General features: G+C 38.6%; 2 protein-coding genes and 1 long non-coding RNA gene across 3 annotated transcripts; 2 read left to right on the top strand and 1 right to left on the bottom strand.

The window, feature by feature from the left end:
* Positions 1-9827: 9827 nt before the first annotated feature.
* LOC128105371 (tripartite motif-containing protein 43-like) lies at positions 9828-12446 on the top strand. The gene is made up of 4 exons (XM_052730469.1): positions 9828-10236; positions 10758-10853; positions 11407-11637; positions 12420-12446. The coding sequence occupies exons 1-4, from the start codon at positions 9829-9831 to the stop codon at positions 12444-12446; spliced, it is 762 nt and encodes a 253-aa protein (XP_052586429.1). The 5' UTR covers position 9828.
* An 11958-nt stretch (positions 12447-24404) lies between these two features.
* Positions 24405-37931, bottom strand: LOC128104603 (uncharacterized). The gene is made up of 3 exons (XR_008216036.1): positions 37284-37931; positions 31687-31885; positions 24405-24576 (listed from the first exon to the last, which is right to left on the bottom strand). It is a non-coding gene; the product is annotated as an uncharacterized LOC128104603 (long non-coding RNA).
* Positions 37932-38047: 116 nt separating this feature from the next.
* On the top strand, positions 38048-42815 carry LOC128104609 (tripartite motif-containing protein 43-like). The gene is made up of 6 exons (XM_052729546.1): positions 38048-38458; positions 39011-39106; positions 39657-39887; positions 40673-40695; positions 41082-41179; positions 42272-42815. The coding sequence occupies exons 1-6, from the start codon at positions 38048-38050 to the stop codon at positions 42772-42774; spliced, it is 1362 nt and encodes a 453-aa protein (XP_052585506.1). The 3' UTR covers positions 42775-42815.
* The last annotated feature ends 29274 nt before the right edge of the window (positions 42816-72089 follow it).

Below are 72089 nucleotides of genomic sequence, written 5' to 3' on the forward strand. Positions count from 1 at the left end.
TCTTTCATCTATTTGGAGTTGTTTTGTGAAGGTTGTAGGTATGAATCTATTTTTCATTCTTCCCCATGCAGACATCCTATTTTACCAGAACCATGTGTTGAAGATGCTTTTTTTTCCCAAAGTGTATTTCTGGCTTCTTTATAAAAATCAGGTGCCAAAAGAGTATGGATTTGTGCCTGGTTCTTCAATCCTATTCCATGCATCAATGTGTCTTTTTTTATGCTACTACTATATGGGCTTTTTTTAATATAGCTTTCCAGTACAACTTGAAATCAGGAATAGTGAGATCTCCAGCAGCTCTTCTATTGTTCAGGATTGTTTTAGCTATCCTAGATTTTTTGGGTTTTGATATGAAGCTAAAAATTGTTCTTCCAAGTTCTCTGAAGAATTGTGTTGAAATTTTGATGGGGATTACATTGAATCTGTATTGCTTTTGTTCAGATGGCCATTTTTACTATGTTACTCCTATTGATCCATGAGCATGGGAGATCTTTGCATCTTCTAATATTTTCTTCAATGTTTTTTCAAAGACTTGAAGTTTTCATCATATAAATCCTTTACTTTCTTGATTAGAGTTACCCCAGATATTTTATATTATTAGTGGCTATTGGAATAGGTGTGTTTCTTTGAATTTTTTCTCAGCCTGTCATTTGTATATGGGAGGGCTACTGATTTTTATGAGTTTATTTTTGTATCCAGTTACTTTGCTGAAAGGTTTATCAGGTGTATGTGTTCCCTGGTGGAATTTTTAGGTTCACTTATGTATACTATCATACAATCTGCAAATAAAGATTCTTTGACTTCTCCCTTTGCATGTTTGCATCCCTTTGGTTTTCTTTAGTTGTCTTATTGTTCTAGTTAAGAGTTCAAGTAGAATATTGAATAGGTCTGGAGAGAATGGACAACCTTGCCTTGTGATTTTAGTGGAATTGTTTTGAGTTTCTCTCCATTTATGTTGATGTTGGCTACAGGCTTGCTGTAAACTGCCTTTATTATGTTGAGTATGTCCCCTATGTCCCTAAACACTCCTGGACTTTAATCATGAAGAGGTGTTGGATTCTGTTAAAGGTCTTTGCTCCATCTACTGAGATGATCCTGTGTTGTTTTTTCCTTCAGTTTGTTTATATGGTGGATTACATATATTTATTTTCACATGTTGTCCCATCCCTGTATCTCTCAGATGAAGCCTCCTTGATCATGGCGGATGATCTATATGATGTATTCCTGGATTTGGTTTGCAAGTATTTTATTGAGTATTTTTGTATCTAAGTTCATAAGGGAAAGTGGTCTGTAACTCTCTTTCTCTGTTGAGTATTCATGTGGTTTTGGTATCAGGAAAACTGTGTCCTCATAAAATGAATTGGGCAATGTTCCTTTTATTTCTATTTTGTGGAATAATTTGCAGAGTATTGGCATTTTTGAATGTCTGGTGAATTCTGCACTGAAAACATCTGGTCCTAGGCTATTTTTAGTAGGGAGACTTTTAATGACTGTTTCTAATTCACTAGGAGTTATAGGTCAATTTAAATTGCTTGCCTGATCTTCATTTTACTTTTGTAAGTGGTACCTATTCAGAAAAGTATCCATTTCTTTTAGATTTTTCCAATTTAGTGGAGTACAGGTTTTTAAACTATGTCCTCATGATTCTATGGATTTCCTCTGTGTCTGTTGTTATGCCTTCCTTTTCATTTCAAATTTTGTTACTTTGGACATTTTCTCTCTGACTTTAAGTTAATTTGGATGAGGGTTTATCTATCATATTTATTTTCTCAAAGAATCAATTACTCTTTTTGTTTCTACTTTGATTTCAGACTTGGGTTTGATTATTTCTTGCCATTCACTCCTTTGTGTGTGATTTCTTCTTTTTGTTCTAGCATTTCAATTGTTCTGTTATACTGCTATTATAAGATCACTTCAGTTTTTTTAATTAATTTTTTATGTAGGTACTTAGTGCTATAGATTTGCCTCTTAAAACCTCTAGGTTTTCTCTTTTCTAAAGGGAAACAGAGTAGTAGTGTATCTGGGCGAAAGAGATGAGGGGATTATGAGGAGGGGATGGAGTAGAGCATGAAGACAGGAACTATTGTGTGAGAGAATAAACTAAAAAGAAAAACCCCTCTTTCATTGTGTCCCATAATTTTGGGCATGTTGTGTATTTATTTTTATTTAATTCTGAAAAATTTTTTAGTTGTTTAAATGAAAATGCCCTATATAGCCTCAAAGTGAGTTACATTATAAATTGATCTGGCCTGGTAGGAGTAGGTATGGCCCTTTTGGAAGAAGTGTGTCAATGGGTTTTGAGGTTTCAGAAGTGCAAGCCAAGCCCAGTGTCTATCTCTCTCTTCCTGCCAAACCACATGTAGAACTCTCAGCTACCTCTCCAATACCTTGTTTGCCTGTGTGCCACCATGTTTACTGCCATGATGATTGTTCAGTTTCCATGAGTTTGTAAGATTTCTGTTGATATCAACCTTTATTCTGTGGTGGCTTAATAGGATGCAGTGATCTATTTCAATTTTTTTGTATCTGTTGAGACTTGCTTTGTGTCCAAGTATGTGGCCAGTTTTGGAGAAAGTTCAATGAGGTGCAAAGAAGGAATATTCTTTTTAGTTTGAGTGAAATGTTCTATAAACATGTTTGCTCTATTTAGTTTATAGCATTTGTTAGCTCAAGTATTTCCCTGTTTAGTTTTTGTCTGGATGACCTGCATATTGGTATGAGTGGGGTATTGAAGTTACCCACTGTCACTGTGTGAGGGTCAATGTATGATATAAGCTGTAGTGGTGTTGCTTTTTACAAACTTTGGTGCCCCTGTGTTTGGGGCATAGTTGTTAAGAACTGAAATATTATCTTGGTGGATTTTTTCTTTGATGAGTTTGTAGTGTCCTTTCTCATCTCTTTTAATTAGTTTTGGTTTGAAGTCTGTTTTGTTAGGTATTAAAATGGCTACACCACCTTGCTTCTTAGGTTCTTTTGCTTGGAATATCTTTTTTTAAACCTTTACCCTGAGGTAATGCCTCTCCTTGATTTTGAGGCATGTTTCTTGGATGCAAGAGGATAGATCCTGTTTTCATATCCATTCTGTCTATGTCTATGTCTTTCTATTGGGCGATTGAGATCATAGCTTTTGAGATATCAATGACCAATGACTGTTGATTTCTGTTGTGTTGTTGCTGTTGTGGTGGTGGTGGTGTTGGTGGTGATGGTGATGGTGATGGTGATGGTGTGTGTGTGTGTGTGTGTGTGTGTGTGTGTGTGTGTGTGTGTGTGTATTTTACCTTCTTTTAATCTTGCTGGTGTGAGATTATTCCCTGTGTTTTCATGGGTGTAGTTAACCTCCTTAGGTTGCAATTTTCCTTCTAGCACCTTCTGTAGGACTAAATTTGTAGATATATACTGATTAAAATTGGCTTTTATCTTAGTTAGGGTTTCTATTGCTGTGAAGAGACACCATGACCTGGCAACTCTTATAAAGGAAAACATTTAATTGGGATGGCTTGTTTATATTTTCAGAGGTTTAGTCCATTATCATCACAGTGCGACATGGCAGAATGCAGGCAGACATGTTGCTAGAAAAGTGGCTGAGAATCTACATCTTGCAAGCAAGCAACAAAAAGTGATCTGAAACACTGGGCAATATCTTGAGCATATATGAGAACTCAAACACTGCCTCCACATGATATACTTCCTTCAACAAGACCACACCTACGCCACCAAAGCCACATCTCCTTCTAGTGCCACTCCCTTTGGGACCATTCTCTTTCAACCACCACAGCTTTATTTATGGTGATGGAAAGTTTTGCTGGGTATAGTACTCTGAGCTGGCATCTGTGCTGTGGTGTCTTAGAGTCTGTAGAATATCTTTCCAGGCTACTCTGGCTTTTAGAGTGTCCATGGATAAGTCAGATGTAATTCTAATTGGTCTGCCTTTATATGTCACTTGGTCTTTTCCCCTTGTAACTTTTAATATTTTTTCATTGTTCTATATATTTAGTATTCTGATTATGTGCTCAAGGGAACTTTCTTTTCTGGTCCCACCTGTTTAGTGCTTTGCATGCTTCTTGTACTTTTATTCACAACTCCTTTTTTAGGATAAGAAAATTTTATTCTACAGTCTTGTTGAAAATATTTTCTGGGCATTTGAGCTATGTTTCTTCTCTTTCCTCTATTCCTATTATTCTTAGATTTAGTCTTTTCATAGTGTCCCATATTTCCTGGATATTTTGTGCCAGAAGTTTTTTAGAGTTAACATTTTCTTTACTAATGTATCAGTTTCTTCTATCATATCATCGACATCTGATATTCTCTCATCCATCTCTTGTATTCTGTTGGTGAAGCCTGCCTCTGTGGTTCCTGTTCAAATTTCTAAGTTTTTCATTTACAGAATTCCCTCAGTTGGGTTTTTTTTGTTATTGTTGATTCTATTTCCATTTTCAGGTCTTGAACTGCTTTATTCATTTCCTTCTTCTGTTTCTTTGTGTTTTACTGTATTTATTTAAGAAACTTATTCATTTCCTTCTACTGTTTGCTTGTATTTTCATCAATTTCTTTAAGAGATTTATTAATTTCCTCATTAAGAACCTCTATCATCTTCATACTGACTGTTTTAAGGTCTTTTTCTAGTGCTTTCAGCTAAATTGGAATATTCAGGGTCTGCTTTGGTATGTTGTGGAACAATCTTTGTAAATATCTATTGCTCTCATTGTTAATATAAAGCTGATTGATAGATGGCAAGGCAGGATTTTCAGGGCAGAGAGAATGCTGGAAATGAGGGCAGAGTCTAACAGGTCTCCAGGATATACAGAGGAAATAAGACATACTGGAGAACAGGTAAAGCCATGAGCCATGTGGCAATACCTATGTATTAACAGAAATGGGTTAATTTAAGTTGTAAGAATTAGTTAGTAATAAGAATTAGCTATTGACCAAGCATGTATAATTTGCATTAATTCTAAGTGTCAGTTATTTGGTAACTTTCCTGGTGGGCAGGAAAGAAAAGTCTGCCTACAGTGGTTTGGTTTCAGGGCTTTGTTTCCCTAGACTGTTCACCTGGTGTTTTCCAGATGAATGCCTGCTGGCATGGGAGCTTGAAATAATGGGATCAGTTGAGGAAAGGAAGGTTGTAGGAGAAGATCTTTGTGGTCCACTGGGGATGGGGTCAGAGAAGAAAGGGACATTGCAGCAGGTGTTCTTCAACAGAGCTGGGGTTGAGACTGGGTGGACTGAATCTGGTGGAGCAGAAGAAGAGGTGAAGCTGCCCATTCATATTTTTCAAAATCACCTGACCAATATGCTCCCATCCACAGATCTTTTAGACAATGGATAGAGGAAGCGGGATTGAATCTGCTCTTTTTCAGGCTCTGCTCATGCCAAACACTCTTGGCTCTCTTCTGTGAAATCCAGGTTGCTGACCTGGTAAGAAGCTTTACCTCCAAGGCTGCCTTCCCAGAGGTTGATGATCAGTGGTAAAGGCACCATGGTGCAGAAGGTACATGAGGAAAGTCTTGCCTGTGTCTCAGTCTCTCACTCAGTGACATAGATGTTGAACTCAAAGTCATTCTGAGCCTTGCCAGTCATGAGATCTCTGCAGAGATCATCCCAGCCTCCTTAGAGTCTGTTCATGGGTCTTTGGGCATGCCCCATTCTTCTGGCTTGGTGGACAGATTACATTCTGATTCACCTTACCTGTGAATCAGGTGTGAGCTTCTAGATCAATAAGTAAAAACTAAATGAATATGGGCACACATGCAGAGAGAGAGAGAGAGAGAGAGAGAGAGAGAGAGAGAGAGAGAGAGGAGTGGTTCACTCTACAAGGCTGGATCTATGAGCTTCTCTTCAGTATAATTTGAAATCTGTAGCATGAATCTTAAAAGTTCTTATTAATAAAATCAAACCTGAGCCAGGTATTGGGGTGAATGCTGGAAGATCAGAGAGACAGAACAGGCCACAGCCACCTTACCTGGCCAGTTCCACAGCTTATCCTGTTTCCTCAGACTGGAAGCCTCTTAGTCCTCATCCAGAATGAATCTCAGCTGAACTGCTGCTCCCAAGCCTGAAATCTTAACCAGCTAAAAGCTTCTAGTTTCTGATCTTCACGCCTTATCCTTATATATCGTTCTGTTTTTGCCATCACTCCCTGGGATTAAAGGCTCACTTCCTGGGATTACACGTGTGTGTCACCAGGCCTGGCTGTTTCCAATGGGGCATTGAACTCACAGAGCTCCAGAGGGATTTCTACCTCTGGAATGCTAGGATTAAAGGTGTGAGTGCCACCATTTTCTAGCCTTTGTATCAAGTGGCCGTTCTGTCTGTGACTTCAGATAAGTTTATTAGGGTGCACAATATTTTGGGGAACACAATACCATCACAGAAATTCTCCCCCAAAATAGGCTCTTATACCAGTGAAGGGATGAACTTTTCAGTGAGAGTGAGAGCAAGAAAACAAAGAGCAAAGATGTGAGAGTTTCCTTCTTCCATGTCCTTTTACATAGCTGCCTTCAGCTAAGATTTAAGGTGGATTCCCACACCTCAAACATCTGAGTTTAGGTGGGGCTTCCCACCTAAACTTCAAATGATTCAATCAAGAAATTTCCCTACAAGAAAAATCAGAGACACTTGGGTTTTAGTTAATCAAGTATTGTTTTTTTTCAGACATGGTTTCTCTGTGGATTGTTGGAGCACAGATTTGAATTCATTTTGTATATCAGGCTAGCCTCTAACTCACAGAGATCTCCATGCCTCTGCCTCCAGAATGCTAGGATTAAAGGTATGTGCCACCACTGCCTGGCTTTCCCAAGTATTTATTAAAAAATGAAAAAAGAAAAGAACAGACAGTTGAGTGGGTAGAGAAAGGGATCACAGTTGAGGTGAATATGATAAAAATGAGTTGAACAAAATTCTAAAGAATTTTTGAGAATTCTTTAATGTTGATATTTGCTAAAATCACAGATTGATATCATTAACGGTGAAATTATAAAAAGAAAAGCAAAAATATTAGCACACCACAAAATATTTAGAAACTGTGAAATATTAGAGCAAAACTTCTCTTTATTTATTTATTATTTATTTTTTTAGAACTAAAACTCCTCCTGCTTCAGCAGCCCATTCTCTAGGACTCTATGGATTAAAGGTGTGAGCTACCACACCCAGCTAAGCAGGAACTCAGGAAACCTTGTTGTGGAGATTTGTTTGTGGATACTGGCCATAGAGTTAATTCAATCTTCCATCCATTTAGAATACTGCTATTCATAGGAGCTCACATACAGCAAGCATCAGTAAAAGCAACATGGGAGGAAGTGGGCGTGGTCTTTAGAGAGTATATAAGGACACTCCAGGGGCCAGCCAGGTTCATTCTTCTCTAGACCAGACAGAGTGAGTCTCCACATCTTGTGGCTCCTAGACTGCTAGATCTATCTCCTCCACACACTGAAGATCATACCCCAGAGCTGAGCTAATATTGCTGTGTCTCCACAAAACACTGCTGAGGCTGGAGTCTATTTCTTGGGTAAGTGCACAATTTAAGATTGAAAGTCGTTGGTGATTTCTATTTTAATTTATTACCAAACTGAGGTTTCTGCTTTAAAATGCTTAAAATTTGGCTATTTACAAAAGAAATTTTGCTCCCATAAGGTCATCTTGGTTTGTATATATACTTTGAGTTATAGCTATAGATAATTTTAGTTTATTCATTCACAGTCTTTCTTTGCTCTGGTATTCCACTTCTCAATTTTGTTCTTTCTTTAAATTTCAAGAATATTTATAGAGTATTTCTTTATGTAGTTCATAGATGTGAGATCAACACTTCTAAATTAATTTTACAAGTATAATATATAAAAATAATTGCTAGGAACAGATTGATAATTACTAGTATTTAGAGATATATTCTATGACTATTATGTATAAAAGTGAAAACCTGTCTCGAAAAAAAAAAAAAAAACCAAAAAAAAAAAAAAATAAAAAAAAAAAAAGTGAAAACTCATTATTTAACAAAGGAAAATATTATAGTGTTTTCCTGTTGTAAACTAAAGGAAAACATCACAGTGTGAAATAATGCTTGATAATAGTTTACCATCTTTGAAAAACTGGCTCTTCTTGCTATTGGTTGATTTGCTAGGTTGGAAGTATACATGTGATTAAATTAGAGAAAACTAAACACAATATTCTATTCAGGGAAGTAGATCCTGGTTATAATCTGGTGCAACTTTTTAATTCTGCATTCAGATTTCATTACTTCTGTGAATTTGGAATGAAGTATCAGAAGCTCATTTTTTAGTAAAAGGGGGGACTTGTGTATGTCCCTGGCCCCCGTTTTGGATAACTGTTGCCTTGCTTGCTGACCTTGACCTTGATATCCTCCCTATGCTAATTCCCTGCTGGGTTACACCCTCCTGAATGCTTAAGGGAAGTTCCTTGTCTGTATATCCTGCATATTGGGCATTAACAGCTTAGATGGAAGATTGTAATACATTAGTAGCAAGCTTCTGCCCTCAGGTTCTCCCATTGTGCTGTAAGCCTGTATTTAAGACCACATCCCTCCTTCAATAAATGTCATTAGCCATTCAAAAAAATGAAGTATCTAATATACAGAAAAAAATACCAAATGGGGATGATTAGGTATGTTAAGGAAGGCAGCATTGGAGTCTCCATCTCTTTTCTAAAATAATCTTGACAATGAGTATTAGTATTATTTTCAAGGTAAATAGGACCACCAGCTAAATCCATGGACTCCATTTGCTTCAGACCACAGAAGCTGATGTTATTAGGGGATGTCTTTCTCAGTCAATCCAAGATTCTTTATTTGTGTATATGTTCAAAGAGAAGGAACAATGGGCACCTGTTGATTAACTAGGAAAATCTGCTAGCTATGAGAGCCTCATTTATACCTCAAGGTTCATCCAATAAACTGAAGCCAGGAACTGCATCTTTGGCAAACAAACAAGTTTCCATGGAGAGTACCCTAGAATTCAACTTGATGGGATTTAGGATAGATATGGAAATCTCTGAGAATGACTGTGAAGGATTTTTGGGGGAGTAGATTCACTACAGTTGGTAAGATCCACACTAAATGCTCATGAGATCACTTGACCATTCCATAGTTTGAGGTTTCAAACTAAGGAAAAGGGAACAGGAGCTGAGCAGAAATTGTTTTTACTTTTTTCTTGTTGATTTTGAATGCAATGAGACCAGCTCCCACAGACTCCTCCCGCCATATCTTTCCCACCATGATGGACAATATCCTTGAATTATGAGCCAGTATAATTCTTATTCTTGTTAACTATTTGCATCAGAAGGAAGTCAAGTAACTAATTTTGCCTTCAGGTGTCAAGGGGCATGATAATAGGATGTGAAGGACTAAGATGCTAAAATCAGAAATCAAGCAAAGCATTTACTAGGGACCATGTGAAATAGGGAGTGTTTTCTTGGATAGCCAACAAAGAAGGGTGTGTTTAACCTATCTATGTCTGTAGTGAAAGGCAAACATGTGGGCTTGAAGGAGTTTGATCACTCTAGTGTATATTTATTTATAAACACTTGGAAAGCATGTCTCAGACCAGCAATGAAGACACCAATTTGAAGGGAGTCTCCAAAAAAGATGCAGGTGGAATGGCTCAGAAGGACATCAGACTAATCTATATTTCTGTCAAGAAGAGTGAAAGAGGAAAGATCAGGAACTGCAATCCTATACTCGTCTTGATATTTTGTTCCTGAAAAATGAAGCCTTCTTTGCCATAACAGAATTAAATCACAACTTGCATCAGTTTTTGTGTTGTTTCTGGCTTCTCTGGGGTCAAATAATAGCAATTCTTTTGCTTTTCTTCCTTCAGAAAAATGGAGTCAGACATCTCACAAGCCTTCCAGAAAGAACTCACCTGCTTCATCTGCCTGAGTTGCCTGACAGACCCAGTCACCATAATCTGTGGTCACAGCTTCTGTCGAGCCTGCCTCCACCTTTCCTGGGAAGACATCCAACCTCTTCTCCGATGCCCTTTGTGTAGAGAACAATATGGGAAGGAATTGAGAACCAACATTGCTTTGAAGAAGCTGGTGTCCATTGTCAGACAAGCCAGCCTCATGAAGGACCTGAGCTCTGAGGAGCAAAAGTGTGTAACCCACAAGGATACTAAGAGGATCTTCTGTGCTGAGAACAAGATCTTCCTCTGTCCACTCTGCTCTAACTCCCATGAGCACAGAGGACACAGACACTTTCCCATTGAAGCAGCTGCTGAGGATCAAATGGTAAGTGATGCTTCTGAGAGAACTTGCAAGCTGGAGAGAGTTAGGCTTAGCAAACCACAGGAAGATGCTGGTCCTCATTATGACAAAGGCACTGTTTTCAGAATGGTGGCACTTTAATAACAGCTAATAAAGAAAGGGTGACTAGGAATGTAAATATGCCTTGACCCATGAGTGTAAAGATCATTTGTATTTTATGATGCATTATGCCCAGGTCACTGGAAAGTGCAACACTAACTTCCTATCTTTTAAAAGTGTCTGTGGCTGGAGACTAAATTAAGAAAAGTACATTGGAGTCAGGTATAGCCACGCATGTAATCAAAATTTTTCATCAGTATACCTGAGCAAAAGGTAAACTGCATTTTCTAATTCTGTGTTCTTATCTAAAATTCATAGTTACAAAAAGAAAAAATTGAAGGATAATTTTGATGCTGTCACTCTCACTAGAATAATTGTATTAATTGCCCCAGAGTCTGTCTATCAGTTATATTTTTCAAAATTGGTATTCATTGTTTTTTTTACAGGACAGACTTTTGAAGCAAATGGCATCTTTATGGGAGAAGGTCCAAGAAAATCAAGAGAATTTAGAGTCAGTTAACTTAATGAGAACTCTTTGGACGGTGAGTATGAGAACCATGCTTAAAATCTGCTTGATGCAGATATTTTCAAAATTAGCCATTCAAGATTTGAATATAAGGTCTAGGATAGGATACTTGGAATATGTGTCCTGCTCACCTCTAATTCTGAGTGTATAATATGTCTCTGGTCTCAGAAAGAATGGTCTGATGTGTCTGGCTGATGTGTCTGGGACTAATGAGTGAATTGCTGACGGTTGTGCACACTGCGTTAGACTTTATGCCTACACCATGAATTCTAATTACTACATGCAGAGTTTCATATCTTTGTGAACATAAGAATGATCAATCCTTTCTTTAGGCACCTCTGCACCTCTAATATAGGTGTAAATGCATCTTACGGTTGGATTGGCTGTGTAATTAATAAAGAAGAAATAAATGAAACCGAGGCATTTACATTTTCTGAGGTGTGGAGACAGTCAATCAGTATGTGCATCAGAGTTATAGAAGTCATTTGTGGAATTTAAGCATAGGAGGATGGAATGAGGGAGGACAAAATACTTTGCAAATATGATTGGGAATGTCCCTTTTTCTTCAGGACTACCTGAATTTTCGGGAAAAATTGATCAGGACAGAGTATAGGAAACTACATCCACTCCTCTGTGAAGAGGAAGAGAAACATATTGAGTCTATGAGAAATGAAGGCCAATGTGTTTTAGAGAAACTCAGGAGAAGTGAGGGAATAATGGTCCAAAAGAGCAAAGAACTAAGAGAAATGTATCAGGAGCTAATGACAATGTCCCAGGAGCCATATGTGGTCCTGCTGCAGGTGAGCATGGAGGAGTGCAGGAAGAGGCTTTATTGTCTGAGGCCCACAGTGGTGATTGTTATACTAAGATAGCTTTCAATATATCCTGCATTTTTGGGGGAGTTTCCTTTTCAGAAATTTTCTGGAGAAACAAAATTCTGTAATAATCTTGAAAGAACAATCTCTTTGAAATTATGCCCATAGATTCTCTAGAAAATATGTCCTAACTTTTGGCTTTTGTGCCTTGCTTCTCTGAAAAGTGAAATTCAGGGATTTCTGTTTCCAACATTCTTTACCTGTACTTGTATATTGTGCACAATTTTAAAGTTACCTATGGCTTAATTTCTTCTGTTTGAGCGCTATGTTTTTGAGAATCCTTTAGGAGGATGGCATTTTGAGATAGGATCCTATTTGGTAGTACATGATACCTTGCAACTCACAGTAATGCTCAGGCCTCTAACCTTGCAATTCTGAAATACACATGTGAAGCACCATACAGGGGTGAGGCCACCCTTTTGAAGTATCTTTAGCTAAAGTATCCCTATGGCTTGTATACATTTTGGGGTTCAAAAGCTATGTACAGTCGATACCCATGTCCTTCTCTAAATTTGACTCTCCAGTCTGATTTCATCAGCAATTCGAATTCTGCTTATCAAATTGGTTGACATTGTCTTAGGACATGAATATAATTTACCAGGATAGATTGGTGTGATGGTGACTGATATTTATATGAACATTAGAAGCTAACATTGTATTTCATTTCTTCAGATATCTAAGCATTTCTTGTTTTTTTTTTTTTGCAGGGTTTGGACGACATGTTCAGAAGGTGAGTTTAGCTATCAGTGCAAGTCAGGATAACCTGAAATATGCTATAATATTGTCCAACGTGCCTTAGGAAAGTGCAGATATCTTTTATACAGAAAATATTCAATTGATTTAGTGTGGGATTCTTTCATTTGTGTTGTTATTTTTACGTGTGTGTACATGTACATGCACATGTGTGCAGGTCACAGGACAACTTTCAGGGAACAACTCTTTTCATCAAGGGTTCCAAGGATTGAACTCAAGTTGTCAGGCTTGTGTAACCTGAGGTGTTTGGCTGAACTTGGAATGAAGTTTTTCCTAATCACTGTGTCATATCTTTAGCACCACACAGAACAATATTTTCTTTTCCTTGCAGAAGTGAGTCAATGCAGCTGAGCATGCCACAAGATATTAAGACAGAGCTCAATGCACTACCCATCACTGGACTGACTGAAAGTTACAACCAGTTCCAAGGTGAGTGTCTCCACTGATAAGATGATGAGAGTTACCCTCCAATAATGAGATATCCCTTGCCAACACAAATATTTTAACTCCCTATAAATATGTCTAGGTAAGTCACATTCTATTATTATTGAATCACAAGGTCATCTTACAAACAAACCAACAAACAGAAATGCATACTAATATCATGTTGTATATAATCGTGGCAGAAAAGAGACTGTCAGTTGTTCATTGAGTAGAATGGTTATTTCACTCTGGACAGTATAATTCAAAGGAAGTGTAGCCAGTGATGGAGATATTTGATTATTTTCCTTTGAATGTGTTAGAAATCAATTTCTTACATCGCATTTTACTCCACAGATTAAAAAATACACAAGATAAAGAAGTGCACACTAGTAATCCCAGCATCAAAAACCTAGTGTGTGGAGGACTGTCAATGAGTTTGAGGAAGTCAGGTCAACATAGTGAGTTCCTTGCCAGTCTAGGACAATTAGCAAATCCCTATCACAAAAGGAACAAAAAAATCATAAAATAACTTAACAGACAAAGCCATGTATCATGAGCAATGGAAATGAAACAAATTGATAGGACATGAGGCAGTGTCTAAATCCCCCTTGTAGATCTAAAAGTCAATTTTCACCTCACAGGGAAAGAGTATCAGATGAACCAGAGGTTAAAGGAGGACAGATACATTCAGGGATCCACTGCTAGAGTATATTTAGATTCTCTCTGAGTATAAATATGCTCAGTTAGATGCAAATGAAAACACCAATATGAAAGTTATCACTACTTATATCTACATAAAAATAACTTTCATGTAGATCCATGAGCACAGCCTTTGCTCTGGCCCTTGCTGCAATGCACTCATCTTCCCTTAGGCAGGTGTAATTTAAAGTCTTTTCAGCATGCTACCACTCTTTTCTTGTGGAAATCCTTGACATTGGTGTATTTGAGCCAAATTTAACCTCTTTTTAAAATCTATGAAGACTCTATGGACCTCTCTCACCTGAGAAATGTCATTTTACCTAAAATGTTGGTTCTTCCCACAGTGCCCATTTTCTTTGGTAACTTAACGATGTTGCATTACAAGATGAACCTATTTAATGTCATGAGAAGATTCAGCTTCAGACCTCACCGTCAGGATTCAACTGCAGATTCTGTTGGATGCTATTTGGCTTTCTGGGGATCACAGAGCTTCATCTCAGGGAAATATTACTGGGAGATTGATTTGAAGGACTCTTGGGATTGGGCTGTAGGGGTCTGTAAGGATTCCTTGTTAAGAAATAGAAACCAACTGATTGAATCTGAAGGTGCATTTCTTCTTGTGTATGTGAAGGAGGGTAATCATTATAGTCTCCTCACCACATGCCCAGTACTCCAGCACTATATAGAGAAGCCACTGGGCCGAGTTGGTGTGTTCCTTGATTGTGAGGATGGATGTTTAAGTTTTGTGAATGTTGCCAAGAGTTCCCTCATATACCGGTACCCTCCTGGCACGTTCAAAAATCCTGTCTGGCCTTTCTTCTCCAGTGGGGAAACTGCAATCCAGCACTATAGTGTTTTTTAAGTACTCCCTATTGTAATGTTACCTCATTTATTGCTATTAAATATAAAATACTATTAAATAAATAATGGCATACTATGTTATGTTTTATTCTGTGGTCCACATATTCCACAAAGAACATTTCCTTTCATAGTCATTTTTTTCATTTTTCTTTATTAAGAAATTTTCTACTCACTCTACATACCACCCATAGATGCCTGCTCCTCCCTTTTCCACCACCAGGCTTCCCTCCCATGCCACCCCGCATCCCCACATCCCTAAAATCAAGGTCTTCCATGGGGTGTCAGCAGTACCCAGCACACGGATTCTAGGCAGGTCCTAGCCACTTCCCACTGCACCAAGCCTGCACAAGGCATCACACCACAGACACCACATTCCCAAAAGCCTGCCCATGCACCTGGGACAGATCCAGATCCCCCTGCCTGGTTGCCCTACAAACAGTTGAAGGGAAACAACCATCCTTTGTCGCTTGAGTTTTCCTGCCTGGCCCACACTCAGGACAAATCTCTCTCGCCTGCCAGTCCCACAGCTGCTCAGACCCAACCAAGTAAACACAGAGACTTATATTGGTTACAAACTGTATGGCCGTGGCAGGCTTCTTGCTAACTGTTCCTACAACTCAAATTAATCCATTTCTATTAATCTATACCTTGCCACATGGCTCGTGGCTTACCGGCATCTTCACATGCTGTTTCTCATCATGGCAGCTGGCAGTGTCTCTCTGACTCAGCCTTCCACTTCCCAGCTTTATTCTCCTCCTTGTCCCGCCTATACTTCCTGCCTAGCCAATGGCCAATCAGTGTTTTATTTATTGACTAATCAGCAACACATTTGCCATACAGAACATCCCACAGCAATTCTTCATTCCAGAGGACCTAGTCCAGTCCCATGGGAGCTCCACAGTCACTCTTCTACAGTTCATGTGCTTCCACTAGTATGGCCGGTCATCTCTGCATGTCTTCCTGTTAGGATCTCAATGGTCCCTGCCTGCAGAATCCCGATTCTCTCTCATCAATTAGATTCCCGAAACTCAGTCTGGAGCCTGGCTTGGATCACTGTATCTGCCTGCATCTGGTCTATGATGATACTTAGGTTATTCGCTAGACCAGTCACCCTCTGGACCACTGCCAGCAGTCCATAATGCAAAAATACTCAATAAAATACTGGCTAACTGAATCCAGGAATATATAAAAAAAATTACCCATCATAGGGATTTTTGTTTACTTGATTTTGTCTACCTGACATTATTAATTATGTTCAGATACTAAGAGACTAGTCTTAGAGACTCAGGCTCTAGTTCAGTGTTAAATCCTCTTTTAAGTATGCTGAGGACCCTCAGTTGGATTCTAGCACCATAAAAATATGCTTTAGCTATGGGATTCTACTTAATGGTGTCAAGCTGGAGCACAGGTATGTATTGTGCTCGCTAATTTAATGTCAATTTGGTACAGATTCTTTGGTGTTTTGAGAAATGGTTTCTCTGTCGAGCTTGGGCTGTCCTCTGCATTACAGGAAATCTTCACTAGTCTGACAACTCCAGTTCCCTCACCCAATATATAATGTGTAAGTTACATGTAATATTATTGTTTTTCTCATCATTGTTTTACACACTTCTTGGAACCATACCCATTATGGTTCCTTGTGCTCTCTAAATACTAAACATATCTCAGTGTTGACAACTTGCATGACAAATAATACTAAGCACATTTTTGTTGCCAGTCTTCATAGTAGTTAATCCTATCATTGCTTTGATCTCACAGTCCTGGAAATAATGTATCCTGATTTGGTTTACTATTAAACTATTTATTTTATTATTAAACTATTTACTATTACTGAACAATACATTAGATTTCAGATCAAATAAGAAAGACCTACTCATGTTTATTTACAAGAACATAGAAAACAAGTGATCGGCCATAATGGCAGACACTCACAATACACCATAAGTGGACAGAATGTAAAAATCAAGAGATCATGGGGATCTGAATCCCAACAGATACGTCTATATCCTACATCAATGGCTCCAGAAATAGTGTGGAAGAGGGCTCAGAAAGACAGTGAGATCCAGAATACCAGGAAGTGTGCTGTGAAACAGTCTCTCCTAGAAATGGCTGCATAAATCAGAACAGAACAATGAATATGTTGATATGAATGTGGGGAATTTTGAAAGAGTCCCACCTCTGGATAATGAATTAGTCTCTCTTAGTGATGAGTTCCCTAAAGGATCACCTAATACAAAGTGATCATCCCTTGTGAGGGCTATTCTTGATTGTCAATTTGACTACATCTGGAATTAACTAAAACCCAAGAGACGGTGTTTTTTTTTCTTGATATCGATTTGTATTGATCAAATCATTTAATGTAGGAAGACCCACCAAAACCTGGATATTCTGGAGTGTTCAGATCAATTTACATCCTGCCTACATGGTCTACTGGCAGCCTGTATAAAAAGGACCTGTAAGTAGAAAAGGGAGGAGAAAGTGGTCTAATTTTCTTTCACCTAAAAGCATATTAGAAATAAAAAAAAAACACACAGCATCGAGGTGTAAATCAATCTACAGCATTTGACTGAGATCCAAGGTTCTTTGATATTTTATATCTAGAGTATTTCCACATGGTTTTCTGTCTGGTTACTGTGATCTCCAGATGCTAGAGAGCTAGGCATTTTTTTGTTTTTAATGTCAAGTACAAACAGTTGAAAATGAAATAGAATGAGATTAATTAAATTTTTTTAAGACAGAAAGTTGAGTGAGTAGGAAAAGTGGAAGGATGTGGAAGGAGTTGCAGTTCAGATGTACATGCTCAAAACCAGTAGTACAAGATACTTTAAAAACCTAGTAAGGATTTTTTTATGTTGATATTGCTAAAATCATTGATGACATCATTTGATAAATTATCAAGAGGAAAATATAAGCACACTGCAATATACTAAGCAAAGAAAAATATTTTTAATTGCTATTTTTTAGACTTTTAATAAAATTATTTATTTATTTTACATCCTGACCTGAAATCCACTTCTGTTCTGATTCTGTAGAGAAAGAGGAATTCCTTCCATGGGTATCAACAAAGTATGGCATACCAAGTTTCAGATAAGACTAAGCATCTGCCCTTGTATCAAGGCTTGGCAAGGCGACCCAGTATGAGGAATAGATTCCTAAGAGCCACCAAGAGCATTATGAAAGCCTTTGCTGCCAATTTTATGAGTCCCAGAAATAGACCAAGCTACCCAACTATCACATATATCGAGAGAACTTAGGTCAGTCCCATGCAGGCAGGCTCCCTGGTTGTTGGTTCCTATGAGCCATGTTATTTGATTCTGTGGGTTTTCTTGTGGTGTACTTGATCCCTCTGGCTCTTACAATCCTTCTTCCCTCTCTTATCAGGATTTCCTGAGCTCTGCCTAATGTTTGGCTATAGGTCTCTACTTCTGTTTACATTAGTTACTGGATGAAGCCTCTTTGATGACAACTGGGGTAATCACCAATCTGAACACAGGAGATGGCCAACTCAGGCTACCTATCCACTGTTGCTAGGAGTCTTAGCTGTGGTCATCCTTGTAGATTCGTGGGAGTTACCCTTGCATCTGTTTTCTACCTGACCCTGAAAAGTGCCTCCCCTTTTCAGTCATCTCTTTGAGTACTCTCCCCCTCCACCCAAACTCCAAGCTGATGCTTTATGTTCTCACCCCTCCCACCAGCAGTTGACCAAGGAGATCTCTTCTATTTCTTAATTACAGAGAGTCAATATGTCCCCTCTTGGGCCCTCCTTGTTACATAGCCTATTTGGGTATGTGGATTGCAGCATGGTTATCCTTTACTTTAGTGTTGATATCCACTTATGAGTGAGTACATACCATGTTTGTCTTTCTGGGTCTGGGTTATCTCTCTCTGGATGATTTTTTTTTCTAATTTTATCCATTCATCTTCAAATTTCCTGATGTCATTAACAGCTGAGTAATACTCCATCCTGTAAATATACTGCATTTTTTTATCCATTCTTTGGTTAAGGGACATCTAGATTATTTTGAGGTTCTGGCTATCAGAAATAAAGCTGGTCTGAACATAGTTGACCAAGTGACGTTGTGGTATGATTGCGTGTCTGTTGGATATATGAGCAAGAGTGGTATTACTGGGTCTTGAGGTAGATTGCTTACTAATGTTCTGATAAACTTCCATGTTTATTTCCAAAGTGGCTGTATAAGTTTGTACTCCCACCAATAGAGGAATATTTCTGTTCCTCTAAATCCCCTCCAAGGTCTCACTGTACACCCTTGGTTGGATTTGAACTAAAAATCCTCCTGCTTCAGTAGCCTATTCCTTATGACTGTAGGATTGAAAGTGTGAGCTACCACACCCAGCTAAGCAATGACTCAAGAAATCCTGCTGTGGAGATTGGATGCTGTATGGGTTTAATCTTTCATCCATTTAGAATAATGTTAATTACAGCAACTCATCTGTTGGAAGCATTATTAAAAGCAACCATGGAGGAAGTGGGTGTGGTCTTTAGGGACTACTTGAAGGACCCATAAGAAAAGATGGAGGGAGAAAACAAAGTAATGTCATTCTCACTAAAAACATATTAGAAATAAAAGAAAAAAAAAACAGCCTCCACATGCAAAGCAATCAACACTATCTGACTGAAATGTTGCATATTCTGCCCCGTGGTGGTGGAGTAAGTCTTTAATCCCAGATCTTGGGAGGCAGAGGCAGGTGGATCTCTGTTAGGTCTAGGCCAGACTGTTTCACACAGCTATTTTCAGGAGAGCCAAGTCTACAGAGAGAAATCCAGTCTCTGATAAGAGAAAAGTTGCATGTTCTGAACTGCTTGGCATCTACAGCATTTCCAGCTCTCTGGGGGCTTAACTTGAACTCTAAATAGGTGGAGACCAAGGATTCTTTGAACGCTAATGTCACTGTACATTATTGGAACTGAAATACAATCCCATAGAGTGATATATATGAAATGATTTTTTAATGGAAGAGAGGTTTATTCTTGCAAACAATTTGAGATGAAACCATTCAATATAAAGGGGGCAGGATGGCTGGGTGGGAATGGCTTGAAGCGATGTTTCCAACAGTGTGGGACTATTTACTAGAATCTCCATGGACCATGTAGGAGAGAGGGGGCAGGAAACAGAGCTCATCTCTAAACCTCAAGTTTCCTCCATCTCCGGTGCCCTACTCTTCCAGCTAGGTCCCACCTCCGAAAGCTGCCATGTCATGTATAAAGAACACCTCCACATATATGCATGTGTGTTTGTATGGATATTTAATATCCAAACTTTGACACCCTGATAATCCAAGATAAAAATCTCATCTCAAAACCCTTCATTTAATCACACCTACAAATCCTGTTTAGAATGAAGAGGACACTCATAGGTTCCAGGGATTAGAACCTGGGAGCCATTCATGTTATCACATGGAGCCTCTGGGTGAATTGGATAGCAAAGGAGCCAGTCACAAAGGCAGCCACAATCCAGAGTACCCACTGGGGCCTCCAGCAGAGGGCCTCTTCAAGTCCATAGCCATAGTTGGGTCTTGTGGTGACCCCAGGAGAGCCTGAGTACACATTCAGTGCCCAATACTTAGTGGAAACAACCAACAAACCAACAAATCACCAGCATCTACAAGACCCTTCCAGTGGTCATTCAGCCCTGAAACTCTCAATACTTATTAATCCCCTACTGTATGTAATTGCTGTTCTAAACAGTTGGGATCCATCAATGTGCAAAACAGAGAAGTTATCCCTCTTAGATAACAAACACTCCATTGGTATCAAGAGGCAGTCATTAAATCAAATGAGAGCAGTCATGTGTTATACTGTGAGGTAACAAAGTATGGACAAAAGGGATAGCAGTGCAGAGGAAGGCAAGTGTGCTTTTTATGGGGTAGGATAGGTGAGGGTATTAAAAGGACTGATCACAGAAGCTGTGCATGGTGCTTCTTACCTTCAATCCCAACACTCAGGAGGCAGAGGCAATAGATCTGTGAGTTCAAGGCCAGCCTGGTCTGCATAATGAGTTCCAGGCCAGGCAGCTACAGAGAGAGACAGAGACAGAGACAGAGATAAAGAGATATAGAGACTCAGAGACAGAGAGCCCAGAGTGAGATTTGAAGAAATATATAGGAACTGAACTAGGGAATGGAGCATGGTGCCACAGGAAGTTAAAATGCTCCATGGATCATTGAATTAGCTCCTGGATTGCTGTGAGCCTTGCTTCTTTTCTAGCATTCTGAGGTACCCAGATATTATCATGGTCTTTAATTTCTCATGTTCACCAATGCCACTCCACAACCATATTCCTTTGTGTACCCTGGAGAGTGTGTACTAGATGGCACTTAGCATAAATTAAAACTCACATTGTTCCCTGGTTTTAGAATATTGTCTGGTCTTCAAGTGATTGATAGGAGGAATGAGAAGCTTGTATCATTGGAAGATTATCTTATTGTATTCTGTTGCCATTAGCACACTGCAACTGTTCGATTTTCCATTTCTTCCCTGCTTTTTGTTGACTCAGTCCTTTTAATGAGGACACTCCAGCAGCCACTTGGTCTAGCCTTCAGAGCATAGCCATACATATAAGCCTGTTGTGTAAGCTAAGCAGTGTTCTCTCAGGAAGCCATGGCCCAGAGCACCAGTGACTAACAGTAACTCTGTCATGCTTGGTACTATGAAAGAGAATTGGCTTAGAAAAGAAACTACAGGATGTTCATGTGAAGTTAAGTGAGAGGAAATGGATGCTCCATGAAAAATCACAAGAAGAACTGGGGTTAATTTTGTGTGTGCTGTGGATTCACCTGGTATAATCTGTCCTGATGTTCTTGCAGATATAGCCCAGGTGGGAGACACAGATGTTGAACAACAGCAGAACATCAACAGTAAAGAGAGCTTTCCTAGAAAGTAACAGCATGCCCTACTGGAATCGATAGGAAAGGATCCAGGACACAGCCAGATTGTACCTTCTGCTTGGCAGGCTGAAGCAGTGGGGAATGTATAGTGAGGTGAAGATTTGCATGGAGATTTGTGTACTACTCCTTCCAGGCATAATTGTACAGAGGTGTAGAAACAATGACACCAATCTCCACTGCCAGTTAAAGTAATCTTTGAAAGTCATTAAGAGTCTGTAGTCGATCTCTCCTAATTTGCACCCTTTGGGGTCTAATTTTTTTGTAGCTCTATTTTATATCCTAAATAATTAATAGAAACTCCTCTTTGTACCTATCCAGGAGCTATTTGTAATCCCCAGTGAGGCAAAATTTTCTTTACTTTTTCAAACATTCTTTCTAACACATCTGCATTTGAGTCAACTAGTAAAATATCCATATAATGATAAATTATATAAATATATATAAATTATACATTTAGGAAATTTTTTACATATCACTTCCAATGGCTGTTATACAAAATATTGGCACAGGGTTGGACTATTCAACATTCTCTGTGAGAGGACCCTCCATTGATATCTTTTAACCAGTTGAGAATTATTGTAAGTAGGCACCGTGAAGGCAAATCTTTCTCTCTCTTTTTCTTGTAAGGGTATTGAAAAGAAACAGTCTTTTAAATCAATAGTGTGTGGTGAGCAAGATGACTTCAATGTGCAGAACCAGCAATCTCCACATTTCCTGAGTCAGAGTTCCAGGAACACTGTGGACATCTTTGTTTGCAAAGGATCAAGTTGAGGGGCAGCCCGAAGTCTGTCCCATTTCAGTTTCTAAAAAGCACTGACATGTATCCCTTCTCTGTTGTATCCTTTCCATTTAGTTTGCTTCCAATAATTAAATCTAAGACATTTGATAGAAAAAAAAAACAAACAAAAGGAAAAGCCAAAATATAAGTATACCACAAAGTATTTAGATATAGCGAAGTGTTGTAGCAGAATTACTCTGTATTTTTTAGACAAGTTCCTATTGTATGTCCTAGGCAGGCCTTGAAGTAAAACTCCTCCTGCTTCCACAACCCATTCCCTAGGACACTAGGATTAAAGGTGTGAGCTACCACACCCAGCTAAACAGGAACTCAGGAAACCTTATTTTGCAGATTTGATTATGGATACTGGTCATAGATTTAATACAATCTTCCATCCATTTAGAATACTGCTATTTATAGGAGCTCCCCTACAGCAAGCATTATGTGGGCTCACCTACAAAAGCAACATGGGAGGAAGTGGGCATGGTCTTTAGAGAGTATATAAGGACAATCTAGGGGCCAGCCAGGTTCATTCCTCTCTAGACCAGACAGAGTGTGTTTCTGTAACTTCTGGCTCCTAGACTACTAGATCTATCACCACCATACATTGAGTATCATACCCCAGAGCTGAGCTAATATTGTATCTCCACTAAAAAGTGCTGAGGCCAGAGACAACTCCTTGGGTGAGTACCCAATTTACAGGTGCAATGTCATTGATATTTCCTAATTTTAATTTATTACCAAACTAAGGTTTCTGCTTAAAAATGCTTAATATTTTGCTATTTATCAAAAGAGATTCTACTCCCATTTGGTCATCTTTCTTCATAAATATACTGTGAATTGCAGCTGTATATAATTTTAGTTTATACATATACAGTCTTTCATTGCTCTGAAGTTCTACTACTCAATTTTGATGTTTCTCTAAATTCTAAAACATTTTTAGAGTGTTTCTGATGTACTTCATACATGCAACATGGACATCTCTAAATTATTGTACACATATAATATATAAAAATAAATACTCTGAATGGGTTGAAAATTACTAGTGTTTAGAGATTTGTTATATAAATACTATGTATAAAGTGAAAACTCATGATTTATCAAAGGAAAATATTTTAGTATTTTTCTGTTGTAAACTTTAGGAAGATATTATTACTGTGTGAAGTAATGTGTAGTCATAGTTTACCATCTTGGTTATTCCTGCTTTTGACTGATTTACTAGGTTAGAAGTATACATGTGATTAAATTAGAGAAAACTAGTCACAATATTCTATTCATGAAAGTAGATTCTAGTTAAAATCAGGTGCAATTTTTCAGTTCTTTGTTCACTTTTCATTATCTCTGTGTATTTATTACATTGGAATTAAGTATCTAATGTATAGAAAAAGTAGGGAAGGAGGGCCATCAGGTAAGTTAAAGAAGGAAGCATTGGAGTCTCCATCTCTTTTCTAAACTAACCTTCACAATGAGTATTAGTGTTGTATTTGAAGTATACAGGACCACCAGCTAAAGCCATTGATTCCATTTACTTCAGACACCAGAAGCTTAAGTTATTTGGAGGATATTTACCTCAATCAAACCAAGATTCTTCATTTGTGTAGATATTGAAAGAGAAGGGCAATGGGCACCTGTTGATTAAATAGCCAAATCTCCAGTAGTCATGAGAGCCTCGTTTATGCCTCAAGGATTCATCCCTCAAACTCAACCCAGGAATTGTTATCTTTAGTAAACAAACAAGTTTCCCCAGAGAGTACCCTAGTATGCGACTATATGGGATTTAAGAAACACAAGGAAACTTCTGTAGATATCTGTGAAGGATTATTAGAGGTAGATTTATTACACTTGGAAAGAACTACACTAATTGCTAATGAGATCACTTGAACATTCCATGGTTTGAGGTCTCAAACTGAAGGAAAAAAGAGAAAAAAACAGGAGCTGAGCAGCAAGTGTTCCTTGTTTCCTGCTTCCTGATTTTGAATGCCTTGAGAGCACCTACCTAAACCTCCTACCACCATTTCTACCCCACAATGATGGACAATATTCTTGAATTATGAGCCAAAATAATTCTTATTCTTGTTAGATATTTTTCGCTGAAAGAAGACAAGTAACTAATATTGCCTTCAAGTGTCAAGGAGTCGGACAGTAGTATGTGAACCATTAAGACACTAAGCTCAGAAATCAAGCAAAGGATTTACTTGGGACCATGTGAAGTGGGGAGTTTTTTCTTGGAAAGACAACAAAGAATCATGTTTAACCTACCTATGTCAGTAGCGAAAGGCCAACATATGGACTTGAAGGAGTTTGATCTCTCCACAGTGTAAAATTTTTTCATACTCACTGAGAGAGCATGTCTCAGATCATGAACCAAGGTACTAATTTGGATGGAGTCTCCAGAAATGATGCAGGTGGTAGGGCACAGAAGGTCATTAGATCAATCTATACTTCTGTCAAGAAGAGTGAAAAAGGAAAGATTAGCAACTACAATTCTATACTAATACTGACTTTTGGTCACCAAAAGATAAAGCTTGTTTTGCCATACACAGAATTAAATCACAAGTTGAAGGAAATTTTTTGCAGTCTCTTGCTTCTCTGGGGTCCAATAATAGCAATTCTGTTTTCTTCCTTCAGAAAAATGGAGTCAGACATCTCACAAGACTTCCAGAAAAAAACTGCTTCATCTCCCTGAGCTGCCTGACAGACCCAGTCACCATAAGCTGTGGCCACAGCTTCTGTCGAGCCTGCCTCCACCTTTCCTGGGAAGACATCCAACTTCCTGTCCAATGCCCTATGTGCGGGGAACCATCCCAGAAGAAGGGCTTGAGAACCAACATTGTTCTGAAGAAGCTTGTGTCCATTACCAGAAAAGCCAGCCTATTGAAGGACCTGAGCTCTGAGGAGCATAAGTGTGTGACCCACGAGGATCCTAAGAGGATCTTCTGTGCTGAGAATAGGACCTTCCTCTGTCAACTCTGCTCTAACTCCCATGAGCACAGAGGACACAGACACTGTCCCATTGAAGCAGCTGCTGAGGATCAAATGGTAAGTGATGCTTCTGAGAGAACTTGCAAGCTGGAGAGAGGTAGGCTTAGCAAACCAGAGGAAGATGCTGGTCCTCATTATGACAAAGGCACTGTTTTCAGAATGATGGTACTTTATTAACATCTAATGAAGAAAGGGTGACTAGGAATGTAAACATCCGTTGGGGGACCCATGAGTATAAAGATCATTTGTATTTTATGATACATTATGCCCAGGTCACTGGAAAGTGCAAAACTGAATTCATATCTTTTAAAAGTGTCTATGACTGGGAAATATTAGGAAAAATACTTTGTAGTCAGGTACAACCAAACATCTGGGAATCCCAATCCTATGCAAATTACCAAGACATTAATCAAAATTATTAATCACTATACCTGAGCGAAGAGGTATGCTATATTTTCTATTTCTATATACTGAAATATAAAATTCAAGTTACAAATATAAAAAAGAAGGAATATTGTGATCCTTCTACTCTCATTAAAGTATTTGTATTAATTGCCCAAGAGTCTGTTTATCAGTACTGTTTATCAAAAGTTGATATTCATTGTGTTTTATAGGACAGACTTACAAAGCAAATGGCATCTTTATGGGAGAAGAATCAGGAAAATCCAGAGAATATAAAGACAGTTTTAAACTTTGTTAATATATTAATGGTCATATAGAGTACTAACTAATTCTAGAAAAAAGGCTTCAATTAGCTGCCTATATATGTCTTTGTGTTCGAGTCTCTTATCAGTTTTCTGCAGGAAATCACGGCCAGGCTTAACATTAACTGAAGTCTCAAGGAAGAAGATGGGGCCCCACAACAACAATAATTCTACGCGGACAATAATAATATCACTAAGCTGACAAACATCATCTACAGATCAACTTTGGACTACAAAGTGCTCAGAGCAATTTTAAGAGGGCTAGCTGAGATGATCCAGTTTCAAAGACTACTTGAATAAGGACTTGAGATAAACCCTGAATTTTGGCATTATGCACAGACTGGATAACAAAGGATATAGCTACCTTTCCTAGAATTTGACGATTAACCCAAATTTTTTCTTTTCAGAATAAATAACATATAATGCAATTTGCTGGTCCTTGAATGTTATTATTACCATCTATTAGGATATAAAGAAATGAAAGTTAGTAGTTAGATATTGCAATAGAACTTGTAGTCATATTAGGTGTGTTTTCAAGATCAAGCAGCTATATTCTAGACAGAAAGGTCATCTTCAAATCCTTCAGAGATCTACAGAATATGGCATTTAAAATGTTCTAATAACTTAGAAAATTTTTCTTTTTTGTTATGACTATGAGACATGTCGGCTTCTGGCAGTACCAATCTACTTCAGAGAAAATTTTGTTGGAGCCATGTTAATCTGAGTATTCCATTGTTGCAACAGGTCTCAATCCCACAGGTTCATAGCTATGTTAGCCACATATGGTTTTAATTTTCCTCTCTGTCCTTCTGGACCTATACATTCAAGCCATCTTGCACTCTGTTTCACTTGAGATAATATTCCAATTCCTAACAGTTGAATGCTTACCTCCTGAAGAGGCCAAGTTGGATGACAAAATTCTGGTGCAATTATGGTAATGTCAGCACCTGTGTCTACCAGACCAGACAGCAAAACACCATTTATTTTTGTTAATTTAGGTCTGTGTTCATTTATAGAAGTTTGCCAAAAAAAAATTTTTTATCATTTCTCCTGAATTTTCTGTTCTCTCTGTCTCAGCTGTTTCATCATCCTGAGAAGCCTGATTTATTCCATTAGGCATTTGGTCATTTAATTGCTCTGAGTAGGGGTTTCCTCTAAGACTGCAGGAAAGGTCTGGATTTGCTGTGGGAGCCTGCCTGAGGCCCCTCTGGAAGTTTCCCAAAGTATTACGTTGCCAGTTCCTTATTGATCTACGCTCATTGGTTCAGTGTTTTTCCTTACCACACCTTCTGCATACTCCAGAAGGAAGGGGCATTCTGTTGCATTTGTTCCTTGAAGAAACATTGTTTCTAGGAATGTCCTGTTTATAGTCCCTTTGTAAATGTCCTTGCTTTCCACTTCTAAAACCTCAAAACTTTTGAAATTGCTTCTCCTATCCACAAGTCATCATGGTCATGAGCCTCAACATTAACCCTGTCTCTAATCCAATCTTCCAAGGGTACAGATCTTGCCATTAATGGCCTGATTATTCTCTTGCATGCTTCATTCGAGTTCTCAAAAGCCAAAGATTCAATTATCATCTGACTAGCTTCTGAATTCGGGACCATTCTCTTTACTGCTGAAGTCAGTCTTTGTAAGAAATCTGTGAAAGATTCTTTTAGGCCCTGTATAACCTTTGTAAATGATTCAGTTTTCTTTCCTGGTTCCTCAACTCTGTCCCATCCATTCAAGGCTGCCATTCAACATAGAATTAGGGTTTGGTTATCATATAAACATTGTGTTTGTATTGCAGCATATTGGCCTTTTCAAACAAGATGATCCTGGAAGATTTGTATATCTTTAGCCCTCCATCAAATTTCTATGCTTTTAGCTTCCTCTTTGAACCACATTTCCCACTGCAGCTGTGCCCGTTTTGCAGAACAGCATTTACCACCTCTCGCCGGTCCTGTGGTATAATCTTATTACAAGTTGACCAGGAGTTTAACATTTGCTTTACAAATGGGGAATGCATGCCATAAGATACTATTGCCTCCTTAAACCTTTGTAAATCTAACATTTCAATTGGAGTCCAAATATTTAGTGCATTCACTTGACCAGGTACCTGCTGTACGATTACTGGATAAATTAAGGGTGATTGTGTGAAAACAGGATTTCTTTCTGTAACCTTATAATCCAATCCTGAAACAATTTTACCATTAAATTCTTCTATCTGAATCTGAATTTCTCTGTAATTCATTTTAACAGGTTTTTCTAAAGCTTTTATCCTGGCACTTAAATTGACTATCTTTTTAAATAATAAAATAAGGATAAGGAAAGTAATAATGTGCATAATCCCATCAACATTAATCTTCTCATATAGTTGTTCCATTTTCAGATTATCTAAAATTTTATTAAACGAAGCCCAGTTTTCTTCCAGTGTACACATAATAACCTTTTTTCATGTGAAAAAAATTTTAAATTGTTTTCTCCTTTAAAATATCTGATATCTTAATTGGCATACCAAATCTGCATAGAACAGTAGAAATCTGAGGGAATTTCAAAACAGTTACCTAGCATCCAAAGTGGGAATCCAAAGAGAGAGAGAGAGAGGGAGAGAGAGAGAGAGAGAGAGAGAGAGAGAGAGAGAGAGAGAGAAGAATAGAAAAGAAAGAAAGAAAGAAAGAAAGAAAGAAAGAAAGAAAGAAAGAAAGAAAGAAAGAAAGAAAGAAAAAGAAAGAAAGAGTAGCCACAAGTTCTGGCTAAAAGCTTAAATCCAATCACATGTTCCTGCTTTAGCTGAGTCAAGTCTGGGCTCTGGCTTCCTTAAGCTCTGACCACATGTGTTGGCGTTTTGGCCTCAAGCAGCTATATCCACAGTTGCATGTAGCTGTTGTAATTACAGTCGAGTGCAGCTGACCAGTAGCTCTGGCAGGCCTGAGTTGTGTGTAGCACCAGCATTAAGCAAGTAGCTCCAGTTGTGGTAACTGCTTGTAGCTATGGTCGGTCAGGCCTGGGGCCTAGGCCAAGCTGGCTCGAGATGGGGAACCGGGCCCACCAAGGCCTCCAAGCCCAGCCAAGCCAAGCCAAGCTGAGCGGTTTTTAATGAAACCTTGCCACATGGGTGCCAAATGTAGATGTAACAGTCTTATTATTAAATAAGAAACATAGAGCCAAATGCAGAGTTAAAAGCCCAAGAGGTCAGAGCAGCAGCCAAGAGCTAAGACCAAGACCATCTTCTTACCCCTCGCTGTCGCTGTCATCCTTCCCCTCACAAAGAGACCTTCTTCCTGTGTATCTATCTTTTTATTGACTTTCTGTTCTGCCTTCTCATTGGTTGTAAACCCAACCATATGACCTCCTCATCACTGCCTGTCTAAACAGACCTCCAGGTCTTCTATGGTTGGTATTGAGATTAAAGGTATGTGTCTCCATGCTGGCTGTATCCTTGAACAGACAGATATCTGCCTGTCATGTGATCTGGATTAAGGGCGTGTGCTACCACTGCCAGACTTCTGCTATGGCTTGCTATTAGCTCTGACCTCCCAGGCAACTTTATTTATTAACATACAAATAAAATCACATTTCAGCACAAATAAAATATCACTATAGATGTTCATTCAGCATTGTATCACGGTTATTCACATCAATGGGGTACTGATTTTATTCAGAGTGCTGATCATATCATCCAGTGTCATGTGGTAAGCACTGATCACCACTGTTGGGTGCATCTGCTGCTCTAGAAAGTGCTCAGCCACAGAGAGCATTTCTCCTCTAAGAATAATTACTGATGTGGTTCCATCTCCAACCTCTTTATCCTGGGTCCTGCTAATTTCAATCATGGAATTGGCTGCTGGATGCTGGACTTGAATCTCTCAAAGAATGGCACTGCCATCATTGGTCATCACCATGCCTCCCATTGGGTCCAAAAGCATCTTCATCATAGATTTAGGTCCCAAACATGTCTAGATGATATCTGCAATTTTCTTAGTAGCATTGATATTTCCAGATTGAACTTTTCTTCCAGACTCACACTTTGTATTTTGACTGAGCACAAACAATGGATTTTGGTCCATCATGTTGGCATGATACAGAGTCCAGTACCCAGAGATGGGGGATCAGGAAGAACCTTCTGGAGGGAAAGAACTGTGAAGAAAACCTCATTATTTGTTTGTTTGTTTTTCCATACTTACTAGAAGTACTAATTTAGTTATTAAGCTTAGAGTATAAAAAAGACTAGTCTTAGGAACTAAGGGTCTAGGTTAGAGTTAGAAAGCTCTTTTAAGTATGCTAAGGACCCTCACTTGGATCTAGCATCATAAAAATATGATCTAGCTGTGGAATTTCTTTTAATGCCATCAAGCAGGAGCACAGATATGTATTGTGCTGGCTAATTTAATGTAAACTTGACATGGGCTATTTTTATTTTTTGAGACACAGTTTCTCTGTGTAGCCTTGGCTCTCCTCTACACATCCCAAGTACTTTGATTAAATTTGTATACCACCAACACTTGAAAAAAAACTCTTTCTCTTTCTCTTTTTTTCTTTCTCCTGTTTTTCTTCTTTCTTTCTTCCTTTCATTTTTTCTTGCTTGCTTTTATTTGTTATTTGATACAAGGTATTTTTGTGTAGCTTTGTAAGTTCTGGATCAGGCTATAAACCAGGGTGTTCTTGAATTCACAGATATCTCCCTGTCTCTGCTTTCCCAGTGCTGGGATTAAAGGCTAATGTCACCACCACAAGAAAGATCCCCCTCTTTTTATTTGGGTTGGTTCAAGAACAAGATTCTCTCTGTAGCCTTCTCTGTTACAGAACTTCAACTGTAGACTAGGCTGGCCTCAGACTCAAAGAGATCTGTCTACTCTGCCTCTCTGGGGCTTAGATTAAAGGAATGAAAATCCGCTGCTGGCCCACAATTCATTTTTTTATTAAGAAAATTTTTCATTCATTTTACACACCAATCAAAGATCCTGCTCTTCCCTCCTCCCACACCCCAGCCTCCCCATCCTAACAAACCTACCAGTTTCCCCAAAAAGAAGGCAAGGCCTCCCATGAGGAGTCACATGCAGTAGAGTCAAATCCAATCCCTTGCCCCTGATTCAAGATTGCCAAAGGTGTTGCATCATAGATAGTGGGCTCCAAAAAGCCTGCTCATGCACCAGAAATGGATTCTGATCCTACTACCAGGGTTCACCCCCAAACAGATCAAGCTTCACAACTGTCTAGCCATGCAGAGGGACTACTCTAGTCCCATGCAGGCTCCATGGTTATTGATGCAGCATTCATGAGTTCCCACTAGTTTGGTTTAGTCATTTCTAAAGGTTTCTCCATCATGATCCTGATGCACTTGCTCGTAGAATCCCATATCTCTCTCTTTGGCTGGACTCCTAGAGCTCAGCCTGGTGTTTGTCTGTGGATCTCTGCATCTGCTTCTATCAGGCATTGGAGAGAAGCTCTGCGATGATGTGAGGGTATTCACTGGTGTGATCACTGGGGTAAGCTAGTTCAGTTCAGGCACCCTCTCCACTATTTCTAGCAGTCCAAGCTGGGTTCATCCTTGGGGATTCCTGGCAACTTCCCAAGGACCAGGTTTCTCACTATACCCATGATATATCTCTCTATTGTGGTATCTCTTTCCTTGCTTTCCCCATCCATCCCTGTTCTAGCTCAATGATCCCATTCCCTTATGTTATCATTCCCTATCCCCTACCCTCCATTGCCCACCCCTCATACCCCGTTTACTCATGGAGATCTGATCTATTTCCCCTTCCCAGGGTGATCCATGCATCTCTCTTTGGGTTTTCCTTACTAGCTAGCTTCTCTGGAGTTGTGGGTTGTTGTCTGATTACCCTTTGATTTACACCTAGAATCCACTTATGTGTGGGTACATACCATGTTTGTCTTTCTGAGTCTGGGTTACCTCACTCAGGATGATATTTTCTAGTTCCATCCATTTGCCTGTAAATTTCATGATGGCATTGTTTTTCTCTGCTGAGTAGTACTCCATTGTGTATGTGTACCACAATTGCTTAATCCATTCTTAGGTTGAGGGGCATCTAGGTTGTTGCCAGGCCACCAATTCTTTAGAGATCTTGAAAGGACAATCATCAGATTCATATGGAAATAAAAAACAAACAAAACCAAATACAAGAACCAAAAAAAAAAGGCAAAAAACTCATGAAAACCAAAACAATCATGAACAATAAAAGAACTGTTGGATATATCACTATCATTGTTTGCAAATTGTATTACAGAGCTATAGTAATAAAAAGTTTGATGTTGGCATAAAAATAGACACATTGATCAATAGAAACAAATTGAAGATCTTCACATAAATTCATAAACTCATGCAAAATGGACACCTAATTTTTCATTATTAAAAAAGCCGAAAATGCATATTAAAATGTAGACAACATCTTTAACAAATGTACCTGGTCAAACTGGATGACCTCATGTAGAAGATTCCAAATACATCAATATTTATCACACTATATAGAACTCAACTCTAAATAGATAAAATGACCTCAGCCAGATACATTGCATATGATAGAAGAGAAAGTGGAGAATGGCCTTGAACTTACTGGAAGAGGATAAGACTTTCTGGGTTTTTGTTGTTGTTTTTTTTTTTTTTTTTTTTTTTTTGAGACAGGGTTTCTCTGTATAGCTTTGCGCCTTTCCTGGATCTCGCTCTGTAGACCAGGCTGGCCTCGAACTCACAAAGATCTGCCTGTCTCTGCCTCCCGAGTGCTGGGATTAAAGGCGTGCACCACCACCGCCTGGCGACTTTCTGAACAGAACAATAATAGCACAAGTACTAAGAACAACAATTAATAAATAGGACTTCATGGAACTGAAAAGATTCTGTTTGGCATAAAATACCATCATTGGGACAAATGGAAGCCTACAGAATAAGAAAAGAAGTTGAACTACTACAAAACAAATAAAGGGCTAATATCTTAAACACATAAAGAACTAAAAAAAACTGGATATCAAGAAAACAATTAATCCAGTTAAAAATGGAGTGTAGATATGAACAGAGAAATCCCAAAGGAGGAAACACAACAAACTCCACTTCAGGATGTCTTCTTCCTGTAGCCTCCATTCCTAATACTGAGCCCACCATAGAGAAGGATTAGGGAGCTCCTCAAAAAGCTTCATTTGCACCCCAAGTTTTCCTTAAAGGAACCAAATCATCCAACTTCTTTTGCCCTGGTATTCCCAATGGCAGATTCGAAATGGCTTCAACTAGGGTTAAGGCTTTCAAGGATCTGGTGATGACTTTAGAGGCAAAGAAAATTGCCTCAGAGGAACCATGAAGCTCCATCTCCTGGTCTCCAATCAGGTAACACTTGTTACTATAGTGATTTTAATTCAAACACCAGGAAGATGCTACATAGAAGCCACAGCCTGAATGATAGAACAGGTCATGACTCCATCAATAAGATTCCTGCTAACTCCAGACAGAAATAATTTTTATCTGAACCATATTTATATTAGAAGACTCAAATACTTTACATACAGGAAATCATCACCAATCTGACAACTTCAGTTCCTTTACCCAGTATTTAATGGGTAAGTTATATGTAATATTAAAGTCTTTCTCATCATCTTTTTACACACTCCTTGGAATCTGTGTTAAGATACCCATTATGGTTCCTTGTGATCTCTAAACACTAAATACATCTCAGTGTTTACAACTTGCATGACAAAAAATACTAAGAACATTTTTCCTGCCTGTTTTCTTTGTAGTTATTCCTATCATTACTTGAACTCATAATCCATGAAACAATTTATCCTTGATATGGTTTTTTTTTTTTTGGTTTTTCGAGACAGGGTTTCTCTGTGTAGCTTTGGAGCCTGTCCTGGAACTAACTCTGTAGCCCAGGCTGGCCTTGAACTCACAGAGTTCCACCTGCCTCTGCCTCTTGAGTGCTGGGATTTAAGGTGTGCTCCACCACCACCACCAGTCGATTTGGTTTACTATTAAGCTGAACAATACATTAGATTTCAGATCAAGTAAGAGAAGACTAATCATGCATATTTACAAGAACTTAGAAAAGAATCAATCGGCCATACAGGCAGACACTCACAGAATACAACAACTGGACAAAATGTAAAAATCAAGAGATCATGGGTACTGAACACCAACAGATACATCTATATCCTTCATCAATGGCTCCAGAAATATTGTGGAAGAGGACTCAGAAAGACAGTGAGAGCCAGAATACAAGGAATTGTGCTGTGAAACAGACTCTCCTAGAAATGGCTGCATAAAGGAGACCAGAATAATAAATACGTTGATATGAATGTGGTTAATTTTGAGAGTCCAACACCTAGACAAAGAATTAGGCTCTACTAGGGACGAGCTCTGGAATGATCATCCATACACAAAGTGCTCATCCCTGCTGATGACTATTCCTTGTTGTCAATTTGACTACTTGTGAAGTTAACTAAAACCCAAGAGATAAGTATAGCAACCACCCTGAATCTAGAGAAACAAAACTAAATGAATATGGACACACATACACACACACACACACACACACACACACACACAGAGAGAGAGAGAGAGAGACAGAGAGAGAGAGAGACAGAGACAGAGAGACAGAGAGACAGAGAGACAGAGATAGAGACAGAGAGGCAGAGACAGAGAGAGAGACAGAGATGGAGAGAGACAGATAGAGACAGAGAAAAGTGGTTCAGTCTACAAGGGTGGATGTTTCAGCTGGTCTTCAGTATACTTTGGAATCCCCCACAAGAAATAGGCTCTTATACCAGTGAAGGGATGAACTTGGCAGTGAGACTGAGAGCAAGAATACAAAGAGCAAAGATGAGAGAGTTTCCTTCTTCCATGTCTTTATATCGGCTGCCACCAGCTAAGATTTAAGGTAGATTGTCACACCTCAAACATCTGAGATTAGATGGGGCTTCCCACTTCAAAAGATTCAATCAAGGAAATTCCCTCATTAGAAAAATCTAAGACTCTTGGGTCTCAGTTAATCAAAATTTTTTTTCGAAACCTGGTTTCTTTGTGTATCTTTGGAGCACATCTTTGAAAACACTTTGTAGACCAGGCTAGCCTCTAACTCACAGAGATCTGCCTGCCTCTGCCTCCAGAATGCCAGGATTGAAGGTATGTGCACCCACTGCGTGGCTTCACCATGTATTTATTTAAAAAGAAAAAAGAAAAGAACAAACAGTTGAGTGGGTAGAGTGTGGGGTGAATCTCAAAGAAATCACAGTTGAGGTGAATATGATATAAAATTATTTGAACACAATTCTAAAGAATTTTTAAGAAATTTTTAATATTGATATTTGATAACATCACAGATTGATATCATTAACTGTGAAATTACAAAAGGAAAATCAAAAATATGAGCACACCATGAAATATTTAGAAACAGTGAAATATTGTAGCAAATTATTTTAGACAAGTTCTCACTGTATATCCTAGGCAGGCCTTGAACTAAAACTCCTTCTGCTTCAGCAGCTCATCCTCTGGGACTCTATGGATTAAAGGTGTGAGCTACCACACCCAGCTAAGCAGGAACTCAGGAAACCTTGTTGTGGAGATTTGTTTGTGGATACTGGCCATAGAGTTAATTCAATCTTCCATCCATTGAGAATATTGCTATTTATAGGAGCTCAGCTACAACAAGCATTAGTAAAAGCAACATGGGAGGAAGTGGGTGTGGTCTTTAGAGAGTATATAAGGACACTCCAGGGCCCAGTCAGGTTCATTCTTCTCTACACCAGACAGATTGTGTTTCCATAGATTCTGGCTCTCAGACTGCTAGATATATCTCCTCCACACATTGAAGATCATACCCCAGAGCTGAGCTAATATTGTTGTGTTTCCACTAAACACTGCTGAGGCCAGAGTCTATTTGTGGGTAAGTAGACAATTTACAGTTGGAAAGTCATTGATATTTCCTATTTTTAATGTATTACCAAACTGAGGTTTCTGCTTAAAATTGCTTAAATTTGGCTGTTTATCAAAAGAGATTCTGCTCTTATTTGGACATCTTTCCTCATAAATACACTGTGAGTTACAGCTATAGGTAAATTTTAGTATATATATATATATATATATATATATATACAGTATATATATATATATCTTTCTTTGTTCTGATGTTCTACTTTTCAATTTTGATCTTTCTCTAAAGTTTAAAAGCATTTTAGAGCATTTCTGTATGTACTTCATATTATGCAAGATCAACACCTCTAAATTAATTTTATGGATAATATATAAAAATAATTGCTCAGATTAGATTGATAATTAGTAGTATTTAGAGATACATTCTAAAAATATTATATAAAAGTGAAAACTCATGATTTACCAAAGGAAAAAATTTTAGTATTTTTTGTTGTAAACTAGAGGAAAACATCACAGTGTGAAATAATGCTTGATAATAGTTTATATCTTGGAAGAACTGGCTATTCCTGCTATAGACAGATTTATTAGGTTGGAAGTATATGTGTGATTAAATTAGAGAAAACTAATCACAATATTGTATTCAAAAAAGTAGATTCTGGTTATAATCTGGTGCAATTTTTCAATTCTGTGTTCAGTTTTTATTATTTCTGTGAACTCATGAATTATTTTGGAATGAAGTATCTAATGTACAGAAAAAAATACCAAATGAGGTCCATCAGGTAATTTAAGGAAGGCAGCATTGGAGTCTCCATCTCTTTTCTAAACTAATCTTGACAATGAGTATTAGTATTATTATCGATTTAAATACTAAAATCATTGACTCCATTTGCTTCAGACCCCAGAAGCTTAAGTTATTTGAGGGATGTTTATCTTGGTCAAACCAAAATTCTTTATTTGTGTAGATGTTTAAAGAGAAGGACAATGGACACCTGTTGATTAGATAGCCAATTCTCAACAGTCATGAGAACCTAATTTATGCCTCATGTTCATCCCATAAACTCAAGCCAGGAGCTGTATCTTTAGTAAACAAATGTTTCCCCAGAGAGTACCTTAGTATTGGACTCAATGGGATTTAGGAAAGACATGGAAACCTCTGGGGATATCTAAAGGATTATTTGGTGTAGATTCAGTACACTTGGAAAAATCCACACTAAATGCTCAAGAGATCACTTGACCATTCCGTGGCTTGAGGTCTTAATCTGAAAAAAGAAATGGAACAGGAGCTGAGCAGCAAGTGTTCCTTGCTTTCTGCTTCCTGATTTTGGATGCCATGAGACCAGCTACCTCAAGCTCCTGCCATCATTTCTTCCCCACAATGATGAACAATATCCTTGAATTATGAGCCACCATAATTCTTATTCTCGTTACATATTTTCAACAAAAAGAAGATAAGTAACTAATATTGCCTTCAAGTGTCATGGGGCAGGACAGTGGCATGTAACACTGTTGGACACTCACATCAGAAATCAAGCAAATCATTTATAATGGACCATGTGAAATAGGGAGTGTTTTCTTGGATAGACAACAAAGAAGCATGTGTTTAACTTACCTATGTCTGTAGTGAAAGGCCAACATGTGGGCATGAAGGAATTAGATCACTCCACAGTGTATAATTTTTTTCTTAAGAATTGAGAGATCATGTCTCAGACCACGAACCAAGGTACTGACTTGGATGGAGTCTCCAAAAGTGATGCAGGTGGTGGGACGCAGAAGATCATTAGATGAATCCATGCTTCTGTCAAGAAGAGTGAAACAGGAAAGACCAGCTGTAGCTAGAGTTTTCCTGCCTGGCCCACAGTCAGGACAAATCTCTGACACCCACCAGTCCCACAGCCATTCAGACCCAACCAAGTAAACACAGAGACTTATATTGGTTACAAACTGTATGGCCGTGGCAGGCTTCTTGCTAACTGTTCTTACAGCTTAAATTAATCCATTTCCATTAATCTATACCTTGCCACATGGCTTGTGGCTTACCGGTACTTTACATCTTCCTTGTCCTGATGGTGGCTGGCAGTGTCTCCATCACCCAACTTCCTGTTCTCTCAATTCTCCTCTCTGTTAGTCCCGCCCATACTTCCTGTCTGGCCACTTACCAATCAGTGATTTATTCATTGACCAATCAGCAACACATTTGACATACAGACCATCCCACAGCAATCAGCAACTGAAATCCTATACTAATGTTGATTTTTGGTCACCCAAAAGTTTTGCCAAAAACAGAATTGAATCACAACTTGATGGAAATTTTGTGCAGTCTCTTCTTTCTTCAGGGTCCAATAATAGCAATACTGCTTTTCCTCCTTCAGAAAAATGGAGTCAGACATCTCACAAGCCTTCCAGAAAGAACTCACCTGCTTCATCTGCCTGAGCTGCCTGACAGACCCAGTCACCATAAGCTGTGGCCACAGCTTCTGTCAAGCCTGCCTCCACCTTTCCTGGGAAGACATCCAACTTCCTGTCCAATGCCCTATGTGCAGGGAACCATCCCAGAAGAAGGGCTTGAGAACCAACATTGTTCTGAAGAAGCTGGTGTCCATTGCCAGACAAACCAGCCTCATGAAGGACCTGAGCTCTGAGGAGCATAAGTGTGTGACTCATAAGGAAGCAAAGAGGATCTTCTGTGCTGAGAAGAGGATCTTCCTCTGTCAACTCTGCTCTAACTCCCATGAGCACAGAGGACACAGACACTGTCCCATTGAAGCAGCTGCTGAGGATCAAATGGTAAGTGATGCTTCTGAGAGAACTTGCAAGCTGGAGAAAGTTAGGCTTAGCAAACCACAGGAATATGCTGGTCCTCATTATGACAAAGGAACTGTTTTCAGAATGGTGGCACTTTAATAAGAGCTAATAAAGAAAGGGTGACTAGAATTGTAAATATGCCTTGACCCATGAGTGAAAAGATCATTTGTATTTTATGATACATTATGCCTAGGTCACTGGAAACAGCAATACTGAATTCATATCTTTTGAAAGTGTCTCTGCCTGGAGACTAAATTAATAAAATACATTGGAATCAGGTACATCCAAGAATCTGGGAATCCCAATCTTATTCAAATTACCCAGACATTAATCAAAATTATTAAGCAGTATACCTGAGAGAAAGGGTATGCTGTACTTTCTATTTCTATGTTCTGAAATCTAAAATTCATAGTTAAAAAAGAAAAAAATTAATATTGTGATCCTTCTAATCTCACTAAAGTAATTGTATTAATTGCCCAAGCGTCTGTCAATCAGTTATATTTTTCAAAATTGATATTCATTGTTTTTTTACAGGATAGACTTTTGAAGCAAATGGCATCTTTATGGGAGAAGATCCAAGAAAATCAAGAGAATATAGAGGCAGAGAACAGAATGATAACTCGGTGGATGGTAAGTATGAGATCCATGCTTAAAATCTGGGTGAAGCAGATATTTTTTAAAATTCATCAATTAAGATTTGAGTATAAGGCATTGGATATGATATTAGGAGTACATGTCCTGCTAGCCTCTAATTCCTAGTGTTAGTATAACTATATGTGGAATGAATGGTCTGGCTGTGGCAGAAGAGTCTGGAAATAATGAGTGAATTGCTGACAGTTCAGCACCCTGCATTAGACTCTATGACTACACCATGAATTCTAATTACTACATGCAGAATTTCATAACTTTGTGAACATATGAATTATCAATCAATACCTTTTCTTCAGGCACCTCTGCATCTCTAATATAGGTGAAAATGCTTAGTGTCTGTTTGCCTGTGTAATTAATAAAGAAGAAATAAATGAAACCAAGGAATTTACATTTTCTGAAAAGTGGGGACAGTCAATCATAGTCTATGTGCAAAGTTATAGAAGTCATTTGTGAAATGTAAGCATAGGAGGATGCAATGGAAGAGGATAAAATGTTTGCAAATATTATTGGAATGTCCCTGTTTGTTCAGGAGTACTTGACTCTTCGGGAAGAAATGATCAGGACAGAGTATAGGAAACTGCATCCACTCCTCTGTGAAGAAGAAGAGAAACACATTGAGTGTATGAGAAATAAAAGCCAATGTGTTTTAGAGAAACTCAGGACAAGTGAAGCCATGATGGTCCAAAAGAACAAAGAACTAAGAAAAATATATCAGGAGCTGATGGCAATGTCCCAGGAGCCATATGTGGTCCTGCTGCAGGTAGGCATGAAGGAGGGCAGGAAGAGGCTTTATTGTCTTAGGCACACACCGGTGATTGATATACTAAGATAGCTTTCAATGTCCCCTGTATTTACGTTAGGGGATTTCCTTTTTACAAATAATCTTGAAAGAACAAGCATGTTGAAATTGTCAGTAGATTTCCCAAGGGATATGTCCTAACTGTTGGCTTTTGTACCTTGCTTCTCTGAGAACCCAAATTCAGTGGTTGCTGTTTCCAACACTCTTTTTCCCTCTACTTGGATATTGTGCACAATTTTAAAGTGACCTATGTCTTAATATCTTATCTTTGAAAGCTGTGTTTTTGAGAGTTCTTTGGGAGGTTAGGATTTTGGAGGTTTAGATAAGGTCCTTCTCTGGTGGATGGTGGCCTGCAACTCACAGTAATGCTCAGGCCTCTAAATCTGTAATTCAGGAATTACAGGTGTGAGGCACCATGCAGAGGTGAACTTATCCATTTGAAGTACTCTTACTTAAAGTATCCCTTGCTTTGTAGCAAAGCTCAGAAAAAGTTACCTTTTCAGACAGGTGGGGGTTCAAATGCAATGTTTGTTCACTGCCCTTGTCCTTCTCAAATTTTACTCTTGCAGTCTAAATGCAACAAGAATTTGAATTCTGCTAAACTGCTTCATTGGCATTATCTTGAGACATAACTATAAGTTTTAACAGTAGATAAATGTGATGGTGACTAAAATTACCTGAACTTTAAAAACAAACTTTGTGTGCCATTTCTTAAGATATCTAATTTTTTCTTGTTTTGTTTGCAGGGTTTGGATGACGTGTTCAGAAGGTGAGTTTAGATATCAGTGCAACCCAGGATACCCTGAAATATGCTATAAAATTGATGAACCTGCCTTAGCAAAGTACAGATATACTCTATATAGAAAGTACTCAATTGTTGGTGTTTAATATGTTTGGGATTCTTCTATTTGATTTGTTATACTTATGTGTGTGAATGTACATGCACATGTGCCATTGCACAGATGTGCAAGTCAGAGGACATCTTTCAGGAGACAGTCCTCTCCTTCCACCATGGGATTGAACTCAAGTTTTTAGACTTGTGTAACAAGGGACTTATCCCCAGATCCATTTGGCTGTACTTGGAGTGAGGTTTTTCCTAATCACTGTGATAATATCTTTAGCACCAGGCAGATCAATATTTTCTTTTCCTTGCAGGAGTGAGTCAATGCAGCTGAGCATGCCTCAGACTACGAACCCAGAACTCAATGCCCTACCCATCACTGGATTGAGTGAAAGTTACAAACAGTTCCAAGGTGAGTGTCTCCACTGATAAAATGACCAAAGGTACCCTTCAATAATGAGATATCTTTTGCAAACACAAATATTTTAACTCCCCAGTAATATATCCAGGTAAGTCACATTGTAATCTTATTTAATCAGGTGGTCATCTTAAAAAACAAACAAACATAAATGAATATCAAAATCATGGTGTATGTGATACTGGCTGAAAAGAGTATCAGTTGTTCACTGAGACATAAGAAATTATAAATTAATTCAGAATGGTTTAATTCAAATTAAGTGTAGCCAGTGATGGATATATTTGAATGTTTTCCTTTAAACATTTTAGCAATTAATTTCTTACATTGCAGTTAACTCCATAGTTAAAAATACACAGGATCTAGTGATGCACACTCATAATCCCAACATCAAAAACCTAGAGAAAGGAGGACTGCCAATGAGTTTGAGTACAGTCTGGTCAACATAGTGAGTTCCATGCCAGTCAAGGATAAATAGCAAGACCCTATCACAAAAGGAACCGGAAAAGAAAAATCATAAAATAACTAAACAGACAAGGCCATGTATCATGAGCAATGAAAATGAAACAAATTGATAGGCCATGAGGCAGTGTCTAAATCCCTCTCAGAGATCTAAAAGTCAATTGAAACCTCACAGGGAAAGAGTATCAGAGGAACCAGAGGTTAAAGGAGGACAGATACATTCAGGGATCCACTTCTAGAGCATATTTAGATTCTCCTTGAGTATAAATATGCTCAGTTAGATGCAAATCAAAACACTAATAGGAAAGTTATCACTGCTTATACCTTGGTAATAACTTTTGATGTAGACACACAAGCATAGCCTTTGCTCTGGCCCTCGCTACAATACACACATCATCTTTTGCCCAGTGTAATAAAAGTCATCTGATAGAAGTAGGCTGAGGCAAGCTCCTCTACAGCACTTACAAAGTTTCATGCTACTATTCTGTTTCTTGTGGAAATCCATCACTTTGTGTATGACTCCAAGTCTTAGCCTTCACTTTTTTAAGATCAAGAAGACTCTACAGACCTCTCTCACCGGAGAAATGTAAATGGTCATTTTAACTAAAATGTTGATTCTTCCAACAGTTCACATTTTCTTTGAAAATACAATCGTATTCCATCACAAGATGAACATACTTAATGCCATGAGAAGATTTATCTTTCGACCTCACCATAATGATACTTCTGCAGTTTCTGCTGGATGCTATTTTGCTTCCTGGAGATCAAAGAACTCCTTCACCTCTGGGAAATATTACTGGGAACTGGATTTGAAGGACTCTTGGGACTGGGCTGTGGGGGTCTGTAAGGATTCCTGGTTGAGGAGTAGAAACCAACTGATTGAATATGAAGGTGCATTTCTTCTTGTGTGTGTGAAGGAGAATAGTCATTATAGTCTCCTCACCACGTGCCCAGTATTCCAGCACTATATAGAGAAGCCAATAGGTCGAGTTGGGGTGCTCCTTGATTGTGTGGATGGAAGTTTAAGTTTCCTGAATGTTGCTAAGAGTTCTCTCATATACAGGTACCCCCCTGGCACCTTTAATTATCAGGTCAAGCCTTTCTTCCTCACTGGCTACACTTGGTCATAGGAAGATGTAATCCAGTACTTTGGTATTTTGAAAGTATTTATTCTGTTACCTCATTTACTGCTATTAAATATTAAAATACTATTACATGAAAAAGATGGTTGACTATGTTTCCTTTTCATCTGTGGCTCACGTGTTATACCAAGATAACATCCTTTCAAAGTGGTTTTGTCTTGTTTGTTCATTTGTTTTTACAAATTTGTCAGAATTACTAATTAGGACTAAAGCTTTAGTTTGGTCCTAGAGCCCTTTTTAAGTATGCTCAGGACCTTCAGTTGGATTCTAGCACCACAAAAAATTCATGTAGCTGTTTATATGATATATATGTCTGTGATATATACATATCTATGCATATAATATTTTACTATCTTATTGCTGCCAAGCAGGAGCACAAGTATATATCATACTTACTAATTTTAAGTCAGCTTGAAACAGGCTACAGTCATCTGAGAGAAAGGAACTCCAGTTATGAAAATGCATCCATGACCATGGACTCTGGGCAAGTCTGTAGAGCATTTTCTTACTTAGTAGTTGATGATGGAGCACGGCAGATTACTGTTGGCAGGATTTTCCCAATCCTGCTGGTGGTGGATTCTATAAGAAAGTAGTATTAGCAAGCCACAGGTGTAATCGAGTAAGCAGGATTCCTCCAAGGCCTCTTCATCAGCTCCTGCTTCAAGGTTCCTGCCCTGTGGGAGTTGCTGTCCTAACTTCCTTTAATGGTGAACAATGAAGATATGGAAGCATACGCCAAATAAACACTTGTAGATGAACAGTCTTATTAAATAAGAAACACAAAGCAAAATGCCTAGTTAAAAGCCCAAGACGTCAGAGCAATAGCTAAGAGCTAAAAACCCTTTCTTACCCTTCACTGTTGCTGCTGTCCTTCCACTCAGCAAGAGCTACTTCCTGTGTATCTATCTTTTTATTGACTTTCTATTCTGCCTTCTCATTGGTTGTAAACCCAACCACATGACCTCCTCGTCACTGCCCATCTATACAGACGTCCAGGTCTTCTATGGTTGGTATTAAGATTAAAGGCATGTGTGTCCATGCTGACTGTATCTTTGAGCACACTGAGATCTGCCCGTCATATGATCAGGATTAAGGGCATGTGCTACCACTGCCAGACTTCTGCTATGGCTTGCTATTAGCTCTGACCCCCAGGCAACGTTATTTATTAACATACAAATGAAATCACATTTCAGTTCAAATAAAATATCACCATAAACACTTTTCTCCCCAGATTGCTTTTGTCAAGATATTTCATCACAGCAATAGTACTATTAATAGAACAATTTAGTACCAGGATAGTGGGGTATAGCTGTAACAGACCTGACCATGTTGTCTTGGAGAGAATGGTGGAAGGATTTGGTACCTTTGGGCTGGAAAAGTCATTGAGTGTTGAGTGCCCAATGTCCTATTCTATAGGACTTTGGAAGGTAAGAATATTGAAATAATGGAGACCTGGGTTGTGAAGTTTCAGATGGAAGGAAAGAGTCTATCAGGACTTTTGTGTAAAGATCCTGTGATGTCTTGTCAGCTAGAGCTGGTGTCAGCTGTGATTAACCAGAGACCAGAACCACTAAAGTAAAATCCTTGCTTTGCTGGGACAATGGATGCTGGTCAACTTGGCTGAAGAAATCAGATATGATTAAGAAGAGACCAGCATCATCTAGGTGATGTCTTTTGGTAAGTGTTTCCTTGGGGTCAGCCCACAAAAGCTGTGTTCCAGAAGACCTGAGCTTGTACTCATGCTGGTAACTGGACTTGGTAGTGTAAGGGGTACTGGTTGTGAAGGCATGAAGAGGTCATGGAGAACAGCTAAGGCTTGGGAGCATGAGAGGCCAGGTGAAGCCTTTGAAGAAGGATCTACTACAAAGACATTTGTTAAAACATGTTCATTGATGCTTTATTCATACTACCCAGAAATTGGAACAACTTAGATGTCAATCAACACATGAATGGATTAAAAAGTATGACACACTCACACAATGACACTCACACAATGCAATCATGAGATTTCCAGGTAGATGGATGGAACTAGAAAAATATCATACTGAGTGAGGTAACCCAGACCAATTACGAACTCATAAAAGTTTTCAAAAATTGCTGGGAGATATTACCTGTTATGGCCCTCAGTCATTAAAAATTTAAGAACTAAGTATTTTATTTCAAACTTTACAAGGTGACAAAGACTTAAATAGTCCAAAAACTTATCAGCTGAAGGTGAAAGAGAATTGGCTTAGAAAAGAAACTACAGGATGCTCATGTGGATTGCTTGGATGCAGAATATGGTTGTATTCTGGTCATAGTACCTTCCACAATTTCTTCTACAGGAATCTCTTTGCAGAGAGATGATAATATTTTAGAATGGATATTTTTGCAACAGAAACAGAGTTAAAAGCATTAAATACCTATGTAGCAAAGGTTTATAAATTGATTCTAAAAGAAGACTGAGACTTTGTCAATTGAAAGCATAGACCAAGCAGAAATTGTGGTACTCTTTACTAATGCTGAAATTTCCTCATTATGGGCAGAAAATGAACAAAAAAAAAAAGAAAAGAAAAAGGCTTGCACTAATTTCTTTGAAGAGATTATCAACAAACATCCCCAAAGCAAGAAACCCCAGTTTATAAAAAACAAAAACAAAAACAAAACAAAAACTAATTGGCTCCGTCTTGACATTGGGCAATCAACACCAATTTCTACAGCCCCTACATTCTTTTTTAATTAAAATTTTTAAATTTATTTATATACCAATGATAGCTTGCCCTCCCTCCTCTAATCTTACTCCCTCCCCCACCTCCTTTCTATCCCCATCTACTCCTCAGCAAGGGTAAAGCCTCCCATGGGAGTCAACAAAGCATGACAATAACAAGTTAGACAAGACCAAGCTCCTCCCCACTGCATCAAGACTGAGTGAGGTATCCCACAATTGTTTTACTTATCTGAGTGTGTGTGTGTGTGTGTGTGTGTGTGTGTGTGTGTGTGTGTGTGTCCACATGTGCACGCATGCATGTGTGATATATGTATATGATATGGCCTACATATGAAGGTCAGAGGACAACTTGTAGAAATCTATTCTCTCTTTCCATCAGGTTGATCTCAAGACTTGAACTCTGGTCATTAGGCTTGGTGGCAAGCACCTTCCCTGCTGAACCATCTCATTAGCATTTTAATTTATTATTTAATTTTTTATGTGCACTGGTGTTTTATCTGTGAGGGTATAGGGTCCCTTGGAACTGGAGTTACAAAGAGCTGTGAGTTGCAAGGTGGGTGCTGGCAACGGAACCAGGGTCCTCTGGAATAGCAGCCAGTGCTCTTAACCACTGAGCCATCTTTCCAGGCCTTCTACATTCTATACTGATGAGAACAAGTCAGAAAAGGCAGGTTATAAGTCATGAAATTTAAGTAAAGTGGGTCAAAGCCTTTATGATTCTGCTCAAGAGTCAGAATTATATGATATACTCATGGTATTAGATTTCCCAGAACCTCTTAATATACTAGCAGACTTTAATATGAAGAAAGAGATGTTTTAACCATTGAAGTTGCTGAACTTATTCCAGATGATTCAGAATTAATTTTGTTATTTATTCAATTACAAGAAATAATTAGAAATAAAAGTCAAACTTGTATAGAACACACACACACACACACACACACACACACACACACATATATATATATATATATATATATATAGTATAATCAAACCACACACACACACACACACACATATATATATATATATATATATATATATATATATATATATATTATAATCAAACTCCACTACCTGTAAGAAGTAACCCAAAGGTTACTCAAATGAAATGTGGGAAATGGATGTGTTTCATTTGGCAGAATTTGGAAAATTAGAGTATGTACACCATGCATAGATATTTATTCAGGATTTCAGTGGAAACAGCCATGAGTTCTGAAAAGGTTGACTCTAATTACACATCTATTAAAAGTCATGGCCATCATGAGAATACCTGCACAAATTAAGACTGGCAATGCTTCAGCATATGTCTCTAGCAAAATGAAACAGTTTTTGCATATTACAACATAAAGCATATTACAGGTATATCCCACAATCATAAAGGACAAACACTTAAAGAAAGATTTAATCTGATTTTTTTAAATATGCTTAATAAAAAAGAGGTAATAAAGACCCCCAGATATAAATTACACAATGCTTTATTAACCTCAAAATTTTTAAATGCCAATGAGAATGGAACAACCACTACAGAGAGACACTGGATAGTAGAAAAAAAAGTTGAACTAAATCATCCTGTATACTTTAAGGATGCACTGATGGCAGAATGGAAAACAGGATATGTGTTAGGTTGAAAAAGAGGATTTGCTTTTGTTTCCACAGGAAAAGAAAAGCTATGGATACCATCAAAATTGATAAAGATTATAATCACTCACGAGAGACATCTTGATTAAGAGAAGTGATAGTTCATCAAACAGCATGGAATTCAACCTGCCAAAAAAGAAAACTCCTCAAAGTTAACGTTGAGGCAGAGTTTTGTTTTGTCTTTCCAGGAGAATAAAAGCATCCAACTAAGGAATCCAAAGACCAATGGACAAATAAGACATCTGAAAAAGGGCAAATCATCCAGGGAAAATGCCCTGAGAAAAAGAGTAAATTGGCCTAATGGTATAGCACACTTCCTATATTATGAAATCTCATTAATCTTCCCAAATGCTTGTCTCTACTGTTCTCCTCAAATCTATAAGACAAATGGTCTTTTTGTACTCCCCATTCAAGTAAAAAGTAAAGCTGGCTTTGGAGTTGGAGTGTGGCTCTCTCCTCTAAACCCAAGCATGCTTGGTTAAGGAAAATCCAAAATCTCTGTCTCATGTCACAAGAGACGCCTTGTATGGGACAAAAGAAAAACCAAAATGAGACACTACTCTATTACCACTAATCTCATAAGTCTTTGGTTTTATTTTGACTCTTTTAAACTTTTCTTAGGTGAAAGATTATCTCAAAATTTATAAGGTTAATACACACACCCACACATATATTTAAAATTTGGCAGGGCGGTGGTGGCGCACGCCTTTAATCCCAGCACTCGGGAGGCAGAGCCAGGCGGATCTCTGTGAGTTCAAGGCCAGCCTGGGCTACCAAGTGAGTTCCAGGAAAGGCGCAAAGCTACACAGAGAAACCCTGTCTCGAAAAACCCAAAAAAAAATAAAAAAATAAAAAAATAAATAAAATTTGTGTCATGATATTAATGGTCATGTACAGTATTAACTGATTCTAAAAATAGGCTACATCTAGCTTCCTATATGTGATTTCAGGCTTGAATCTGAACCAGGTACTAGGAGCTAAGTTTGTGTACCCTGGGTGTATTTAATTGTGGTCCTTTAACCTCTCTTGTATCTGCTGCATGTGACTTTAAAATGTTTAAGTTTCCTGCAGTGAACCATGACCATTCCTAACAGCGATCTTTGAAGTCTCCAAAAATATGTTGAAGCACCACAAATATGAATCCACCTGGAAGTATGGTAATGCCACTAAGCTTACAAACACCACTCAAAGATCAGTCCTATAAACTACTCAGGAAAACTTCAAAGCCTTTAGCTAAGATGGTCCAGCCTCATAGAACACTCTAGTCAAGACTTTGAATGGACCTTGTACTCTCCCATTGCACCCAGACAGGATGGCAGCTAGCTCTCCCAGAGATTGATCTTTATCTCATTTTTTTCGGGGTCCCCTGAGGGTGCTGTTATCCCCAGACAACAGGACGTAATTTTAAGCGTGGTGCCCCAGTTCCCAGGGGGTTGAGTGAGTGATTTGGGTCATTCGGTGAATGTTTGTTATTGTGTTACAGGGGTTAGTCACAGGTTGGTGTTGGTCATGGTCAAGAGGGAGACTGGATGGGGAAACTGGATTGAGGGATCTTGTTCTGTGGGGAAAAAGTGGAATGTAGAAATGTGGGATAAAAGGGTGTATTATTGTATCTACTTTCAAACTAAAAGAACAACTACTAGTATCACATACTTTGCAATAATATGGATTTTTGTATATTGATACCAAATTTTGGGTTATTTTTGTTATGCTGTATATATGTTTCTACTTTTGTTTGAGGTATTTTTGTATATTGATGCAAATTTAAGGTTATTTTTGTTGTACTTTATCATGTTTCTATTTCTTGTTTAAGGTATTGTACTTATACAGCTAAGTTAAAAATGTAATCACACAGACTCCACCAGCTCCAAGTGGACAAAGAGGTGAGTCTTTATTCTCTTAGCCAATTCCCCCAGCGTCTAGGCTTTAGGCCCTGGGGCTCAACCCATGCCTCACTACCCCCACCCATGACACTCTCAGTTGCAGGCCAGCAAGCAGGAGTTCTGTAGACAGGCCAGACTACCACCACCCCCAGTCAGACCCTATAACCCACAAGCCCCACCCCATCCCTGAAAATCACCCATCCTCGGAGACCACAGCTGTTCCCTGAGATACATTCTTCGTCAGCTCTTAGTGGACCAAGAGGTGAGTCATTGTTCTCCTAGCTGATCACCCCTTCATCTGGGCTTTAGGTCCAGGGGCACAACCTGTGCCCCCATAACCCCACCCATTGCACTCTCAGTTGCAGGCCAGCAGGCTGGACTCCTGTAGGCAGGCCAGACTACACCATCCCTCACCAGACACTGTAACATACAAGCCCCACCCCATCCCCCAAACACACTCATCCTCCAACATCACAGCTGCTCCCTGAGACACAGACTCCACCAGGGCCAAGTGGACCAAGAGCTCCAATTGGACCAAGAGTGCCTATTAGATCAAAAGAGGCTCCCTCAGACACATACATCATTTGCACTCATTGAAGGAAGAGATGGGTAGATCCCAGTGCAAAAATACATTCAACAACACAAAGAGCAGTATGGCACAACCAGAACCTAGTGGTTCTACATCAGGAAGACCTAAAAATCTCAACACAGAAGAAGCAGAAGAAATTGACCTTAAAAATGACTGTGAGAAGATGATAGAAGCCTTTAAAGAGGAAATTAAAAAATTCCCTTAAAGAACTCAAGAAAAATACAAACAAAAATTGGAAGAAATCAATAAATCCCCTCAAGAAAGCCAACAAAACCAAGAAAAAGCATCCAAACAGGTGAAATAAACAGTTTAAGACTTGAAAACTGCAATAGAGGCAATAAAGAAGACACAAACAGAGGAAATGCTGAAAATAGAAAATCTGAGTAAATGAACAGGAACTATGGATGCAAGCATGATCAACAGAATGTAAGAGATGGAGGAGAAAAACTCAGGAGTTGAAAATACAACAGAGGAAATAGATTCATCAGTCATAGAAAACATTAAAGCCAACAAGTCATAACACGAAACATCCAGGAAATCTGGGACACCACGAAATGACCAAAACTAACAATAATAGTGATAGAAGGAGAAGAATACCAACTCAAAGCCACAGAGAATGTATTAAAAATATCATAGTAGAAAACTTTCCCAAGCTAAAGAAAGAAATGCCTATGAAGTTGCAAGAAGCCTACAGAATACCAAATAGACCTGAAAAAAAAACGTGAAAAAAAAAAAAAGACTGGGTTTCTCTCTATAGCCTTGTCTGTTCTAGAACTTGAACTATAGGCAAGGCCTGCCTCAGACTTACAGAAGTCTGTGTACTCTGCCTCTGGAGTGCTAAGATTAGAGGAATGAAAATGCACTGCTGTCCCACAATTCTGTTTTTTTTTTTTTTAATTAAGAATTATTTTTCATTCATTTTACACACCAATCAAAGATTCCCCTCTTTCTTCCTCCCACCCCCACTGATCCTACTGCCAGCCTCCCCCCGCAAATAGACCAAGCTACACATCTGGCTAGCCATGCAGAAGGCCTAGTCCAGTCCCATGCAGGTTCCACAGTAATTGATCCAACTTTCATAAGTTCCCAATAGTTTGGTTTGGTCATCTCTAGAGGTTTGCCCATTATGACCCTGATGTACTTACTCATAGATCTCTTCTTCTCTCTCTTTGACTGGACTCCTGGAGCTCTGTCTGGTGCTTGGCTGTGGATCTCTACATCTGTTTCCATCAGTCATTGGAGAGATGCTCTGTGATGACAGTTACGGTATTCACCGGTCTGATCACTGGGGTAAGCCAGTTCAGTTCAGGCACACTCTCCACTATTTCTAGTAGTTCAAGCTGGGTTCATCCTTGGGGATTCCTGGCAACTTCCCAAGTACCAGGTTTCTCTCTATCCCCATGATATCTTCCTCTATCATGGTATCTCTTTCATTGCTTCTCCCCTCCATCCTTGTTCCAGTTCAACCATCCCATGCCCTTATGTTCTTATTCCACATCCCATACCTTCCATTGTCCACCCCTCATCCCCAGTTTACTCATGGAAATCTCATCTATATCCCCTTCCCAGGGCGATCCATGCATCCCTCTTTGGGTCTTCCTTGTTAGCTAGCTTCTCTGGAGTTGTGGGTTGTTGTTTGATTATCCTTTGCTTTACATCTAGAATCCACTTATGTGTGGGTACATACCATATTTGTCCTTCTGAGCCTGGGTTACCTCACTCAGGATGACATTTTCTAGTTCTATCCATTTGCCACAAATTTCATGATGCCATTGTTTTTCTCTGCAGAGTAGTATGCCATTGTGTATATGTACCACATTTTCTTAATCCATTCTCCAGGTGAAGGGCATCTTTGTTGATGCCAGGCCAACAATTCTTTAGAAATCTTGAAAGGACGAGTAACAGATTCATATGGATATACAAAAAAACAAACAAACAGGGCCGGGCGGTGGTGGCGCACGCCTTTAATCCCAGCACTTGGGAGGCAGAGGCAGGCGGATCTTTGTGAGTTCGAGGCCAGCCTGGTCTACAGCGCGAGATCCAGGAAAGGCGCAAAGCTGCACATAGAAACCCTGTCTCGAAAAACCTAAAAAAAAAAAAACAAAAACAAAAAAACAAAAAAAAAACAAACAAAAACAAACAAACGAACAAACACAAGTACAAAAAAAAAGTAAAAAACTTAGGAAAACTAAAACAATCACGAACAATAAAAGAACTTTTGGATATATCACTATCATTGCTTGCAAATTATGTTACAGAGTTATAGTAATAAAAAGTTTGATGTTGGCATAAAAATAGACACATTGATCAATTGAAATAAATTGAAGATCTACACATAAATTCCTAAGCTTATGAATAATATACACCTGATTTTTTATTCTTAAAAAAAGCCAAAAATACATATTAAAATGAACACAACATCTTTACCAAATTTACTTGGTCAAACTGGATAGCCTCATGTAGAAGACTCCAAATACATCAATGTTTATCACCCTGTGAAGAACTCAACTCTAAATAGATCAAAGACCTCAGCCAGATACATTGAATATGGTAGAAGAGAAAGTAGGGGATAGCCTTGAACTCACTGGAACAGGAAAAGATTTTCTGAACAGAACACCAATGACACAGACAATAAGAACAACAATTAATAAACAGGACCTCATGGAACAGAAAAGTTTCTGTTTGGCATAACATAGAATCGTTGGAACAAAGTGGCAGCCTACAACACAGGAAAAGTTTAACTACTACACAACCAATAAAGGGCTAATATCAAAAACCTATTAAGAACTAAAAAAAAACCAAACAAACAAAGAAAAAAACCCTGGATATCAAGAAAACAATTAACCCAGTGCAAAAAGGAGTATAGATCTAAACAGAGATCTCCCAAAGGAGGAAAAACATCAACCTCCACTGCAGGATGCCTATATCCTGCAGCCTCCCTTCCTAAACCTGAACCCACAAAAGAGAAGGATAAGCACCACATAAAGCTTAGTTCACACCCCAAGATTTCCTTAAATGAACCAAATCATCCAACTTCTTTTGCCATGGTATTCACAAAGGCAGAGTCTAAATGATTTCAACTGGTGGTAAGGCTTTCCAATCTGAAAAAGAAAATTGCCTAAGGGGAACCAAGAGGCTCCATCTCCTGGTCTCCCATCAGATAACACCTGTTACTGTAGTGATTTTAATTCAAACACCAGGATGATTCTACATAGACGCTATAGCATGAATGATAGCACAGGTCATGACTCCATTAATAGGGTTCCTGCTAACTCAGGAATAATCCTCATGTGAACCCTATTTATAGCTAGAAGACTCAAATAAACTTTACATACAGAATATCTCCACCAGTCTGACAACTCCAATTCCCTCACCCAGTATTTATGGGTAAGTTACATGTAATATTATTGTCTTTCTTATCAACGTTTTACACACTCCTTGGAAGCTGTGTTAAGATACCCATTATGGTTCCTTGTGCTCTCTAAATACTAAACACATCTCAACATTGACAACTTGCATGACAAATAATACTAAGCACAATTTTCTTGCCAGTCCTCTTTGTAGTTATTCCTATCTTTGCCTTGATCTCACAATCCATAAAACAATTTATCCTTGATCTGCTTTACTATTAACCTGAATAATACATTAGATTTAAGATCAAGTAAGAAAAGCCTAGTCATGCTTATTTACAAGAACGTAGAAAAGAATCGATCAGCCATACAGGCAGACACTCACAGAATACCACAACTGGATAGAATGTAAATATCCAGAGATCATGGGGATCTGAACTCCAACAGATACTTCTATATTCTACATCAGTGGCTCCAGAAATATTTTGGAGGAGGGTTCAGAAAGACAGTGAGAGCCAGAATACCAGGAAGTGTGCTGTGAAACATTCTCTCCTAGAAATGGCTGCATAAACAAGACCAGAACAATGAATATGTTGGTATGAATGTGGGAAATACTGAGAGTCACATCCCTAGACAAAGAATTAGGCTCTGGGCTGGAAAGAGGGTTCAGAGGTGAAGAGCACTGACTGCTCCTCCAGAGGTCCTGAATTCAATTCTGAGCACCCACATGGTGGTTCATAACCATCTGTAATGAGATCTGGCACCCTCTTCTGTATATATAATAAATAAATAAATCTTAAAAAAAGAATTAGGCTCTATTAGGGATGAGCTCCCTAACTGATCATCCAACACAAAGTGGTCAGCCCCTCTGATGGCTATTCCTGGTTGTCAGTTTGACTACATGTGGAGTTAACTAAAACCCAAGAAGATAAGTGTAGCAACCACCCTGAATCTAGAGGAACAAAACTAAATGGATATGGGCACACATGGAGAGAGAGAGAGGGGGGGGAGGGGGAGACAGAGACAGAGACAGAGACAGAGAGACAGACCAGTGGTTCAGTCTACAAGGCTGGATGTATCAGCTGGTCTTCAGCATACTTTGGAATCCCCCCCAAATATAGGTTTTATACCAGGGAAGGGATGAACTTGCCAGTGAGAGTGAGAGTAAGACAAAGAGCCAAGATGAGAAAGTTTCCTTCTTCCATGTCCTTTTACATAGGCTGCCTCCAGCTAAGATTTAAGGTGGAGTCTCACACCTTAAAAACATCTGAGTTTAGGTGAGGATTCCCACTTCAAATGATTCAGTCAAGAAAATTCTCTCACACGAAAAATCTGAGACTCTTGGGTTTAGTCAATCAAATACATTTTTCTTTTTTGAGACCTAACTTCTCTGCATATCTTTGGAGCACATCTTTGAAAACACTTTGTAGACCAGGCTTGCCTCTAACTCACAGAGATGTGCCTGCCTCTCTCTCCAGAATGCTAGGATTGAAGGTATGTGCCACCATGGCTTCCCCATGTATTTATTTAAAAAAGAAAAAAGAAAAGAAAAGACAGTTGAGTGGGTAGAGAAAGGAATGAATCTCAAAAAAAGTTGCAGTTGAGTTGAATACGGTAATAATGAGTTGAACAAAATTCTAAAGAATTATTGAGAACTTTTTAATGTTGATATTTGCTAAAATCACAGATTGATATCATTAACTGTGAAATTACAAAAGGAAAAGCAAAAATATAAGCCCATCATTTAGAAACAGTGAAATATTGTAGCAAAATTTCTCTTTATTTATTTTTTTTAGAAAAGTTTTCACTGTATATACTAGGAAGGCATTGAACTCCTGCTTCAGCAGCTCATTCCCTAAGACTCTAGGATTAAAGGTGTGAGCTACCACCACACCCAGTTAAGCAGGAACTCAGGAAACCTTGTTGTGTAGTTTTGATTGTGGATACTGGCCATAGAGTTAATTCAATCTTCCATCCATTTAGAATACTGCTATTTACAGGAGCTCACCTACAGCAAGCATTAGTAAAAGCAACATGGGAGGAATTGGGCATGGTCTTTAGAGAGTATATAAGGACACTCCAGGAGCCAGCCAGGTTCATTCTTCTCTAGACCAGACAGAGTGAGTCTCCATATATTCTGTCTCCTAGACTGCTAGATCTATCTCCTCCACACATTGAGGATCATACCCCAGAGCTGAGCTAATATTGCTGTGTCTCAACTAAACACTGCTGAGGCCAGAGACTATTTCTTAGGTGGGTACACAGTTTACCGGTGGAAAGACGTTGAAATTTCCTATTTTTAATATATTACCAAACTGAGGTTTCTGCTTAAAAAATGCTTAAAATTTGGCTATTTATCAAAAGAGATTCTACTCCCATTTGGTCATCTTTCTTTGTAAATATACTGTGAGTTATAGCTATAGATAATTTTAGTTTATTCATTCACAGTCTTTCTCTGAATAGATTGATGATTTACTAGTTTGGAAGTATACATGTGATTAAATTAGAGAAAACTAGTCACACTATCCTATTCAGGAAAGTAGATTCTGTTTATAATATGGTTTAGTTTTTTAATTCTGTGCTCATTTTCATTATTTCTGTGAACTCATAAATTATTTTGGAATGAAGTATCTAATGAACAGAAAAAATACCAAATGAGGGCCATCAGATAAGTTCAGGAAGTTAGCATTGGAGTCTCCATCTCTTTTCTAAAATAATCTTGACAATGAGTATTAGTATTGTTTTCGAGGTAAATAGGACCACCAGCTAAAGCCATTGACTCCATTTGCTTCAGACCTCAGAAGCTGAAGTTATTTGGGGGATGTTCATCTCAGTCAAACCAAGATTCTTTATTTGTGTAGATGTTCATAGAGAAGGGCAATGAGCACCTGTTGATTAAATATAGTCATGAGAGCTTCCTTTATGCCTCAGGTTCATCCCATAAACTGAAGCCAGGAACTGTATCTTTGGTAAACTAACAAGTTTCCACAGATAGTACTCTAGAATTTAACTTGATGGGATTTAGGAAAGACATGGAAACCTCTGGGGATGTCTGTAGAGGATTATTTGGAGGAGAATGACTACACTTGGAAAGATTCACACTAAATGTTTATGAGATCACTTGATCATTCCATGGGTTAAGTTCTCAGACTGAGGATGAAAGGGAACAGTAGCTGAACCGAAAGTGTTCCTTGCTTTCTGCTTGCTGATTTTGGATGCAATGTGACCAGTTATCTCAAACTCCTGCTGCCATTTTTTTCTCCACCATGATAAACACTATCCTTGAATTATGAACCACCATAATTCTTATTCTCTGTAGGTATTCCCAGCAGAAAGAAGACAAGTAACTACTATTGCCTTCAAGAGTCAAGGGGCAGAACAGTGGGATGTGAATGACTAAGATGCTAAAATGAGAAATCAAACAAAGCATTTAATAGGGACCATGTTGTGGGAGCCCGTTTTCGGGTTCCTCATGGCTTTACCCAGCAGGTCCACATAGAGGATGATTAGAACCATGGGCTTGAATGCAGGTGTCTGAGATGGTCTACACTTGGCTGTGCTGTGAGGGGGGAGGTCTTTTGCTCCACCCCTTGGCGTCTCTATAAATACCCTGGGGCAGAGACAGGTGGTCCCATTGGAAAAGGTTCCAGGCCCTCTCGAGGCTATCCTTTATTTTCTATCTGTTTATCTCCACAAGATCCTCCACAATAAATCCTTCTAATATCTCCTGCTGCTCACACTCAAGAAAACTCTGGGGAGCTCTGGGGTTGGTGGGTAAACGCCCCACACCATGTGAAGTAGGGAGTTTTTTCTTGAATAGAAAACAAAGAAGGATGTATTTAATATACCTCTGTCTGTAGTGAAAGGCCAACATGTGGACATGAAGGAGTTTGATCACTCCATAGTGTATATTTTTTTTCCATAAGCACTGGGGATCCTGTCTCAGTCCATTCACCAAGTTTCTAATTTGAATGGAGTCTCCAAAGAAGATGCAGGAGGTAGGGCACAAAAGTCCATCAGATCAATGTGTACTTCTGTTAAAAAGACTGAAACAGAAAAGATCAGCAACTGAAATTCTATACATATCTTGATTTTTGGTCACCAAAAAATGAAGCATGTTTTGCAATACACAGATTAAATCACAACTTGAAGCAAATTATGTGCAGTGTCTAGCTACTCTGGGGTCCAATAATAGCAATTTTGCTTTTCTTCTTTCAGAGAAATGGAATCAGACCTCTCACAAGCCTTCCAGAAAGAACTCACCTGCTTCATCTGCCTGAGCTGCCTGACAGAGCCAGGCACCATAAGCTGCGGCCACAGTTTCTGTCAAACCTGCCTCCACGTTTCCAGGGAAGACATCCAACGTCCTGTCCAATGCCCTATGTGCAGGGAACCATCTCAGAAGGACTTGAGAACCAACATTGTTCTGAAGAAGTTGGTGTCCGTTGTCAGAAAAGCCTGCCTCATGAAGGACCTGAGCTCTGAGGAGCATAAGTGTGTGACTCACAAAGAAACAAAGAGGATTTTCTGTGCTGAGAAGAGTATCTTCCTCTGTCAACTCTGTTCTAACTCCCATGAGCACAGAGGACACAGACACTGTCCCATTGAAGCAGCTGCTGAGGATCAAATGGTAAGTGATGCTTCTGAGAGAACTTGGAACCTGGAGAGAGGTAGCCTTAGCAAACCACAGGAAGATGCTGGTCCTCATTATGACAAAGGCACTGTTTTCAGAATGGTGGTACTTTATTAACATCTAATGAAGAAAGGGTGACTAGGAATGTAAACATCCTCTGGGGGATCCATGAGTGTAAAGATCATTTATATTTATGAAATGTTATGCCCAGGTCACTGGAAAGTAAATAATAACTTCATATCTTTTAAACATCTCTATAACTGAGGACATAATTTAAAAAGTACATTGGAGTCATCTACAGCCAAGTATCTGGAAATCCCAATGTTATTCAAATTTCCCAGACATTAATTACAATTATTAACCACTATATCTCAGTAAAGGGGTATGCTATATTTTCTGTTAATATGTTCTGAAATCTAAAATTCATAGTTACCAAATGTAAAAAAAAAATATAGCATTGTAATCCTCCTACTTGCAGTAAAGTAATTGTATTAAATGCCCAGGAGTCTGTCTCCCAGTACCATTTACCAAAAGTTGATATTTATTGTTTTTTACAGGAAAGACTGTAAAGCGAATGGCTTCTTTATGAGAGAAGGTCCAAGAAAACCAAGAGAATATAGAGGCAGAGAACAGAATGATAACTCTGTGGATGGTGAGTATGAGATTCATGCTTAAAATCTGGTTGATGAAGATGTTTTTCAAAATGTATCAATCATGAATTGAGTATGAGGCATGGGATGTGATAGTTGGAAAATATTTCCTGCTGGCCCTAATCCTGAGTGTTAGTGTAACTATACATGGAATGAATGGTCTGGCTGTGCAGAAGAGTCTGGGACTGAGTGAATTGCTGACAATTCAACACGCTGCATTAAAATCTATGAATACACTATTAATTCTAATTACTACAAGAGGAGTTTCTATCTGACTCAACATATGAATGATCAACCAATACCTCCATTTCAGGCAGTTCTGCACCTCTAGTATAGGTGAAAATGCTTAGGGTCTATTCGACTATGCAATTAATAAAGAAGAAATAAAGGAAACCAAGGAATTTACATTTTCTGAAAACTGGGGACAGTCAATTACAGTCTATGTAGCAGAGTTCTAGAAGTCATTTGTGAAATTTAAGCATAGGAGAATACAATGGAGAAGGATAAAATACTTTACAAATATGATTGAGAATGTCCCTTTTTCTTCAGGACTACTTGACTCTTTGGGAAGAAATGATCAGGACAGAGTATAGGAAACAGCATCCATCCTCTGTGAAGGGGAAGAGAAACATATTGAGTCTATGTGAAATGAAGGCCAATGTCTTTTAGAGAAACTCAGGATAAGTGAAGTCATGATGATCCAAAAGAGCAAAGAACTAAGAGGTATGTATCAGGTGCTGATGGCAATGTCCCAGGAGCCATATGTGGTCCTGTTGCAGGTGAGCATGGAGGAGTGCAGGAAGAGGCTTTATTGTCTTAGGCCCACACTGGTGATTGTTATACTAAGATAGCTTTCAATATTCCCTAGATTTATGTTAGGAGTTTCCCTTTTCAGGAATAATCTTGAAAGAACAAGCTTTTTGAAATTATGTCAGTAGATTCCCCAAGGAATAGGTCCTAACTTTTGGAATTTGTACGTTGCATCTCTGAGAGCCCCAATTCAGTGGCTGCTGTTTCCAACACTCTTTTTCCCTCTACTTGGATATTGTGCACAATTTTCAAGATACCTATGGTTCAATTTCTTCTGTTTGAAAGCTGTATTTTGAGTGTTATTTGGGATTTTGAGAAAGGTTCCTAATAGGCAATGCATGATGGCCTGCAACTTACAGTAATCTTCAGGCCTCTAACCCCTCAATTCTTGATTTGCAGGTGTGAGGAACAATGCAGGGGTGAGCTCAACCTTTTTAAGTACCCTTAGCTAAAGTATCCCTATGGCTTGTAGATAAGCTCAGTGAAAGTTCCCTTTGCAGACAGGTGGGAGTTCAAAAGCAATGTACAGTCAATACCCATGTCCTTCTCAAATTTGAGTCTCTAGTCTGATTTCATCAGAATTCGAATCATGCTAATCTACTTGCTGGGCATCATCCTGAGACATGAATATAATGTTTCAGGTCAGATTGGTGTGATGGTGACTGATATTTGTATGAACTCCATAAACAACATTGTATGCCATTTCTTCAGAAGTCTAACTTCTTCTTGTCTTCTTTGCAGGGTTTGGAAGACATTTTCAGAAGGTGAATTTAGCCATCAGTGCAAGCCAGGAAACCCTCAAATAAGCTATAAAATTGAACAAGCTGCCTTAGCAAAGTGCAGATACACTTTATACAGAAAATCCCCAATTGTTTGTGTTTAATATGTTTGGGATTTTTTAATTAAATTTGTTATATTTATGTGTGTTTTGAATATGTGTGAGTGTGCGTGTACATGTACCATTGTACATGTGTGCAGGTCAGAGGACAGCTTTCAGGAGACAGTCTTCTCCTTCCATATTGGAATTAAACTCAAGTTGTCAGGCTTATGTGGGAAGATGTTTATCCCCTGAGCCATTTGGCTGAACTTGGAAGTGAAGTTTTCCTAATCACTGTGATGGTATTTTTAGAACCAGGCAGATCAATGTCTTCTTCTCTTGCAGGAGTGAGTCAATGCAGCTGAGCATGATCCACACTATGGAACCAAAACTCCAAGCCCTACCAATTACTCGACTGACTGAAAGTTACAACCACTTGCAAGGTGAGTGTCTCCACTGATAAAGTGTCCTTCAACAATGAGATAACTTTTTGTAAACACAGCTATTTTAACTCCCCAGCATCTAAAATTTTCAAAAAAAATTTTCAGCATGCTACCACTCTTTTCTTGTGGAAATTATTGACATTGGTGTATATGAGCCAAATTTAACCTCAAGTCTTAGCCTTCTCCTTTTAAAATCTGTGAAGATTCTATGGACATCTCTCACCCAAGAAATGTAAATCGTCCCTTTTTCGGAGAGCTCTCTTGACTGAAGAGGATCGCTGAAGCAGGAAGGGTGAGGCTCTTAGCTCTGACCCCCAGGCAACTTTATTTATTAACATACAACTAAAATCACATTTCAGTACAAGTAAAATACCACCACAGTCATTATCCCTAAAATGTTGACTCTTCCCACAGTGCTCAATTTCTTTGATAACATAACCATGCTGCATTACAAGATGAACCTATTTCATGCCATGAGAAGATTCAGCTTCAGACCTCACCATAAAGATACATCTTCAGATTATGCTGAGTTCTATTTTGCTTCCTGGGGATCACAGAGCTTCATCTCAGGGAAATATTACTGGGAGATTAAGTTGAAGGCTCTTGGGACTGAGCTGTAGGGGTCTGTAAGGATTCCCGTTTGAGGAATAGGAACCAGCTGATTGAATTTGAAGGTGCATTTCTTCTTGTGTGTATGTGTGTGAAGGAGGGTAATCATTACAGTCTCCTTACCACATGCACAGTATTCCAGCACTATATAGAGAAGCCACTGGGCTGAGTTGGTGTGTTCCTTGATTGTGAGGATGGAAGTTTAAGTTTCGTGAATATTGCCAAGGGTTCCCTCATATACAGGTACCCTCCTGGCACCTTCGATTATCCTGTCTGGCCTTTCTTCTCCAGTGGTCATATGTGGGGAATGTACAATCCAGTACTTTAGTGTTTTTTAAGTGTTTCCTAATGTAATGTTACCTCCTTTATTGCTATTAAACATTAAAAAACTATTAAAGGAAAAAAATGGTAGACCATGTTACCTTTTATTCTGTGGTCCACAAAGAACCCTTCCTTTCATAGGGATTTTTGTTTCCTTGATTTGCATGCTGTAGGATTCCATTTAATGGTGTCAAGCAGGAGCACAGATGTGCATTGTTCAGACTAATTTAATGTCACTTTGACAGAGGCTCCTTTGGTGTTTAGAGACAGGGGTTCTTTTTGTAGCTTGGGCTGTTCTCTGCATTCCAGGTGCTGGGATTAAAAGCATATACCATCAACACCTGAAAAAAACCTTCTTTCCTTCCTTCCTTCTTTCCTTCCTTCTTGTTTTGTTATTTGAGACAAGATTTTTGTAGCCTTGGCTGTCCTGGACAAGGCTATGGAGGAGGTTGATCTTGAACTCGAAGATATGCCCCTGTCTCTGAATCCCTAATGCTGGGGTTAAAGTCTTGTGCTACCACCACAAAAAAGAAACCACTTTTTTTTTTTGGTGATGGGTGCATTCCAGACAGGGTTTGTCTCTGTAGCCTTGGCTATCCTAGAATTTGAACTGTAGATCACGCTGGCATAAGAGTCACAGAAATCTGTCTGCTAAGTTTAAAGGAGTGCAAATCCACCTCCAGGCCATAATTTTTAAACACTTGAAAGGACAGTTATCAGATTCGTAGAGAAATACAAAAAAAAAATCTCGAGGACAACAAAAAATGCAAAAAAAAATAATAAAATGGGAAAGCCAAAATAAATCATGAATAATAAAAGAACTGATAGATATATCACTATCTCTATGTTCAAACTGTACTATAGAGCTATAGTAATTAAAATAGTTTGATGTTGTCATAAAAATAGATGCATTGATCAATGGAAGCAAATTGAGATCTACACATAAATTCATAAATTCAAACAATTATGAATACCTGATTTTTTATTTTTAAAGTGAAATATACAAAATAAAATGAAGACAACATCTTTAAAAAATGTACCAGGTCAAACAAGATGGCTTCAAGTAGAAGATTCCAACACATCAACATTTATCACCCTGTACAGATCTCAACTTTAAATAGATCAAAGACCTCAGCAAAATATTTTGAATATGATAGAGGGGAAATGGAGGAATAGTCTTGAACTCACTTGAAACAGGCAAGGTTTTCTTAACAGAACACCAATAGCACAAGCACGAAGAACAACAACTAATAAATGGGACCTCATGGAACTGAAAATATTCTGTTTGGCATAGGACACCATCATTGGGACAAAGTTGTAGCCTACAGAATAGGAAAATAAGTTTAACTACTACACAGTCAACAAAGGGCTAATATCAAAAATATATAAAGAACTCAAAAAACTGGACATCAGGAAAACAATCCAGTTAAAAATGGAGTATAGATCTGAACAGAGAATTCCCAAAGGAGCAAACACATCATCATCCACTTTAGGATTTCTTCATCCTGTAGCCTCCCTTCCTAATAATGAGCACACCAAAGAGAAGGATCAGGAAGCTCCAATTAAAGCTTAGTTCACACACCAGAGGTTTCCTTAAATGAACCAAATCATCCAACTTCTTTTGCTTTGGTATTGTCAAAGGCAGATTCTAAATGGCTTCTATGATTTACTCAACTAGGTTTAAGGCTACCACTTTGGAGGCAGTGAAATTTGCTTAAGGGGTAGTAAAGGGCTCCATCTCCTGGTTCCTTATTAGGTAACACCTGCTACTGTAATGATTTTAATTCAAACACCAGAAAGATACTACATGAAAGTCACAGCATGAATGATAGCACAGGTCATGACACCATCAATAGGATTCCTGCTAACTCAGTTAGGAATAATCGTTATCTGAACCATATTTATAGCTAGAAGACTCAAATAAACTTTACATACAGGAAATCTTCACTAGTCTGACAACACCAGTTCCCTCACACAGGATTTAATGGTTAAGTTACATGTAATATTAGCGTCTTTCTCTTAATCGTTTTACACACTCCTTGGAAGCTGTGTTAAGATACCCATTATGGTTCCTTGTGCTCTCTAAATACTAAACACATCTCAACATTGACAACTTGCTTGGCAAATAATACTAAGCACAATTTTCTTGCCAGTCCTCTTTGTAGTTATTCCTATCTTTGCCTTGATCTCACAATCCATAAAACAATTTATCCTTGATCTGCTTTACTATTAACCTGAATAATACATTAGATTTAAGATCAAGTAAGAAAAGCCTAGTCATGCTTATTTATAAGAACATAGAAAAAAATTGATCGGCCATAGAGGCAGACGCTCACAGAATACCACAACTGGACAGAATGTAAATATCCAGAGATCATGGGGATCTGAACCCCAATAGATACCTCTATATCCTATATCAATGGCTCCAGAAATATTTTGGAAGAGTGGTCAGAAAGACAGGGAGAGCCAGAATACCAGGAAGGGTGCTGTGAAACAGTCTTTCCTAGAAATGGCTGCATAAACCAGAACAGAACAATGAATATGTTGATATGAATGTGGGAAGGTTTGAAAGAGTCTCATTTCTAGACACGGAATTAGCATCTATTAGCGATGAGCTCCCTAAAGAATGACCTAATACAAAGTGGTCATCCCTCGAGATGGCTATTCTTGGCTGTTAATTCGACTACATCTGGAATTAACTAAAAGCAAGTGGATGTGATTTTTCTTGTTAGCGATTTTTCTTGATTGAATCATTTAAAGTAGGAAGACCCAACAAAACCTGGATCTTCTGGAGTGTTCAGATTGCCTTACATCCTGCTCACATGGTCTACTGGTAGGTTATGTAAAAAGGACCTGTAAGAAGGAAAAGGAGGAGAAATTGGTCCAATTTTCTTTCACCTAAAAACATACTAGAAATATGAAAATCCCACAGCATCCAGGTGCAAAGCGATCTACAGCACTTGATTGAGATTCAGAAGGTTTTTCAATATTTCATATCTAGTGCATTTCTACACAGTTTTCTGTCTGGTTACTGTGATCTCCAGACGCTGGGAAGCAAGGCATCTTTCGCCTCTATTGTCAACTATAAACAGTTGAAAATGAAATAGAATGAGATTAATGATTTTTTTTTAAGACAGAAAGTTGAGTGAGTAGGAAAAGGGGATGGATCTGGAAGGAGTGGCAATTCAGATGTATATGCTCAAAACTAGTTCAACTGAAGAATGGATAAACAAAATGTGGTACATATACACAATGGAATACTACTCAGCAGAGAAAAACAATGACATCATGAGGTTTGCAAATGGATGGATCCAGAAAAAATCATCCTGAGTGAGGTAAACCAGACTCAGAAAGACAAACATGGTATGTACTCACTCATAGGAGGATACTAGATGTGGAACAAGGATGACTGGACTGCTACTCACATCACCAGGGAGGCTACCTGGAAAATAGGACACCAAGAAAGACATGGGGATCGCCCAGTGATGGAGAAATGGAAGAGATCTACATGAACAGCCTGGACATGAGTGGGGGTAATGAAGGGCAAGGGTCGAGGGAAAGAGAGCTTGAGGGAGCGAGAGATACCAGCTGGATCAACAACAGAGAGGGAGAACAAAGAATAGAAGACCATGATAAATGAAGACCACATGAGAATAGGAAGAAGCAAAGTGCTAGAGAGGCCCACAGAAATCCACAAAGATACCCCCACAACAGACTGCTGGCAATGGTCGAGATACAGCCCAAACGGACCTACTCTGGTGATAGGATGGCCAAATGCCCTAATTGTCGTGCTAGAAACCCCATACAACTACTGAGGGATCTGGATGCAGAGATCCATGGCTAGGCCCCAGGTGGATCTCTGGGAGTCCAATTAGCAAGAATGAGGAGGGTTTATATGATCGAGAATTGTTGAGACCAAGGTTGAATAAAGCACAGGGACAAATAGCCAAATGAATGGAAACACATGAACTATGAACCAATGGCTGAGGGGTCACCAACTGGATCAGGCCCTCTGAATGGGTGAGATAGTCGATTGGCTTGATCTGTTTGGGAGGCACCCAGGTAGTGGGACTGGGTCCTGTGCTCATTGCATGAGTTGGCTGTTTGAAACCTGGGGTCTATGCAGGATCCCTTGGCTTGGCCTGGGAGGAGGGGACTGGACCTACCTGGACTGAGTCTACCAGGTTGATCTCAGTCCTCGGGGGAGGCTTTGCCCTCAAGGAGGTGGGAATGAGGGGTGGGCTGGGGGGAAGGTGAGGGGGACCGGAGGGGGTAGAACAAGGGAATCTGTGGCTGATATGTAGAACTGAATTGTATTTCAAAATAAAAATAAAAGTAAAAAAAAAAACACATACAAATAGCCAGTCCACAAACTGTAGTTTGATGACAGTTGGGAGATGTTCATGAGATTTATGTTCATTTTCTTGTAATATCTTGATATAGTTTAATACCAAAGAAATTCTGAGTTGGTAAAGTAAAAAAAACAAAACAAAACAAAAAAAACTACCAAGAATTTTTTAATGTTGATATTTCTTTTTTTTCATTTTTATTTATTTAATTTTATAATTAATTTAATTTTACGTATCAGCCATGGATTCCTCTCTCCTCCCTCCTCCCACTCCCCAATCCCCTGCCCTCCCTCCAATCCATTCCCCATTCCTACCTCCTCCAGGGCAAAGACTCTCCTGGGGATTCAGCTCAGCCTGTTAGATTCAGTCCAGGCAGGTCTGGTCCCCTCCTCCCTTCACCCAGGCTGAGCAAAAGTGTCCCAGCATAGGCCCCAGGTTCGAAAAAAGTCCCAACTCATGCACTAAAGACATGTCCTGGTCCCACTGCCTGGGGGCCTCCCAAACAGTTCAAGCTAATCAACTGTCTCACTTATGCAGAGGGCCTGATCCAGTTCCATGGGGGCTCCTCAGCTATTGGTTCATAGTTCATGTGTTTCTACTAGTTTGGCTATTTGTTCCTGTGCTTTTTCCAATCATGGTCTCAACATCTCTCACTCATACAATACCTCCTCTCTCTTGCCGATTGGACTCCTGGAGCTCCACCTGGGGCCTGGACGTGGATCTCTGCATCTGCTTCCATCAGTCATTGGATGAAAGTTCTATCAGGACAATTAGAGTGTTTGGACATCTGATCACCAGAGTAGGTCAGTTTGGGCTTTCTCTCGACTATTGTCAGTAGTCTATTGTGGAGGTATCTTTGTGGATTTCTGAGGACCTCTCTAGCACTTTGCTTCTTCTTATTCCCATGAGGTCTTCAATCATGGTATAATAATGAAATGAAATTGAAGAAAAGATAAACAAAAAAAGTGGAGGAAATCAATAAAGAAAATGAGAAAAAGTCGAACAAAAAATGGGAAGAAATCTATAAAGAACTAGAGGAAAAGACAAATAAAAAAAGTGGAACTAAACAATAAATCCCTTAAAGAAAACCATGAAAAAGCAATGAAACAGGTGAAGGAGACAGTTTATGACCTGAAAAGGGAAATAGAAATAATGAAGAAGACAAAACAGAGGGAATGCTGGAAATAGAAAATCTGAGTAAACGAACAGGAAACACAGATGCAAGCATACCCAACAGAATGCAAGAGATGGAAGAGAGGATCTCTGGTGTAGAGGATACAATAGATGAAATGGATTCATCAGTCAAAGAAAACACCAATGCCAAAAAAAATCATAACACAAAATGTTCAAGAAATCTGGGACACTATGAAAAGACCAAACCTACAAATAATAGGGATAGAGGAAGAAGAAAAATATGAACTCAAAGGCACAGAAAATACATTCAAGAGGATCATAGAAGAAAACTTTCCCAACTTAAAGAAGGAAATGCCTATGAAGACACAAGAAGCCCATAGAACACCGAACAGACTAGACCCCCCCAAAAAAGTCCCCTCACCACATAATAATTAAACAACTAAATGTACAGAATAAAGAAAGAACTTTAAGAGCAGCAAAGGAAAAAGGCCAAATAACTTATAAAGGCAAACCCATCAGAATAAAACCTGATTTTTCAATGGAGTCTTTGAAAGCCAGAAGGACCTGGACAGATGTAATACAGATACTAAGAGACCATGGATGCCAGCCTAGACTAATATACCAAGCAAAACTTTCAATCATTATAGACGGAGTGAACAAGACATTCCAAGACAAAACCAGATTTAAACAATACTTATCCACAAACACAGCTCCACAGAAAGCACTAGAAGGAAAATTCCAACCTAAGGAAATCAGATACACCCATGAAAACACAGGCAATAGATAACACCACAGCAGTAAACCACACGGAAGAGAAGTACACACACACACTACCACCAAGAAATAACAAAAATGAACAATCGCTGGTCATTAATATCCTTTAATATCAATGGACTTAATTCACCTATAAAAAGACACAGGCTAACAGAATGGATATGAAAGCAGGACCCATTTTTCTGCTGCATACAAGAAACACACCTCAATTTCAAAGATAGACACTACCTCAGAGTAAAAGGCTGAGAAAAGTCTTTCCAATCAAATGGTATTAAGAAGCAAGCGGGTGTTACCATGCTAATATCCAGCAAAATAGACTTCAAACTTAAATCAATCAAAAGAGACCATGAAAGGCATTACATACTCATCACAGGAAAGATCCACCAAGATGAAGTTTCAATTCTGAACATTTATGCCCCAAACACAAGGGCACTCACATATGTAAAAGAAACATTACTAAAGCTTAAACCACATATAAAACCCCACACATTAATAGTGGGAGACTTCAACACCCCACTCTCACCTCAATTGAGGTGTGTTCAATTTGGACAGATCTGCTAAATTGAAACTTTACAGAGTAATAAAGGACTTAGCTGATGTTATGACTCAAATGGACTTAATCAATATCTACAGAACATTTCATGCAAACAAAAAAGAATATAACTTCTTCTCAGCACCCCATGGAACCTTCTCTAAAATCAACCACATACTTGGTCAAAAAGCAAAAATCAACAGATACAAAAAAATTGAAATAAGCTCCTGTGTTCTATCAGACCACCATGGTATAAAGTTAGATTTCAAAAACAACAAAAACTATGGAAAGCCTACAATCTCATGGAAACTGTATAATGCTCAACTGAATTACCAACGGGTTAAGGAAGAAATAAAAAAGAAAATAAAGACTTCCTAGAGATCAATGAAAATGAATATACTCAAACTTATGGGACACCATGAAAGCAGTGCTAAGAGGGAAATTCATAGCACTAACTGCCCAAATAAAGAAGTTGGAGAAATCTCACACTAGTGACATAACACCACACCTGAAAGCTCTAGAACAAGAGGAAGCAAAGTCACCCAGGATAAATAGACGCCAGGAAATAATCAAATTGAGAGCTGAAATTAATAAAATAAAAACGAAGAGAACAATACAAAGAATTAATGAAACAAAGAGTTGGTTCTTTGAGAAAATCAACAAGATAGACAAGTCCTTATCCAAACTAACCAAAATGCAGAGAGAGCATACAAATTTACAAAATCAGAAATGAAAAAGGGAGACATAACAACACTGAGGAAATCCAGAGAATCATGAGGTCATACTTCAAAAACCTCTACTCCACAAAACTGGAAAATCTAAAAGAAATGGATAATTTTCTGGATAGGTACCACATACCTAAGTTAAATCATGACAAGATAAACTATTTAAATAGTCAAATAACCCCTAAAGAAATAGAATCAGTCATTAACAGTCTCCCAACCAAAAAAAAAAAAAAAAAAAAGCCCAGGATCAAATGGTTTCAGCGCAGAATTCTACTAGATCTTCAAAGAAGAGTTAATACCAATACTCTTTAAATTGTTCCATACAATAGAAAAAGAAGGAACATTACCAAACTCCTTCTATGAGGATGCAATTACCCTGATTCCCAAGCCAAATGTAGATGCAACAAAGAAAGAGAACTTCAGATCAATCTCCCTCATGAACATTGATGCAAAAATACTCAATAAAATACTAGCAAACAGACTCCAAGAACACATCAAAACAATTATCCACCATGATCAAGTAGGCTTCTTCCCAGGGATGCAAGGGTGGTTCAACATACGAAAGTCTGTTAATGTAATACACCATATAAACAAACTGAAAGAAAAAACCCCACATGATCATCTCATTAGATGCTGAAAAGGCATTTGACAAAATCCCACACCCCTTTGCGATAAAGGTCTTGTAGAGATCAGGAATACAAGGAGCATACCTAAACTTAATAAAGGCAATTGACAGCAAGTCAACATCCAACATCAAAGTAAATGGAGGGAAGTTCAAAGTGATTCCACTAAAATCAGGAACAAGGCAAGGCTGTCCACTCTCTCCATACTTATCAATATAGTACTTGAAGTTCTAGTTAGAGCAATAAGACAACATAAGGAGATCAAAGGGATACAAATTTGAAAGGAAGAAGTCAAACTTTTGCTATTTGCAGATGACATGATAGTATACATAAGTGACCCCAAAAATTTGACCAAGGAAAAATACAGCTTATAAACACCTTCAGCAATGTAGCAGGATACAAGATCAACTCAAAAAAACAGTAGCCCTCCTATATACAATTGACAAAAAGGCTAAGAAGGAAATCAGAGATACACCACCCTTTACAATAGCCACAAATGATATAAAATATCTTGAGATAACTCTAACTAAGCAAGTGAAGGGCCTATATGACAAGAACTCTAATTCACTGAAGAAAGAAATTGAAGAAGATGTCAGAAAATGCAAAGATCGCCCATGCTCATCAATAGGCAGGATTAACATAGTAAAAATGGCAATCTTACCAAAAGCAATCTACAGATTCAATGCAATCCCCATCAAAAACCAACACAATTCTTCACAGACCTGGAAAGAACAATACTCAACTTCATATGGAAAAACAAAAACCCAGGATAGCCAAAAGAATCCTGTACAATAACACAATCTCTGGAGGCATCACGATCCTTGACTTCAAGCTCTACTATAGAGCTACAGTAATAAAAACAGCTTGGTACTGGCATAAAAACCGACATGTGGACCAATGGAATCGAACTGAAGACCCTGACATTAATCCTCACACCTATGAACATATAATTTTTGACAAAGAAGCCACAATTGTATAATGGAAAAAAGAAAGCATCTTCAACAAATGGGGCTGGCATAAATGGATGTCAGTATGTAGAAGGCTGCAAATAGATCCATATCTGTCACTGTGCACAAAACTTAAGTCCAAGTGGATCAAAGACCTCAACATACATCCAGTTACTCTGAACATGATAGAAGAGATAGTAGGAAGTAGTCTTGAATGCATTGGCACCGGAGATCACTTCCTAAATATAACACCAGTAGCACAGACCCTGAGACTAACAATTAATCAATGGGACCTCTTGAAACTGAGAAGCTTTTGTAGAGCAAAGGATACAGTCAACAAGACAAAGTGACAGCCTAAAGAATAGGAATAGGTCTTCATCAACCCCACATCTGACAGAGGGCTGATATCCAGAATATATAAAGAACTCAGGAAATTAGACATCAAAATGCCCAACAGTCCAATTAAGAAATGGGCTATAGATCTAAACAGAATTCTCAACAGAGGAAGCTCAAATGGCTGAAAGACTTTTAAGGAATTGCTCAACATCCCTAATCATCACAGAAATGCAAGTCAAAACGACTCTGAAATAACAACTTATATCTGTCAGAATGGCTAAGATCGAAAACACTGAAGACAGCTTATGCTGGAGAGGATGTGGAGCAAGGGGAACTCTCCTCCATTGTTGGTGGGAATGCAAGCTTGTCCAGCCACTTTGGAAATCAATATGGTGCTTTCTTCGAAAACTGGGAATCAATCTCCCCCAAGACACAGCTATAGCACTCTTGGGCATATACCCCAAGAATGCTCAATCATACCACAAGGGACAGGCTCAGCTATGCTCATAGCAGCATTGTTTGTAATAGCCAGAACCTGGAAACAACGTAGATATCCTTCAACTGAAGAATGGATAAATAAAATGTGGTAAAACAATGACATCATGAAGGTTTGCAGGCAAATGGCTGGATCTAGAAAAAATCATCCTGAGTGAGGTAACTCAGACTTAGAAAGAGAAACATGGTATGTACTCACTCATAGGTGGATACTAGATGTTAAGCAAAGGATGATTAGACTGCTACTCACAACTTCAGGGAGGCTACGTAGTAAAGAAGACCCTAAGAAAGACACAGGGATTGCCCAATGACAGAGAAATGGATGAGATCTACATGAGCATTTTCATTTGTCATTGTATCTCTTTCCTTGTTCTCTCTCTCTGTTCTGGATCCAGCTGGGATCTCCCGCTCCCCTAAGCTCTCATTCCCCCCATACCCTTGTCCTTCATTACCCCGCCTCACATCCAGTTTGCTCAATTTCATTTTCGATTTTTTTCCTGAAAGGCCTCTAGCATCTTCATGATGCTATTCTTAAGGTTGCTTTCTTCTGCTTCTTCCACCTTGTGATGTTCTAGTCTTGCTCTTAAAATCACAGATTGATGACATCATTTGTTAAATTATCAAGAGTAAAATATAAGCACACTGCAAAATAATGAGTACAGAACAATATTTTTTAAATTGCTTTTTTTTAGTCTATTTAAAAATTGTTTATTTATTTTACATTCTAACCTCAGTGTCCACTGCCTCCTTTCCTCCCATTCCTTCCTCCCATTGCCTTTCTGCCCAACCCCAATCCACTCCTACTCGGATTCTGTTCAGAACAGTTCAGGCCTCCCATGCATATTAACAAAGCATGCCATACCAAGTTTCAGATAAGACTAAACATCTCCCCTTCTATTAAGGCTGGGCAAGGCAACCCAGTATGAGGAATAAGT

This window comes from Peromyscus californicus, unplaced genomic scaffold (genome assembly GCF_007827085.1).
Source record: "Peromyscus californicus insignis strain IS unplaced genomic scaffold, ASM782708v3 Scaffold_11__1_contigs__length_118956290, whole genome shotgun sequence".
In the NCBI taxonomy this organism is placed as follows: Eukaryota; Metazoa; Chordata; class Mammalia; order Rodentia; family Cricetidae; genus Peromyscus; species Peromyscus californicus.

Coding starts and splice junctions, on each gene's coding strand:
- LOC128105371 (XM_052730469.1), top strand. CDS start 9,829: ATGGAGTCAGACATCTCACAAGCCTTCCAGAAAGAACTCACCTGCTTC. Junction 10,237..10,757: donor CAGCTGCTGAGGATCAAATG/GTAAGTGATGCT, acceptor TTTTTTTTACAG/GACAGACTTTTGAAGCAAAT. Junction 11,638..12,419: donor CATATGTGGTCCTGCTGCAG/GTGAGCATGGAG, acceptor TTTTTTTTGCAG/GGTTTGGACGACATGTTCAG.
- LOC128104609 (XM_052729546.1), top strand. CDS start 38,048: ATGGAGTCAGACATCTCACAAGCCTTCCAGAAAGAACTCACCTGCTTC. Junction 39,107..39,656: donor GAATGATAACTCGGTGGATG/GTAAGTATGAGA, acceptor CTGTTTGTTCAG/GAGTACTTGACTCTTCGGGA. Junction 39,888..40,672: donor CATATGTGGTCCTGCTGCAG/GTAGGCATGAAG, acceptor TTTTGTTTGCAG/GGTTTGGATGACGTGTTCAG.